The sequence below is a fragment of the Pelodiscus sinensis genome, chromosome 4 (genome assembly GCF_049634645.1).
Source record: "Pelodiscus sinensis isolate JC-2024 chromosome 4, ASM4963464v1, whole genome shotgun sequence".
NCBI classification, from domain to species: Eukaryota; Metazoa; Chordata; order Testudines; family Trionychidae; genus Pelodiscus; species Pelodiscus sinensis.
In genome coordinates, this window is record NC_134714.1 from 97498129 (window position 1) to 97570217 (window position 72089).

The following is a 72089-nucleotide window of genomic DNA, read 5'->3' on the forward strand; positions in this document are numbered from 1 at the left end:
CTTATTCCTGATTTTAAGAGGGGGGGACGGTGCCTGGGGGAAGAGAGGTGAAGAGCAGCCACCATGCTTCCTGAGACCTGGGATCCCCAGGTACTGGCCCCAGCTGTCTCTGTCCCCTCCCCCTGGACAGATCCCCCCACGTGTACCCAGTCCTAGCACCCACCAGCACCTGGTCCCAGCACCCACCCAGCACTGTCCCAGCATCCTGTTCCCTACCCCCACCAGCACAGTTGGGGCCACATTAGTGAGGCTTGGGAGATTTTGGAGTGGTTTTTTTTTGTATCTCACTTGTGTGGCCCTGACTGACTTTTCTGTGGGTCAGTGACCCCTGATTCAAAACAGGTTCCCTGCCCCTCTCATAAATATAGACAACACTGAAACATTTTGGCTACGTCTACACTGGCCCCTTCTTCGGAAGGGGCATGCTAATTTTGAAAGTGGGAATAGGGAAATCCGCGGGGGATTTAAATATCCCCCGCGGGATTTAAATAAACATGGCCGCCACTTTTTTTCCGGCTTGGGGAAAAGCCGGAAAAAAGCGTCTAGACTGGCCCGATCCCCCGGAATAAAGCCCTATTCCGGAGGATCTCTTATTCCTACTTTGAAGTCTAAAAGGGTTTGAATAAATTATTGAAGACAGATCTACACTTCAAAAAGGAAGAATATTTTTAATTTTTGAATTAAATCATTGGTTTTGGCAGCTCCGACTAGATAGAAAAAGAACAAAACTCTGCACCTTCAGCTTCCTACTAGGTATATCTACATGTAAATATCTTCCTTCTCTTCAGGACTGCCTCAGGTATACCAAAATTGTCCCAGATCTTTGAGGAATTGAGTGGCGTGGAAGAAATAATAAGCACTACAATTAGACTTATGAGCAGTGTTCCCTCTAAGCTACCGGGTAGCACAGCTTCACAGGTGATTAATCAGCTTTGCCCAATCAGAGGTTCAGGGCTCTGTGCAGGGAGCTGAGTGACTGCGCGGGGCATATTAATCACCTGTGAAGCTGTGCTGCCCCACAGTTTAGAGGGAACACTACTTATGAGAAAATGATCTTCTGCAGTATGTCAAAGAAAAGAACCTTAAATGGAACAGGCACAAATATCAGATAGGACTGAGTGAGAAGAGGAGACCTATTCAGTGACAAATGTGTTTGACCAAAACTAAAAAATGTGGAGACTACTGTACAAACAGAAAGATCCTCAAACCAGGAGGTGTCAAACAGATTCATAGGCTTATGACTTATCTCTAGTTTGTCATAAATTAAATGCTGCACTCAGAATGTTGCTTGATTACAACACAGAATACCACTCAGACAGAGAAAAAAACAACAAAAGCTTTTGACAATTAGAGAATCTTGTCTCAGAAGCACTAATACTGAAGTACTTGAAGGTTAAAGAGTGTAAGGCCTCAGTCACTTTAAGTTCACATTGATTGGTGGCTGTCATTCTGCAAGATAATCTCCTACAGGATATGCTTAAAAAGCACTGACCAAAATATTCTGCTCAGGTAGAGAAAGAAACACTAGCAATTGTTTTTTAGTTATGAGCAGTTTTATGAGTGGACAGAAATCAGTTCTGATGGAGACAGACCATAAACTGTTGGAAGACACATTACAGAAACCAATGTGCAAAACACTGCCTAGATTTCAGAAAGATAACAAAACTGTAAAAGTACTTGTTAAATATACAATCCATGTCAAGCAGTGGGATCCTTCCAGCAGATGTGCTGTCAAGAGCAGCGACAGTATTGATTTTTGTGATCAGGTAGTTGATGAACGGGCATGTTTGGGTTCACATCTCTTGGGTCAGTCTTAATGACATGGGGCATGCAGGGCTAATCAGTTCAGTGCTGGGTTTTTACTTCAGGCTCCAGGCAAGGTGTTTTTCATAAACAACTCCACACCAGGGGTAGCCATGGGAGGCACTATGACCCAGAGACATTCCCTGAGTCATGATGTCTCCCCTGCTTCCTCTTTTCTCCAGATAAGGTGGGGATGAAGATAATCATTAGATACTATCCTATACCATCAGCACACTAGGACATGCCTATGGCCACTCAAAGAGCTGGCTATCATGCTTGCTTCTGCTAAGATTACCCGTTGCCTACTCCTTCTCTGTCCTCTCACTTCAGGACAGGAGTGCATGACAATGTGGTGCTCTCTGACATCTATTCACCTGGACCCAAAATCCACATAGCCCACAATACATACTTTCCATTAGTCCTTGCATAGTCCAGGTAAGAATCTAGCCTTTATGAGCAGCTGTCTTTTACTCTTGTTTTAATTTGCTATGAAAATATAATCTGGTAGGTCTGTTTTATGCTTTGAAATGAACACCTACATAGGAAACAACTGACTGGAATGAAATCCTTAACTTACTCTATTACATTTAGGACAATTTTATCTAACTAATTTTTAACAGATCTAAAGCACTGCCCATATCTACTCTGGCTGTGAGGAACTGGTAATCAAGTCAAGCACCATTGACTATGAGAATAGTGAACTGTAGAAAATGACTTCTCAGCACTATGTAGTGTCACAGCACAATTTAAATAACATGTTCATTATTTAGGATCTCATAATTCATACAGAAATTGATACAAGGAGCTAAAATAGGCTTTGAAGCTTTTAACAGTTAAATAAATAAATCACCTACATATATCATTACAAGTCCTACTGCACAATCAAATATTCTCTGAGTATCTGATCTGTTATCATAAAAGCCCTTCCAAAATTAAATTCATTGGAATAATATTAAGTGGTAATTTAGAATGAGAGATGCATATTTGGTGGCTAAAGTTATTGCATTTACACATTGGCACCTCTTAAATGAATGAAGAGAGGGTTTGAGAGAAAGAGTTCTGTCTGGTAGAAATATTATATGTATTATTATTACGCTGATGTACAATAGGGATCTTAGAACTGTGATAACCTAGATTATATTTAATCACACATATTGTTCTCTAAATTTCACATAAAGGGGGTATGGATTTGTTTTTGTGGAGAGAGGAATTTATATTGCAAAGAGGTTATTTTCTTTAGCATATATACGTAAAATATAATGGTTGTGCTCCTATTCTCCCTCATATTTCTGGTGAAATATGTTTGAAAGATTGTATTTCCTAGATTTTCTATTAGAACTTAAAAGTGTGATTTCAGCTAATCATGTATATATCATATAGGTGTGAGTTTTATGAGCTGAGCCAAACATCTTGTGATTCTCATAAGAGGAAATTTGCCAGTCTACTAATTGTTTGACCATTTATGAAATGGCAGTGAATTTGGTAACAACGTCTAAGTTGAACAGAATATTAAGAAATTTCTAAAGGAATGTTATGCCGGTAACTATCCACAAAGTCAAATGTTGCAGGTGCCTTACAGAATTCCATTTCTGTATTAGGTGTTTGAGCCACATCAGCTGATTTCAGTCACACAGGGCATGCTTTCTTCATCTGTATCTATGCCATGTTGTCCAGCAGCTCAGCAGATTTCAGTGTCACTCTTGGGTTCAGAGGAAAGTCTGTGTCTCTTGTGGATACCCCAGAGCTAAGGCAAAGAATTATTTTTCTTCATTTATGAGTAATCCAAAGGGAACATTGTTCTTATCTCCCTGACACTCTGACCCAAACTCCCCGATGCTTGATGTTTCTATGGGTATGTCTACACTACCCCGCTAGTTCGAACTAGCGGGGTAATGTAGGCATACCGCAATTGCAAATGAAGCCCGGGATTTGAATTTCCCGGGCTTCATTTGCATAAGTGGGGCGCCGCCATTTTTAAATCCCCGCTCGTTCGAACCCCATGCCGCGCAGCTACATGCGGCACAAACTAGGTAGTTTGAACTAGGCTTCCTAGTTCGAACTACCGTTACTCCTTGTGGAATGAGGAGTAATGGTAGTTTGAACTAGGAAGCCTAGTTCGAACTACCTAGTTCGTGCTGCATGTAGCCGCGCGGCACGGGGTTCGAACGAGCGGGGATTTAAAAATGGCGGCGCCCCGCTAATGCAAATGAAGCCCGGGAAATTCAAATTCCGGGCTTCATTTGCAATTGTGGTATGCCTATATTACCCCGCTAGTTCGAACTAGCGGGGTAGTGTAGACATACCCTATCACATTTGTGTACTTAGTAAGAATATGCCTGTTTACCCTGAAAAGTCACTATCACAAAGAAGAAGCAGTTTTCCCTCTCAGCACATACAGCCCTTCTCTATAGGCTACGTCTACACTGCAGGGGTGCATCTAGACTGGCAAGATTTTGCACAAAAGCAATTGCTTTTGCACAAAAACTTGCCAGCTGTCTACACTGGCCGCTTGAATTTGCGCAAGAGCACTGACTTTGTAATGTACAAAATCAGTGCTTCTTGTGCAAATACTTTCACACTCCCGCTTGGGAAAAAGCCCTCTTGCACAAGAATACTTGCACAAGACGGCCAGTGTAGACAGGGAAGAACTGTTTTGCGCAAAAAAGCCCCGATGGCTAAAATGGCGATTGGGGCGTTCTTGTGCAAAATCGCGTCTAGACTGGCCACGGATGCTTTTGCGCAAAAGCACTTTTTGTGCAAAAGCATCTGTGCCAATCTAGAAGCGCTTTTGCAGAAATACTTTTAACAGAAAAACTTTTCTGTTAAAAGTATTTCTGCAAAATCATGCCAGTCTAGATGCAGCCCGGGTGTTTTGCAGAAAAGGAAATGCAAATGGAGCACTCATTTGCATATCTCATGCTCTCATTTGCATATCTTCTTCCGATCCCTTTTGCGGAAGAGGTTTTTGTAATGAAACGCCCTGTGTAGATGGGGCCATTTGTCAGAAAAAATGCCTTTTGCGTATGAGACTGTAAATCTCATTTTTTGAGGAATTTGCATATTTGCATCCGAGCGCTTTTTCAAAAAAAGGTTTTTCGAAAGTGAAAGCAGTCTAGACGGGGTTCTTTAGAAAAAAAACCCTCTTTTTCGAAAGAACCTGTACTGTACTCCTGAAAAAATTAGGAGTATGGGTTCTTTCAGAAAAGGACATCTGTGCCCTTGCAGCAAAGTTCCCACTGTCTAGGCCACAGATGGCCTTGTTCAAAGCACATTGCTTTTGTCTGAATCGAGACCATTTGGAGTAGGCTCAGAGATAAGGGCTGGGCTTCATGCACCCTGTCTCCTGGGATGGCTGTCCTTGTCACTTTTCTTCACAGCTGGGCCAGCGGTGAGTGGGGCATGTGCAACACCTTCTGCAGCATCCTTCCGACCCCACAAGACCCGCTGGCGGAGGTGACCCCAGGATAACATGGCAAGGGAACACCTTGAGTGCCTCCATTCCCTCAACTTCAAGGAGGACTTCCAGGAGCGCTGTGTTGACCGGGAGCTGCACTGCACCATCTGGGAGCAGCAGTCCGAGCAGCATGAGGCGAAGTGACTGGCATGCACCAACACTGACAGGCACACGGTTGCCACCATAGAGTGGTCCAGCAGCCACCCCCAGCAGCTGCTCCCTCCCAAGGGCCCCCAGCATCTGCACCCGTCCCTGCCCCCACCCTCCAGTTTCTCCTCTTAGCCCCCTCTGTGGATGCCGAGGGCCCCCCACACAAGGCGGTGGGATCTCCCAGGCATACACTAGTCCCTGAGCTCCTCCTCCCCGCACTTCCCCTCTTCCTTTTCCCTCCCAAGTTCTTTCTCCAGCCCCTCCTGAGTTATTTATTCCCCAAGTGATAGCTCAATGTTTATTGTTCCAAAACAAAAAATCTAGTTTATTTTATCTGCTGGGGAGGGGAGAAGGTGGGAAGGCTCAGAGGGGCAATTGAAGAGGCCCCTTGTGGGGAAACCCGAGGGAGAGTGTCACAGGTGGCCTTGGCTGAAACTCTCCCTCAAGACAACTTGGATATGCACAGCTCCCTAATGGGATTGCTGGATGGCAGTGGTGCATGGCTGCTCAGAAGACCTGGTCCACCCTGGCAGGAGCATCTCTCCTTTATTCTCACACAAGTTGTGGAGAACACAGCAGGCCGCCATCACCTGGGGGATATTCTGGTTGCTGAGGTCCAGATGGGAGAAGCAACACCGTAACCTCCCTTTGAGGTGGCCAAAGACACCTCCACCATGATGTGGCACCTGCCGAGCCTGGTATTGAACCATTCCTTGGTGAGGTACAGATGTCCTGTGTAGGGCTTCATCAGGCTGGGGAGCAAGGGGTAGGCTGCATTGCCCATGATGCATATGGGCATATCAACGTCCCCATCTCTGACAGTGTGGTTGGGGAAAAGATAGCCCGCATGCATCTTCTGGAACAGGCTGGAATTCCTAAAGGTGCAGACATTGTCTGTCTTCCCTGACCACCCACCATTAATTATGAACTAGCCCTGGTGGTCCACGAGGGCCTACAGGGCCATGGAAAAGTGCCCCTTCCTATTGATATAGTCTGAGGACTAGTGGTCGGAGGCCCGGATGGAGATGTGGGTGGCATCAATGCCCCCTTCCTCACAGTTGGAGATGCCAATGGCGGCAAGGCCAGCGACGATGGGGTCCATGTAACTCAGGGTGATGGCATTGATGGCCCTCACCACCTGTAAAAACATAGGAACCTAGAACCACAGGGTTGCCAGAGCCCTCAGGAATTCCCTGAACCCAAGCCCCTTCTCAACAGCGGGAGCAATCCCAACTACCCCATCCCCAGCAGGGCTTTGTGAAGGCAGGACTGCAAAACCTACAGAGATTCCACACCCCCTCTCCCCCAAGGAACCCATTCCAGTGCTTGACCATCTTCCTGGGACAATAGCGAGAGAGCCAAGCCTGCCTGAGTAGGTTGATCTCCCCACGCTGAACTGGTTCCTCGCAGAGTGGTACCTTTCTGGTGTGGTGAGTTACCAAATATTTATGGCAACATGCTTCTGGATGGTGAGTTGCATCTGGATGTCCTGTCATTGGAAGGCAGGGGTGAGCCACTCATACAGCTCCAGAAAGGCTCCAAGATGATCTGGTCCCTCCAGTCAGTACTAGTCTCCTGTCACCAGAAGCAGCATTGGATGGTGTGTAGGGAGGGGGAGAGGATGGTGGTGGGAGGGACTGTGGTGCATGAGGAGTGCCTGGGCGAGGAGGTCCCCCATTCCAAGCTGGTTGTCATGCTCAAGGAGGGGCCATGAGGGCAGCTTGCATGACCTGTGCCAGGAGGTGCAGCATGAGGTCTAAGAGTATTGCAGTGACTTCTTTGCAGCAGCTCCAACTCCATGTTGGAAGTGCTGTGGCATCTGCAAGGGCAACCAGAGCATGCGGTGTGGTATTTGCTGTCCCTCAAGGAGGTAGGCAATGGAAGAGAATGTGAGACGAAGCTGCACCAGGAAGCCCCTTTAAGCACGTGCCTTAGCTAGCCTCAGGCAGCAGCTACAGGAAGTGACTGCCATCCTGATACACTTCCTGGAGTGCTTCCAGGGGGCTTTAAATGTGATTCAGGCTCCAATGAGTGTGGGTGCACTATTTTGATATAGCTTTGCACTATTTCGATGGGTATTTGCAGTGTGGATGTGTTCTTCTGAAATAGTTATTTTGGGAGTTATTATTCTGAAATAACTTATTTTGAAATAACACTGTAGTATATATGTGCCCTGGGGGACCAGCATAAGCAAATGAGCCACAGTGCTAAGCCTAGGTTAGCCCTAAAGGACATATAGAGCTTGGTTACTGGAGAAGCTTCTATTATTTTTTTAAACTTAAGATTGGAACTCATTTGTGTGTATAGGTTTACCTGCTTTAACCTTGTAAATAACTCTCATTTCCTTTTCTTATGCAATCAATCTTGAGATAGTGTTTTTATAAGATTGACTATAAAATCAATCTTTGGTGATATGGTGTAAAATCTAAAGCGTAACTTACTGGGTGTAAGTGACTAGCCCTTTGGGACTGGAAGTAACCTGAGTATTGCTGTGATCTTTGATGTAAGGCAGTGTTTCTCAAACTGTGCTCTGCAGAACCCCAGGGCTCCATGACACATATCCAGGGGCTCTGCGAGGTTGACAAACTGGAAAGCCTTCAAAAGCATAATTGAGAATTGCCTCGAACTGACACAATTAACACACACTGCTGGGGCGCTGCATAAATTTTTACACATATAAAGGGCTCCAGAGCCCAAAAAGTTTGAGAACCGCTGATGTAAGGGACCATCTATCACAAAGGTAGGGGAACATGGGGAGTGAGACAGATCAGAGTACTCAAAGAGACTGTCTGTGACTCCATGTTGAGGGTGTTATAGTACCTGAGGAGTTTTACACTTAATAACTGGTCACTGAAATCTAAATATAGAACTCACAACAAACTTGGGGTTTGCACGCTGTGTCCCTAGAGTCTGTCCTGAGCAGTACTCATCCTAGTGAGCCACTCCAAGATAGCTTGACAACCCCATTCATTATCATCCCTGATGGCACCATCATTTTTCCTGTCATGTAGTTCACAACCTGAAGGGTCCTCTTTGATTTTTGAATTGCCTTCATCCTCACATCCAGGCTGTGTCTCAAACCTATCATTTTCCCTCTAGAACATTCCCCGCATTCATTTCCCTCCATTTTGGTGCTAACACTCTTGTCCCAACCCTCATGATCTCTTCCTTAAGGCCTCCCTGACAGCCGTATTGCTCCTTCCTTGCCTGAGCTGATTGTTCTCTCTTTTTGAATCCCTCCACACCAAGTTTAAGTTAGTGTTTTTTCTTCATGGTCCTGTATAACCCTGCCCCAGCCTCCTCTCCACCCTTATCACAGAGTCACAGACGTGCAGGACTGGAAGGGACATTGAAAGATAATCAGTCCAGTCCCCTGCACTCATGGCAGGACTAAGTATTATCTAGACCAGTGTTTCTGAAAGTGTTCCACGAAATCACTCTCAGAAACACATTAACTGGCCACCCCCATCTGTTTATATACTGGGGCGGCCAGTTAATGTGTTTCTGAGAGTGATTCTGCAGAACACTTTAAAAAACACTGATCTAGACCATCCCTGACAGCTGTTCGTCTAAGCTGTTCTCAAAAACCTCTAATGATAGAGATTCCACAGTCTCCCTGGGTAATTTCTTCCAGTGCTTAAGTACCCTGACAGGAAGTTTTTCCAAATACCCCACGTAAACCATACTTGCTGCAATTTAAGCACATTACTTCTTGTTCTGTCCTCTGAGGTTAATGAGAACAATTTTTCTCCCTCTTCTTTGTAGCAAACTTTTATGTACTTGAACACTGTTATCATGTCCCCTCTCAGTCTTCTCTTCTGCAGACTAAACAAATTCATTTCTTTTTCAATCTTTTCTCATAGGTCATATTTTTGAGAAGTTTAATCATTTTTCTTGCTCTCCTCTGGACTTTCCTCAGTTTGTCCACATCTATCCTGAAATGTGCCTAGAACTAATACATCCCAGAATGGTGTTTGCCTTTGTAACACTGTTATTTTATATTTAGCTTGTGATTCACTATGACCCGCAGATCTCTTTGTGGTACAGGCAGTCCCCGGGTTACGTACAAGATAGGGACTGTAGGTTTGTTCTTAAGTCGAATTTGTATGTAAGTCTGAACTGGTACATATTGTAGGGGAAACTCTAGCCAAACATTTCTCCAGAGCTCAGTTTTATTCTCCCACACCTCACTTCCCTCAGTCCTTTATTCTCGAGCTGAGGTGTCTGCTGAGAAAAGCCGCTCCGCATCTCCCTGGTCTGCTGGGTTTGGGGGGGCGCTAGCTTCGCGTCTCCCTGGTCTGCTGGGGGGAAGCAGCTAGCGCGGGGTTGCCTCACCCCGTTTGTAAGTAGGGATCCGATGTAAGTTGGATCCATGTAACCCGGGGACTGCCTGTACTTCTTCCTAGGCAGCTATTTCACAGTTTGTATGCATGCAATTGATTGCTCGGTTGTAAGTGGAATACTTTGAATTTGTCCCTATTGTATTTCACACTTTTGAATACTTTGAATTTGCCCGTATTGAATCCTATATACTTCAAACCATTTCTGCAGTTTGTTCACATAATTTTGAATTTTAATCTTGTCCTCCAAAGCACTTGAAACCCTTTCCAGCTTGGTGTCAGCTGCAAATTTTATAGGTGTACTCTCTGCACCATTGTCTAAATCAGTTTTTCTTAAACTTTTTAAGGCTGAAGAACACCAAATAATTTTTTTTAATGAGGAACACCAAAGATTTTTTGTAGAGGGGGCAAAAAAAAAAAAAAAAAAAGGTTGCAGCCATTTTGTACACTGTTGTTCTCTGCGGCACATTTCCAACTGCCTCACGGCACACTGGTATGCTGTAGAACACAGTTTAAGAAACACTGGTCTAAATCATTGTTGAAGGTATTGAACAGAACTAGACCAAGGACCTGTTACCCACACAAATATCTCTAAGGGTATGTCTACACTACCCCGCTAGTTCAAACTAGGGGGGTATTGTAGGCATACCGCACTTGCAAATGAAGCCCGGGATTTGAATTTCCCGGGCTTCATTTGCATAAGCGGGGAGCCGCCATTTTTAAAGCCCCGCTGGTTCGAACCCTGTGCAGCGCGGCTACATGGGGCACGAACTAGGTAGTTCGAACTAGGCTTCCCAGTTCGAACTACCGTTACTCCTCATTTCACGAGGAGTAACGGTAGTTTGAACTAGGAAGCCTAGTTCGAACTACCTAGTTCGTGCCCCATGTAGCCGTGCTGCACGGGGTTCGAACCAACAGGGTTTTAAAAATGGCGGCTCCCCGCTTATGCAAATGAAGCCCGGGAAATTCAAATCCCGGGCTTCATTTGCAAGTGTGGTATGCCTACATTACCCTCCTAGTTCGAACTAGGAGGGTAGTGTAGACATACCTTATCTCTTCCACACTTCAGAGACACACACCTTTACCCAATTCCTATGGATCAGGTCACAACTTCCTGCGGGTCCGCAGGATCTTTTGCCACTGAAAGAGCCTTACACAGTAATATTCTTATTTTATATTTATTGACAATTACCAAGCAAGCAGAATACACATGCTAAGCATACAGTGTCATGCTCACCAATCCTGATAAAGGCAGGCAGACTTCCCCTGTTGGCCAGGCATGGTCAATCTGTCAGTATCCTAGCTATTGCATGTCATGGTCGTTCAGAGGAGTCCTGGCAGCTCTGGTTTTAGTCTGGGTCTTGGAGGTGAGTTCTTCTCCAGGTCTTCCCTCCTTGATGTTCCTTTCTTCCTTTCCTCTTTCCTTTCTTTCTTCCCTTTTTCCCTCTTCCTGCTAGTCTCCTTCTTGGACCCCACTTTATATGGTGAAATTCGAGTTCTGCTTAGCTATACTTAAACCATTTATTTTAGTATAAGTTTACTGATCAATCATAATGTACTGTAACAGAATTACCTAACCAATCATATCCCACCACCTTAGTTGATTTACACCTAGAAAAATTAATTACACAGCAGACAGAAACAGTTACAAACCAGACACAGATCATAGAGATAAACAATGAAAAAGTGAGGACAATAATCATAGAATGAGGATTCCACAACTTCAACTATTGATAAAAAGTTTCTTGCCAGACAAAATGTTATTAAGGTAAGTTTTCTCTACCCATCTTGATATCTCTTGCTTTATCTGGTGACGGTGGGTGCCATTAGGACAGGATCTCCTTCTTAACAGCCTGGTGTAACACTATTTTAATGTGATTTAGATAGAATATGAGTATGTGACTTCAAGTTTTATAGCTAATGCCTGCTGCTGTTCAGTCTGGCTGCAGAGGAAGGCTTCAGGACTACCAATATGGCTACAAGCCTTCCAATATGACTACAGAAAACTGTATTGTTACAGACCGATATCTGTGGGACTGAATTCAATATATCCTTTTAGCTCAACTGTGAACTATTGATCATGGCTCTCTGGAACTGGTTTCCAACTGGTTTTGAAAGTTTCATTTAGGCTGTATTTCCCTAGGTTTTTAGGAGAGGGTCATGTAAAAGAGTATTGAAAGCCTTACTACGCTTGCTATCTTGTCAAAGAAAGCTATTAGGTTGGTTTGACTTGATTTGTTCTTGACAAGTCCATGTGGCTTATTAATCACCTCATCTTCTATGTTTTTCCTGATTATTAATTGTGATTATTTGCTCTATTGTTTCTGGTTACTGGAGTTAAGCTGAGAGGTCTATAATTCCCCAGGTTGGTTCATATTCTCCTCTTATCTTGTGATGCTCTCTCCTGCCACTGCAGTCCCCCAATTAGACCAGCTTTAGTGCCTCATTTGTCCACTTCTTCCATAAGCATCTCCATGATTTCCTCTTTCACACCTCTTTGAAGGGAATGTCCTTCCTGTGCTGGTCTACAAGATCACTTCCTTCTCCGTGTTCAAATTCTTTCCAGAGATCCACACCCACCATGACATATACAAGAAATTAGCAAGTTGACTTTGTGAAGAGTGTGGGATGTTCACTGGGTCTAAATTTGCACAGCTTCATTGAAGTCAATGGAGCTGAACTGATTTACACCTACAGGAAGATCCTGTGTTATCTGGACATGGTAAATTACCAGCTGGCCACTTGACTTGTTTGCTTTGTATCCCTTTTTCCTATGCACACGCTTTGTTGGGTTTGCCTTTCAGAAAACAGACTCTGTGAGGAAGGAACCAGGCCTTCTTTTGTGATGGTTAAGCACTTAGCACAGACTAGGCAATACCAGAGCAAATATTACAGTCATAGAAGTTATTAACTTGTTATTTAATACTCATAAATTAAATTAGTTTCTCAATGAACTGCTTGACTGTTTCAATGATGATTTAGTTGGGATTGGTCCTGCTGTGGGCAGAGGGCTGGACTCGATGACTTCCTGAGGTCTCTTCCAGGCCTATGATTCTATGAATGATATTCATATATAACTGAAATTAAGGGGGATGGAAGAAAGGCTAAAATGAAATGGATGGAGGGATGTGGATGAAATCATACAATTCTTTCCCATGTGAAATTCATCCTTTCATTCATTTCTTGTTAATTTTTCTTTCTTCTGAATCTCACCTTTCAAAGGAAAGAGAAATAAATGAAAAACAATCCAGGTGGCAATCCAGATCACTCTGATGCAGCTGAAGATTGCATTTGATCTGTTGCTGACCCCTTGCACAAGGTTTCACAGAATCTGTGCATTTAAATAACATTACACGATGTCTCATTAATTTTCAGTGCCATCATTTTCCTTTGTCCACAAGTGACATAGTAGAATAGAAACCCCTTCACCTGTGTTTCATGTTTTCATATACTCATTATCAAAATGATTTCCTTATGCATAGTCGACAAGTACACATCCTTCTCTGCAAGGACAACATGCACAACATGAAGTACACGCCTTGTACCAAAGAGCAGAATATTTCAGGGTCATGGTTACTGGCCTAGCTGAACTTCTGTCCACTTCCTGGTCTGTCTTAAAATAAAAAACAGGACTATGTAGTACTTTAAAGACTAACAAGATGGTTTATTAGGTGAAGAGCTTTCGTGGGCCAGACCCACTTCCTCAGATCAAATAGTGGAAGAAAATTGTCACAACCATATATACCAAAGGATACAATTAAAAAAATGAACACATATGAAAAGGACAAATCAAATTTCAGAACAGAAGGAGGATGGGGGGGAGGTAAATGTCTGTGAACTAATTATATTAGAGGTGATAATTGGGGAAGCTATCTTTGCAATGGGTAAGATAATTAGCATCTTTATTCAAACTTAGGTGTAAAGTGTCGAATTTAAGCATGAATGACAGTTTTCTTCCATTATTTGATCTGAGGAAGTGGGTCTGGCCCATGAAAGCTCATCACCTAATAAACCGTCTTGTTAGTCTTTAAAGTGCTACATAGTCCTGTTTTTTGTTTCAGCTACACCAGACTAACACGATTACATTTCTATCACTGTCTTAAAATACACACTCCAGGTGCTAGTCCTCTTACCTGAGATCATGGAATAATAAAATCTATTGGTTACTGTTGCTAGATGACTGTTATAAAACTATACCATCCCTATAAACACTGAGGGTATGTCTACACTACCACCCTAGTTCGAACTAGGGTAGTAATGTAGTCAACCGGAGTTGCAAATGAAGCCCGGGATTTGAATTTCCCGGGCTTCATTTGCATCTTGCGGGGCGCCGCCATTTTTAAATGTCCGCTAGTTCAGACTCTGTGCCCCGCGGCTACACGCGGCATGAACTAGGTAGTTCGGACTAGGCTTCCTATTCCGAACTACTGTTACTCCATGTGGATAGGAAGCCTAGTCCAAACTACCTAGTTCGTGCCGCGTGTAGCCACGGGGCACGGAGTCCGAACTAGTGGACATTTAAAAATGGCGGCGCCCGGCAAGATGCAAATGAAGCCCGGGAAATTCAAATCCCAGGCTTCATTTGCAACTCCGGTTGACTACATTACCACCCTAGTTCGAACTAGGGTGGTAGTGTAGACATACCCTGAGGGCTTATCTTCACTTACTGCAAGATCAACACTCAGAAGATCAATCTCTCAGGGTTCAATTTAGCGGGTCTTGTAAGGATCTGCTAAATCAACTTCTGATGGCACCCTGGTTGACCTAGGTACTCTACCACAGCGTTTCTCAAACTGTGGGTCGCGACCCCCCCCAGGAGGGTTGTTAGCAACTTACAAGGGGGTTGCAGCTGGATCCATTTTTTTTCTTGCATTTGTGTCTCCCCAGCATCTCTGGACAGTCCGGTCAATTTTCCCGCTGAGTCTGGCGGGGGTGGGAGAGTGAGGAGTGCCACAGAGTCTAGTGAAGGGGGGGCAGAAGGGGGCAGTTGCCGGGCACCACACTAGGGCTGGGTGGGAGCGGAACATGCGCTGCTCTGGCCCACGTGACCAGCAGAGAATGGCAGCTGGCCACGTGATACTTCCCCTACAAGCTGCGAGATGAGGCAGCCTGGCCGGGCGGCAGAAGCAGCCATTTTAAAAGTAAGGTTGCTCCTCTGTGCCTGTCTCTGGGGGGAAAGGGGGTAGATTTGATTGAAACGAGGCTCCCGACACTGAGGATGCCTGCCTCAGGGGGAGTGCACTGGGATGGGGGGGGGCACTAGCGGGGCCTGCCTCAGGGAGAGGTGCACTGGGATGGGGGGGGTGCTAGCGGGGCCTGGGTCTGAGGCAGGGGGGAGTGCACTGAGATGGAGGGATACTAAGGGGCCTGGTTCTGAGGGTATGTCTACACTAGCCCCCTAGTTTGAACTAGGGAGGCTAATGAAGGCATTCGAAATTGCAAATCAAGCCCGGGATTTAAATATCCCATGCTTGATTTGCATCTTCCCGGCCTGTCACCATTTTTGAAATTTACAAGTCTGGACTAACTGCCCGCATCTACATGTGACAGAGACCCGGTATTTCAAATTAAAGCCCTAAATCCAACTACCTGTTATTCCTCCTGCAATGAGGTTTAACAGGTAGTTCGATTTAGGGGCTTTAATTCTAAATACCCGGTCCCTGCTGCATGTAGATGCGGGCAGTTAGTCCAGACTTGTAAATTTCAAAAAACGGCGACCGGCCGGGAAGATGCAAATCAAGTGTGGGATATTTAAATCCCGGGCTTGATTTGCAACTTCGAATGCCTACATTAGCCTCCCTAGTTCAAACTAGGGGGCTAGAGTAGACATACCCTGAGGCAGGGGTTAGTGCATTGGGATGGGGAGACTGGAGGGCATGGCTCAGGGGGAGGGGTGGGTGCAGTCCCAAATTGGACAAAGTGGTGTAACTTTTGCTTAACAACTTTTGCTCCCCCCTCCCTTTTTTTTTGCATAACAATTTTGGAGCAGTGAGGGTGGGGGGGGGGGATCACACAAATTTATTTAGCATTTTAGGGGGTTGCAGTATCACAAAGTTTGAGAACCCCTGCTCTACTGGGTTGCAAGGAATAAGGGAAGTCAATGGGGGAGTTTCTCCTGTTGACTTCCCACAGTAAGGCTGCTGCAGAAATTTGATCTAAGGTATGCTGACTCCAGCTATGTTATTCTTGTAGCTGGAGTTGCGTATCTTAGATCAACATTCTCCAACAGTCTAGACTTGGCCTTAGGAATTCCAACCAAATTCCAGTGAACAGCCAAACTGTTCATGTAAGTTACAAGCAGCAGGCTGAGAATTACAAATTATCCACCGAGGGCATCTTCTCCTTTGCCATGGCTGCCAATCCTCCAACTGGGCTTCAGGCCTTCTCCTATGTTGTGTGTGCCTTAGGCTCACTTGCCGGTAGATAGTTGGGGATTGAACACTGAGTCTAGGACAGGGATCCCAACCAGAAGCTCTTGATAGTGATAAACTGCTCCCTTTTTCACCTCTAAAAATGTAGCAGACTTGTTTATTGTGTTACAAAAGCTGTTGGAATTGAAGAAGAGAGTATCCTCAAACCAACAGGAAGACAGTCACAGATACTGAAGTCAGCTTCTTGGGTCTACAAATCATTGTGCCTAGTGATATGAAGCAACGTGATTGCAGAACAGCAAGCCAATTTCTTGACAGGATAAGGAATGTCTCATACCCACCATTTCTTACTTCAAAAATATTGTGGCTATTTTTCCCCCCAAAAAAGGTTACCAAAAATTGACTATGACACAACAAGCAGATAATTTAAAAGTAAAACTCCCATCCACTTCAAAGGCAGCAAAGTTAGGTAAACAATGGGCACTTTTGAAAATCTGACTAGTACCTACCTGTACTTCCTTATTGACTTAATTGGGCCATGACACTGAAGAATTCTTAAATATGCTTGTAAGTGACATCAGAGGTTGTGAACAGAGTTCGGAGAGAACAAGCCCTAGTGATGGCGGTGTGACCATTAGAAAACTCGAGACTGATTCTCCACTGCTTTCATCTTGTACAAAAACAGAGTACAAGTTGGTTGCTGAGTCAGAATGGTAAGATTTAACCTTCTTTGCACAGGTGTTAATGAATACACAAGGCACAATGCAGTAGAGAATCAGCCTCATCAATATTTTGGTGGTAGTAACCTTGAGACCATTCAAGTGACTTGTCTCGTGGGTGCAAAGATGCTGGATCTCACAAGATAGCTAGATAAATAGTCAGATCTCACAAGGCTTCTATACACACATTCACAAGACCTTGGTTGTGGGACATACTGGTGCCAACAATGAAGAAAAATAAGAAAGAAAGATCTTAGAAACTAAGGCTATGTCTATATTGGCAAGATTTTGCGCAAATACTTTTAACGCAATGGTTTTTACGTTAAAATATTTGTGCAAGAGAGCATCTACACTGGCGTGCTTTTGTGCAAGAAATGTGCTTTTGCGCAAAAGCATCCGTGCCAGTGTAGATGCTCTCTTGCGCAAGAAAGCTCTGATGGCCATTTTAGCCATCTGGCTTTCTTGCGCAAGAAATTTATGTTGCTTGTCTACACTGGCCTCTTGCGCAAGAACAGTTGTGCAAGAGGACTTATTCCTGAGCAGGAGCATCATAGTTCTTGTGCAAGAAGCTCTGATTTCACACATTAGAATGTCAGTGTTCTTGTGCAAGAACTCCCCGCCAGTGTAGACAGGCAGCATGCTTTTGCGCAAAATCATGCCAATGTAGACACAGCCTCATTGTAGATAACTAGGGAAAAATGGATTATCGGGGTGAGGAACCTTTTTTGGATCAGGGACTGCTGACCCATGGGAAAATCAGTCAGGGGCCGCACACAAGTGAAAAAAAAAAACCCAAACACCACACTGACATGGACAAGGAGAAAGACAATCCCACCTTTCCCTCTTGCACCAGAGCCAAGGAGGGCCCAGGCTAGTGGAAATCCCTAGCTGGTGGGGTGGTGGCAGGGGAGCTGGGGGTGGAGCATGAGCATGGGCTTCCCAATCCTGGGGGAGAGCCCTGAGACTGCAGGGGATGGTGTGTGTGTGTGTGTGTAGAGGGGATAGATCCAGGCAAGCTGGGGGTTGCATCCAGCCTCCCAGCCTGAAAAGTAGCTTTTTCTGAGATGTTTCCACTTCCATATCCAGGATCACCTAGGAGTTCCTATCAGGATCAGTGCCCCACTGCTTTAGGTACTCTACAATCACCTTAAGAAAATTCCTGCCCTAAAAGCTCACAATATGTCTTTTTCGTGATAAAGACTGACATTTTCAAACTTTGGTTCCTAAGTCACCTGAATAAATGTAGCCAGATTTCCATAGATGCTGGTTGCTCTGGTCCAAGAATTTGGCTACATTTCTTTAAGAAACCTACACCTGGACTTAGGTCCTAACATTAGGCACTCGACTTTTCACTACTAAATTTTCACACTTAATAAATAATAGTGGTGCCTGTGTCTAAACACAAATTATCCAGCATTTTCTAGTATTACCAGTTTGTTTTATATACTACAGATGCATTGGGGGATTTTTTATCATGTTTTTATCTATTGTACAGTGAGCTTCCCCAAGATTTCAATAGTTTTTGATTTGTGTGTAATAATAAATAGAAAAAGTTTTGGCAATTAAGAATGTGGGGCATCTATTTTTAACAAAATGTTTTTAAACTTTGGCTTTAAGTGGGTTGTGCCCACGAAAGCTCACAATACCATCTACGTGTTTTGTTAGTCTCTAAGGTGCTGCAAGACTATTCTTGTTTTTTAAGTTTTTCCAGTTACAGACTAACGTGGCTATGGGAGAAATGCACTGCCATCTGTTGGAGAAAGATAGCAAATTCAGGAAATTGCAGGAATCAGTTGCTGCTTTGCATCAGGCAGAACAAATGTCAGTTTCAACTCAGCATGTGGCTAACTTTGTTGAGATACAGTACAAAACTTTGCTGTTGAATAGAAAGGAGATGTAAAAATGATTTTGACAGGCTGGAACATGAACTATTTTATAAACAATCTTTTAACCCTTTGAATTCTTTACTAACATCTCTTGGGGTATGTCTACACTACCCCGCTAGTTCGAACTAGCGGGGTAATGTAGGCATACTGCACTTGCAAATGAAGCCCGGGATTTGAATTTCCCGGGCTTCATTTGCATAAGCGGGGAGCCGCCATTTTTAAAACCCCGCTGGTTCGAACCCCGTGCAGCGCGGCTACACGGGGCTCGAACTAGGTAGTTCGAACTAGGCTTCCTATTCCGAACTACCGGTACACCTCAAATAGGAAGCCTAGTTCGAACTACCTAGTTCGAGCCCCATGTAGGTTGTTCGGGGTTCGAACCAGCGGGGTTTTAAAAATGGTGGCTCCCCGCTTATGCAAATGAAGCCCGGGAAATTCAAATCCCGGGCTTCATTTGCAAGTGCGGTATGCCTACATTACCCTCCTACTTCGAACTAGGAGGGTAGTGTAGACATACCCTTGGACTGTTGAGGCCCAGATGAGGGGCACAATGCTAAGATGAGGAATACAGGATCAGCAATAGAGCAGTAAGCCCCACTGGCATATCTTTGATATAAATCTAGCTCTCTATAACCACAATTACATGACTCGGCATTTCTGATGTCAAGACCTTACTGTGGTAACATGAAGACAACAATCATGGGGGAGGAAAAGAATGCTTAATGTGTACTGGGGGACAAAGTTGAGAAGAGTGGTGGGTTTGCCAATAATTTGGATTGTAGAACCTGCACCAGATATTGGCAGGCTCTAAGAACTTTCTTCTCTTGCTTTAAGACACCACTGAATTTTGATTAGAGCCCAACTTAGATGTCTGTAGGTGTATTGCAGTGTTTCCCAAATGGTGTTCCATGGAACCCTGGGCTTCTGGAAGTGTAGATAAGGGTTCCGTGAGAAAATTCTATTACAATAACATTTTGTGATTTAAAAGAAAATAATAATTAATATTTAAGCTTGTATGAATTTTATTGAAAACAATTTTCATTTGTGTTTGCCACGATAAGTGTCCCTGTGTAAAGCTTAGGCAGAAGTGGGGACGCTGATGTCACTACTTAGTGCTGCGCACGCAATCAGTCAGTGGTGAGATTGCCCGTTCTGTACCGTCGCAAATCCTCATACTCACTCTCAGGGAGCGAGATCACGTGGGTGACTGAATACAAATACACTAGCGCCACGTCGGACAAAGTCGACGCTTCAGCTGTCAAACCAGTTGCTTGTATGGGAGTGCGCAGGCAGTGCTCTCGTGAATACTTTGCTCCAGTATAGTCACGTGATCTCATGACCTTGTTTAGCATTTGTTTATTATTATGCTTAATTATTTGTGGTCTACTTTTTCAGCTCCATATATTAGACTGTTATTAGGGGTTCGGCAAAATTCTTTCAAGTTTAAAAAGGGTTCCATGGCCAAATTTGGGAGACCCTGCTGTATTGCATTTGAAAGCAAAATATTTAATGACATAAACTAAGATGCCATTTTTACATAATATTAGACGAATAAATGCTCTTGCATATATGCACCAGCTAAGTGTCTGGTCATCTCATCCTAATGTGACCATAACAAATTACCATTATAATATACCAGGCAACAGCACAGACATCAGAGTTGGGCATTTTTTGACGAGTGGGAGACTGATTGTATCAGCTGGCATTCACAGTGATGTTTACTCAACAGAATTGCAGTAGCTACTATTTTTGCTGCATTCCCACTGTAGAATAAAACAGTGGCATGGAACAGAAATTGACAGGCCAAATATGTTAGGCAGCTGTTGTCTCCGAAAACCCCAAGCAATCTTCATAGAACCCTCCCGGGCAGTGGGTAATGCAGGTAAGGGAAGGCATTGCCTGCCCAAACACACCTGGGTGGCCCCACACAGGCTCCATCCCAGGTCAGGCCCCCTCCTCCCTGCCTGCACCCGGCTGCTTTTGGCTCCGCACTGGGGCTGGCAAATGGAGAGGAAGAGGTGGCCGGGGAGGGCAGGTCTGGCAGCATAGCCCATGCTTCTTGGTTTCCAGGCACTGGAAAGGCTGGGGCTATGCGGCAGCCCAGCCAATTGGTGCTCCGAGGTTAGTAAGTCTGGGGCCAGGCAGCGGCCTGGCTGCCTAGCCTTCTGAAGCTAGAAAGGCTGAGGAAACATGGCTACCCAGCTGCCTGCATTCCAGGGCTGGGAAGGCTGGAGCAACACAACCTCCCAGCGGCTGCGGGGGCTGGGACTGCACTGCACTCTAGGATGGGGAGTAGGGACACTAGCCTCGGGTAGAGCCAGCCAGTGGCTACAATGGGGAATCTGGGGGAAGGGCTGCACACAACATTTTGGCATCTGAGGTGGGGAGCTCAAATGACGCCCCTACGCCCCCTTGCTTGGGCCAAAACTTTGAAAGCTTTCAATTCTCTGGGTTCTAGTGGTGCCCCCCCTCACAGTCTGGCACCTGAGGCAGCCGCCTCAGTTTACCTTCTGGTAAGGCCAGGGCTATCTGGAGGTGTGGGACATGAGCCAACAGCTAGAGTTGGGACTGGGTGGCTTTCAGTGGGCATGGAAGAGGCGGGGCCTTGGGTGGAAGGGACGTGGCTGGGGGCGACCATCCCCAAGCCAGCCTTTCAGCCGCTACCCATGAGAACACTTTGCCATTTGTAAGGGTGTGTCTAGACTACAGGGGTTTTTTTGAAAAAAAAATGGCCTTTTTTCAAAAAAACTTACCCTGCATCTAGACTGCTGCTGCATTCTTTCGAAAGTAAATCGAAAGAACACGGCAGTTTTTTTGACCATGAAAAACCTCATTTTACGAAGAATAACGCCTTTTTTGGAAATGCTCTTTTGAAAAAAGGTGCTATGTAATGCAAACTATACTTTTTTGAAAGAGAGCATCCAGACTGCCTGGGTGATCTCTTTCGAAAAAGCGGCTTGCTTTTTCAAAAGTACTGTAGTCTAGACACTCTTTTTTGAAAGAGGCTTTTTCTAAAGTTTATTTCGAAAAAGCCTCTTTCGAAAGAGGCTTGCAGTTTAGACATAGCCTGTATGTTTTTGATAAGGGATAGACTAGAAAGAGGGGGAGGTGGCTGGGGATGTAATACAAAATTAAAATGATCCATGAAGACTGCTGTAATGTAACGTTTGCTCTGTAAGAGACTGGGGTAGGAGTAGTGTTTTGCATACTTGAACCTGACCATTATGATGTTGTATCTAGATACTCTAGTTCTCTTGTGAATAAATGCACTTGAAATCCAGGCACACGGCGGAAATAAAGATTTTGTATGTGACAACCAAAAAATAGATACAATAGGCTGTGAAGTATAATGTTTATCTCGAAAATATTCAGTGACCCTTACAGTGTATGATTTGTGTAACTGGCCTTTTCTCTTGCAAGATATGGTTGCCACAGATACACCATCATCATCTGCTGTCAGTCTGGTAGTAAATAAAACCTCTCAAGTCCTCCTAGTATCTTCACAGCCATGATCTTTCCAGTGTTTAGCATCATTCCCTACTTGTTATCCACCGTCTCTTGAGGCTTTCTGATAATCCAGATGCAACAAGAGGCTTTGCTTCTTCGCTATTTGATTTTCTAAAGATACACCTGCCTTTTGGTATTTTCCTTCACATTTTTTTCTTATATCTACTGAATTTATTTCTTATCCATTAATAAGAACAGGAATGCCTAGTCATTTGCCCTCCTGCTTGTTTTAGTTTTTTATTTTCTCTTTCCTCCTTTCCCCCATTATTCAGAAATATAATTTTGCTTTCAGGAGGGAAACCTAGAACAGAATTTGACCCTAGGTAGATATGTGGCTATTAGCGTGAGATGCAAGTTTGATCTGCTACCAAAGTTATATAGCTTTTCTAACCCAAGCACATAATGATGCCAGATCTTGTTTTACCAAAAGACCAGGAAATATTAATGAGTTACCCATCCCCTGTTCTCGTTTGAATCTCTCCACAGTTTTCAGTCCTCTACTGCTTTAACTTCAGGTTTTATACCTTTATCTTCAATTTACATATTTCTGCCCTGGCCTACATATCCTTCTATACCAGCTGTGGCCAATCCGTGGCTCACAAGCTGCATGCGGCTTTTCCCTCCCAAAAGTGCAGCTCGTGAAGCCACTGCAATGACTCATAAAGCTGCCCCTCTGCCCCTGAAAACAGCCTCTCCCTCCCTGCTCCCTGTGCTCACTGGGGCAGGGGAGTCATCCGGCGAGGCCATTCAAAATGGTGTCTTCAAGGTGGTGGCAGCCGAAGGGAGCCTGATGTCACCAAAAAGCGAAGCCTCTAACCATGTTTCTTAAAGGGGCAGTCCTTTTTGTTTTTGCTCGACAACTCCCTCCCTCCTCCCTCCCCCCCCTCCCGGCTCTATGTGCTACCTGCACAACTATTTTGGCTCTTTGCCTGTAACGGGTTGGCCACCCCTGTTCTATACATTATCCTCCTCTTGTCTCCGTTCAGCCAGTGGTGCCAGCCCCAAATCCCGTTTATTCACTCCTTCCTCAAGTGTAGCCTCTCTGCATTCAAATCCCTCCTAGAAACAAATTTAGTGATGGTCACAAAAAGCAAGCCAGTCAATTAAGATGAGTCCTTGGGGATAATCGACATATTTTACATAAAAAGTAAGTATAATGTCATTGTCCATATTCTGTACTGAGAGCTTCAGGAGTTGGCTTTATGACACCTTTGTGCCACCTTTGGAACTTGCCTAGGATGGGGCTCCACTCTCTTCACTGGCTCCTCCTCCTGGCTGCCTTGGGGACTAGCACTGCATGTCAGCATGCCAGCTCCGGATGCTGCCTCGCCTGCTGTCACAGTTGCTCTCTGACCCATGTCTCTCCAGCATTCTCTACAAGACATGGCCCTGTGGTGCTGTGGCCATGTCACCATCTGTGAGCCTCCTTTTTGGGGGGTTTAGTAGAGCTGCCAACTGTCCATCCACTTTCCCAGAGGTGAGTGGAAGAGACATGGGCCCGCCTGCTACTTCAGGTCCCCACTATGGGAGCCTGTAGGTGGCAGAAACATGCTATGTGATCTCCAACTTCTCAGTACATCTCTCTGACGCATTTCAGTGTGGACCCAGCACGTCCTTCCCCTTACCTCAGTGCCTCAGCATAGAACTCAGAGAAGACAGGAGTTCTCTCTCACTTCCCTGGTCTCTGCCAGCAACTGCTTTGTTCATGGTGTTCACTTCCATACAGCTGCTAGGAAACCAATTCTCCCTCCTTGAGCTCCAAGCAGTGACTGATCCTGAATTGCCCTGTAGCTCCTCTTATTGGACCTTGCCAGGTCTGGAGTGGTTGATCCATGCAATTCCTTCATGACTGGCTGTGCCAAACACAGCCTCCCTGAGCCACTTAGAAGACTCACTGCCTTTGCTTTCTGTTGAGGTTAACCTTTTCTATTCTTGTGTGGGGCAGAATTCCCACCTCAGTGCCTACAAGTGCCAGCCTAGAATTGTCCCAATGTGGGACACTCCAAACTATCCCTTTTGCCACGCCACTATATCCTGCATGGTACCATGTAGGGTTCCTGTGTTGACTGTACATTGCTTCTGAACAGGATGTATCCAGCAAAGAGACACTATTAGGGTATGTCTACACTACCACCCTCGTTCAAACTAGGGTGGTTAATGTAGTCATTTGAAGTTGCAAATGAAGCCCGGGATTTAAATATCCCGGGCTTCATTTGCATCTTGCCGGGCGCCGTGTTCCATGAGGAGTAATGGTAGTTCGAATTAAAAAGCCTAATTCGAACTACCTACTCCGTGCCACGTGTAGCCGCGGGCACGGAGTCCGAACTACCGGGGATTTAAAAATGGCAGCGCCCGGCAAGATGCAAATGAAGCCCGGGATATTTAAATCCCGGGCTTCATTTGCAACTTCGATTGACTACATTAGCCACCCTAGTTCGAACTAGGGTGGTAGTGTAGACATACTCTTACTCCTTTAGACCAGCAGAGAAGCATAGTGGGGTAGCAAAAGGGGGCAAACATGGTTATTTACCACCCTGGATAAGGAGGCTTTAGAGGTGGCTTGTCCCTGGGGCAGCGGCACCGGGCGTTCTGCAGCAGGGCGGGTGGCCAACGGGCGTTGGTGTTGGGGGCGGGCTCGCCCCGGGGCTGGTGGCAGCAGCACCTCCTCTGGCTCTGGATCTGGATCTTAGTTCTCGCCACAACAATTGCTATAACATTTAGTTCTGGCAATTTCAAAATACAGAAGGATCCATTTAAAAATTCAGAATAATCTTCCACTTTCATAGTGGAGGAGGAATGATGAATGATGTTTGGTGGGGAAGCAAACATTCATAAATCCAGCACACAATTTAAGACAGTCTGGTACGCTTTTTGCTCTCAGCTAAGCTACATATGGGACTTCCCATGTGATCATTCGCATCTACTATGATTGCCAATCCAACATCTGCTTTCACCATATTGGACAGTGAATATTTCAGATCAACAACTAAAATCCAGATGTGTTTGTGTCATGAACTCTATGTACTCTACTTGAAGTGACTGGTGTTTAAAAAAGGAATTCAAAATGCACTCAGACATGCAATAGTAACCTGAAATGTACTCTATGTATTATAAAGCTTTTGGGGTTGACTCCAGGCACCCGAGTACAAGCTTCCCTCCTCAGATCACCTTTGGCAAATGAGACACACTCCATCCATCATGCAATGACTAGAAATATAAGAGGGTATGTCTACACTACAGCACTAATTCGAACTAACTTAATTCGAATTAGTTAATTCGAACTAAGCTAATTCGAACTAGTGCATCTAGAACTAAAAACTAGTTCGAATTAGCGTTTTGCTAATTCGAACTAGCATGTCCACATTGAGTGGACCCTGAACCGAGGTTAAGGATGGCTGGAAGCAGTGCCGGCAGGGCATCAGATGAGGACTTAGAGTGTGGAGCTGCTGTCTCAGGCTAGCTGAGGGCTGTGCTTAAAGGGACCCGACCCCCACCCGGGACAGGCAGTTCTCAGGGGTTCCCCGCTCGTTTGTCTAACTTGATGAGGGTCAGCAAAGCAGTCCTGGCTTGGAGTGCCCTGAATGCCCACACTCGGCACATCACAGGACTCGGCCATCAGCCCGGCTGCACTTGCCTCAGGCTGCCATCCGGGGGGGGGGGGGCAATCGGGAGGCTGCAGGAAAGCTTCCACCCCGAGGAGCCCGCAGAGCCACCCCAGTCCTCCCCATCGGGGGCTCATACCCCATTCCTCCCTCACCTCCTTCCACTTACCCCTCCCTAGCCCCCCTTCCTGATGTACAAAATAAAGGACACGTGTGTTCAAAAATAGAAACTCTCTTTATTGAACAAAACTCGGGGAGACTGGGAAAAGGAGGTGGGAGAGGGGAAGAGAGAGGGTGGGAGAGGGGAGGGCAACTAAAATGATCAGGGGTTTGGAACAGGTCCCATATGAAGAGAGGCTAAAGAGACTGGGACTTTTCAGCTTAGAAAAGAGGAGACGGAGGGGGGATAGGATAGAGGTCTCTAAAAGCATGAATGGTGTGGAGAGGGTGCATAAAGAAAAGTTCTTTATTAATTCCCATAATAGAAGGACTAGAGGACACCAAATGAAATGAATGGGAAGCAGGCTTCAAACTAATAACAGAAAGTTCTTCTTCACAAAGCAAATAGTCAACCTGTGGAACTCCTTGCTGCAGGAGGCGGTGAAGGATAGAACTATAACAGAGTTTAAAGAGAAGTGAGATAAAGTCATGGAGGTTGGGTCCATGGAGTGGTATTAGCCAGGGGGTAGAAATGGTGTCCCTGGCCTCTGTTTGTGGAAGGCTGGAGATGGATGGCATGAGACAAATGGCTTGGTCATTGTTTCAGTCCAACCCCTCCAGGGTCCCTAGTGTTGGCCGCTGTCGGCAGACAGGCTACTGGGCTAGATGGACCTTTGGTCTGACCCAGTACGGCCATTCTAAGCTCAGGGCTCAGGGTTGGGGGTCTCACTGGACCACCCTGATTTTCATGCAAACCTGCTCCTGGGTGGCCAGGCTGGCAGCTATCCTGCCCTAGACGGCCACTTTCCTGTGCCTAGTGCGGCGGTCGTGGATGAGGTCCACGATCTCCGCACTAGACCTGGTGGGCGCCCGCCTCTTGCAGACCTGGGCAGGCTCCCGGGAGCCACCAGCCTGATCCCGGGAAGAGGCGGAGGGCTGGGTGGCAGTGGGTGGCTGGTTCGTGCCGTGCCAGGTGCAGGATCTGCTGGCTGTGTGCTGGCAGGCTTGCACCTGGCACGGGCACCGTAGCCAGACCGTGGCCCTTTAAGGGCTCCGGGGCCGGGAGGGGGGCAGGCGAGTTTCCCTGGTGGTGCCCAGAATGGCCACCAGGGCAAGCTGGGAAGGGCTAGCCTCCCACTAGTTCGAATTAAGTGGCTACACAGCCCTTAATTCGAACTACTTAATTCGAACTAGGCGTTAGTCCTCGTAGAATGAGGTTTACCTAGTTCGAATTAAGCACTCCGCTAGTTCGAATTAAGTTCGAACTAGCGGTTTGCCTGTGTAGCGCCTATGAAAGTTAATTCGAACTAACGTCTGTTAGTTCGAATTAACTTTGTAGTGTAGACATACCCAGATAGACTAACTTCAGGAGCAAGCTTGCTTGACAGTCACTTCTTCCCCTACAAACTAATCTCCTCATTTATATCAGCAACTTTTGTATACATGGTCTTCCTTATGAGGATTGCAAAGCATTGTCCATATACTTATGAAATATACTCTATTAATGAATTGTCTCAAAAATGTATCTACAAACTTTGGAAAATTTTGAAAAGAAACCAGTTTTCAAATGTGGCATGTTCACAACCTGTAGTGCTTTGGCAGTAACAAAGAACTACACTTTGACTCTGGTTAAGTCCATTTGCACCATTCCTGAAGATCCTTCTCTATGTCACTGGAATGGGTTCTCTAGGGAAGTGGTGGAATCTCCATCCCCAGAGGTTTTTCAGTCTCGGCTTGACAAAGCCCTGGCTGGGATGATTTAGCTGGGGTTGGCCCTGCTTTGAGCAGGAGGTTGGACTCGGTGACCTCCTGAGGGCTCTTGCAATCCTGTGATTTTATGTTTCTATGATTCTATAGGTGGTCAAGGCCATCAACATCATCCTACCTCGGAGAGTCATCAGCCTTGGCAACGTCGACCCCATTGTCACTGGCTTTGCCACTATGGGCTTCCCCAATTGTGTGGGGGGGCACTGATGGCACCTACGTCCCCATGCTGGCCCCTGACCATCATGCCTTTGACTATATCAATAGGAAGAGGTATTTTTCCATCATGCTGCAGGCCCTCATGGACCACAAGGACTGGTTCACAGCCATTTACATTAGGTCTTCAGGAACTCGAGCCTCTTACACAGGATGCACACCTGCACTTTTTTGCCCCGACTGCACCATCATACTATCTGCATCCTGGGCGACAAAGCCTATCCCTTCCTACCCTGGCTAATGGAGCCCTACACGGGAAGGGCTTGGACTCCACTAAAGAGAAGCTGTTCTCCACTAAAGAGACCTTCAATACCAAGCTCAGCAGATGCCATATGGTTGAGGAGTGTGCCTTCGGCAGCCTGAAAGGGAGGTTCCAGAGTCTCCTCACCCACATGGGCCTCAGTGATTGGAACATATCCTGGGTGGTGGGGCAGCTTGCTGTGTGCTCCACAACCTTTGTGAAAATGAGGGGGAGACATTCCTGCCAGGGTGGGGGGCAGAGGCAGAGCAGCTCACCAGGGCTTTTAAGCAGCTGGGCATGGCTGCCATTCGGAGAGCCCATTGGAGGGATGTGCTCATTCAGAAGCCTTGAGGGAGAGTTTCAGCCAAAGCCACCTGTGAGACTCTCCCCTGGGCCTCCTCACAAGGGGACTTTGCATTGCCCCTGTGTGCCTCCCCCGCTTCTCCTGCCCTCCCTTCCCATCTCCCCACCCCACAAAACAAATAATAAAGCCTTGTTTGTTTGGAAACACACCATAACTTTTATTTGGGGAATGTACAACAGGGGAGGGACTGGGGAATGAGCCCGGAATGGGGGTGGGAGGAGGAGGGAGAAGGTGGGGCTACGGGATGGGGCTGGGCCTGGCTCCTGCCTCAGGTACCTTATGAGGCTTTGGCTGCCTGGGAGGTCCCATCGCCTTGTGTTTGCAGGCCTCAGCGGCCTCTGGGGGAGGGTTAAGAGGAGATGTTGGGTGCAGGTGCAGGGGCAGGTGCTGGGAATTGTGGGGAGCAGGTACAGGGTGCGGGTGGCTGGTGGACCGCTCCATAGCTGTGACCATGCACTCCATGACAATTGTGATTGAGGAGCAGTTGGCCTCATGCTGGTGTGACATCTGTTCCCACATTTTGTGCCTCAGCTCCCATTCAGCCCAGCATTCCTAGTGCTCCTCCTTGAAGTTCCAGTTGAAGGAAAGGAGGAAATCCAGGTGTTCTTGCACCAGGTCCTTGCGGGGTTGCCTTTGCCTGCGGTTATCATGAGGTCGGGAGGATGGTGTGGGGGATGGTAGACACACTATGCTCGAAGCTGACCCAGCTGTGAAGAAAAGTGACAGAGGCAGTCATCCCAGGAGACACTGTGTATGAAGCCTAGCCCTAATCTCAGAGCCGACACTGAAGGTCTTGGTTCAGACAATGGCAATGTGCTTTGAGCAAGGCCATCTGTTGCATAGACAGCAGGCACTTTCCAGCAGGGGCACAGATATCCCAGGGGAACCACGCTACCCTCCCACCCCGGGGACCAGCAGGCATGGGAATGTGCTGGCCAGGAGCCTGCAGGTGGGAGGGGGGATGGACTGGCTTGGTTTGCTTTTGTGTCCCTGGTCACACCAGGTCAGGCACTGGAGGCATCCCACAGAGAAAGAACTTCTATCCCTACCCACTGGAAGAGATGGGACAGGCTGTTGGGGGAGGTGTATGTGAGTGGCAGAGGCTTCTTGCCAGAGAGTGTGCTACAGGAGTCGCTTCCTCTTCCTCCCCCTGGCAGATTCCCATACAGGGGATCGGTGTTTGCTGCATCACTGTGCTTGATGGGGAGCAGATGCTGCCCGAGAGTGAAGGCATGAGCCTGTGCCGTGTGCGGCACTGCTGTATGGCTCCATGACCCCAGCCTCCTTAGTGGTGGCTTGTCATGGGAAGGTGTCCCCCCATGGAAACTGGAGTAACGCAGGCCTCTCCTGGAACCTTGTGAGAAGGATTGAGGGGTTACTGTGTGAGAGCGTCATGAGGCTGACTGCTCTGTACTGGTGCTCCATGTGCACCCACATGCTCAGGCTGTTGTGCAATCTCCAGGCCAAGAAGGCTGAGAAAGGAATGCACAGCCCCTCACAGCGGGCCACCTGCCCCGCGTGTGTATAGGGAAAGTGATGGAACTCACCTGAACTGCCTTTTCTGGGTTCATTCGAGCCCTAGGAGACATCCTGGGAGGGGGGACCAGCTCCATGCAGAAGACGACCTCCTGGCTAGCATGCATGGTGTCCAGGCTGGCCTGCTCCTCCTCCTCCTCCTCCTTCTTGTCCTTTTCCTACATATCCTCACCCTGGTGGAGGCTGATGACGGGCATGTCTTGGCTGGAGTTGACGAAGGGGGGGGGGAGTAACCGCTCTCTCTCCCCCCCCCTCCCAGGATGGCATCCAGCTACTCATAATAGTGGCAGGTCTGTGATTGCTCCAGAGTGGGAACTTTGTTCCCTGGCCTTTGTGTAGGCCTGCCACAGTTCTTTACTTTTCATCTGCACCTGGACCAGAATGCAGCTGTGCCCCTTAACAGCCAGGCTGCTAGCCATCCGGCCATACACGTCGGCATTTCGTCTCCTGGTGCGGAGATCCTGGAGGTTGGTCTCCTCGCCCCAGACCTCGATGAGATCCAGCATCTCTGCACCAGTCCAGGCCGGTGCCCTCTTTTGCTTCTAGCCAGGGGCTTCAGAGGTGGCTGCAGGTCACATCTCTTGATCCTTTCAGACCAGAAATTAGGGGTAAGTTTTTAATTAGTGAGTGTAATTAACCACTAGAACAGTTTACCAAGCATCCTGGTTGATTCACCATCACTGTAGATTTTTAAATCAAGATTGAATATTTTTCCTAAAAGATATGCTCTAGGAATTATTTTGGGGACATTCTGTTTGATTAGGTGATCACTGTGGTCCCTTCTGGTCTTGGAATCTCTGAATGCATTTCCCCATCTACCTTTATGGGACAATATGGTAACACAAATTTCAAATATGGTGTGAGATTTGCCTTTTCTCCAAGGTTTTGTGGTATCTTTTGTGGATACAAACCATTGTGTCGCAGTGTTCTACACAGTTGCAGTCACAGTAAATGATATACTATGCTATAAGTCTGTGGGTGTTTTGAATTCTCTATTTCCCACACTGCCTAGATTTACTTGTCACTAGTTTCCTGCCTGATAACTGAAGGAATGAGACTATATTAGGAGTGGCAGTCTAATCAGTGACCACTCTGGGCATTCATTGTCACAGCTGAAAATTCATGAATGAGCTGCAATGGGTCAGCAACTTGCTAACATATCAACTGAAGTAGGAGGTTCCAGTGCATTGGAGCTCTACTTACCATATGTCTGAGATGTTCCTGGAATGGCAGGATGATAGAAACAGTATCTAGAAATAGAAAAAAACACAAGGAAAGCCAGGCAGACGTCCTGCTTTTGCTCACTGCAAACTTATTGAAAGTTTAGTTGTCTTTTGAGACTGTAGTATCATTCACCATGTCACAAGGATGATAAGAACATAAGAACATAAGAACAGCAGTACATCTAGCCAAAGGTCTATCTAGCCCAGTATCCTGTCTGCTAACAGTGGCCAGCACCAGGCACCTCAGAGAGGGTGAACCGAAGACAATGATCAAGCGATTTGTCTCCTGCCATCCTTCGCCAGCCTCTGACAAACAGAGGCCAGGGGCACCAATTCTATCCCCTGGCTAGATTCCCCACAGCCTTTTATGGACCTAACCTCCAGGAAATTATCTAGCTTCTCTTTAAACTCTGTTATAGTCCTAGCCTTCACAGCCTCCTCTGGTAAGGAGTTCCACAGGTTGACTACACGCTGATGATGCAACAATGTGTCTTTCAGCAAAGCAATAACTATGATCACATGTTTTCATATTTCCATTCAAAGCATCCTCTAAGAGGCAGGCACAAGTATATATTATAAGCCTTAGCTACAACTACTTTTGCAGATTTACAAACAACAAATAAATACAGGGTAAGCACCACATTGATTAATAAAGACTACCAGAATTGCGACCAAAAAACAAAGACACAAATTCAGCAAAGCTTGTGCTGGAAATGTGTTCCAACTCTATTCATAATGAGACTTAAAGCATGCTCTGATGTGTTGCTGAATCAGACATAAAAACATGGAATATCAATTAGAAAATTTTAACCATCAACAGCATAATTATTTTGAATATTTGAACTTAAAATATCTTATGGCCAAAATACTGGTTTGATGATATTAGAATGAAAAAACTGTACATGGACAAGAAGATTTATTTTTATTTCTGTAATGCTATTACAGAAGATTTGGGAATTCCAATACTGGGCATCCAGACAGAGGATGCAGATGGAAGGTGAGGTTGGGGGCAGTTGGCTGCATTTTAAAAATGTGCTACCATAGGAAGCACTTGAATAGATCGGCTAAGCTGGTAAGTAATGTTAAAAATCAATCGTTCTTCTTACGATTCCATAAGGTGTGCATTGTTGTTTATGCATTCAATTGGAAATTTGAAGTGATGCAAAAAGAAATGTTTATTTCCTAAAAGACACTATTTTGCATAGGTGGATTGAAGGCGATGCTTTTTTTGGTTAACCAGCAAAATTCTTATCAGATCCATATTATTACAAAAAAAATCTACAGCTTCATGAGGTTACACATACAAGTCTTGCTGGGCTGAACCAGCAGAGGTGTATTGACTTTGTGTCACTGTAAATTAAATGGATCTACAGTCAAATGAAGTCTTAGCACATTGGACAGATATTTTCACTGGATTAAGACAGTAACAAAATACAGTATTGGGCTTCAAAGATTGCTAAAAAGAAACAAAGGATCCCATACAAACTCACTTAATGTACAGCCAAAATTGCAGGCTATATAGCTATGGTATTCCTAGAATAGTTTGCATAGAATCAATTAGATCTGATGTCATAATAAAAACAAAAATAATGTAAAGGTGGCAGTAATAATTATGAAAGTAAAATGAACCATTCTGTCTAGGTTAAAGAAAATTCTGTCTAAGATGATGGAAGGAAAGACCAGATTTGTATTTAGGTGCCTAAATATGTAAATAGACCCCCCATGGACTTTTTAAAGGTCCTAGATGCTTAACTTCCATTCCTTTCATCGGGGCTACATCTACACTATGAGTTTTCTCGGCAAAAATATGCTAGTGAGGGACTTATTTGCATGAGTTGCAATCTCATTTGCAGATTTTCTTCCGATCCATTTTTGCGCTAGGGGTTTTTGCGCAAAAACAAGCAGTGTGGATGTTTTGTTTTTGCGCAAACCCCCCTTTTTCTGCAAGATCCTTATGCCCCAAAAAAGGAGGTATACTGATCTTGTGGAAAAAGGGGTTTTTGCTCAAAAAGAAAATGTCCATACTGCTTGTTTTTGCGCAAAAATGGATCAGAAGAAAATACACAAATGAGATTACTACTCATGAGTCCATCATTAGCATATATTTTTGCTGAGAAAAGTTGTAGTGTATCTGCTTTTTTAGTTACCTAAATACCTTTGAAATGTGGCCCTCGTAACTTCACAGTAAACCAGGGGTGTCCAAACTTTTTTCAAAGAGGGCCAGATTTGATGAAGTGAACATGCGTGAGGGCCGACCATTTTGCCTGACATTCTTTGAACCATTAAAATTAAATGCAGATTAACTATTATATGCAAAGTTTATTGCAAACGGCAAACGACATAACACCAACTATACATGTTGTGTCCAAATATATTTATAACTGATTTAGACCAACTGACATTAACTGAGATTTTACAATGTATTCATCTCAATTGAAAAAAAAACTTGCCTACACTAATGTGAAGGGTGAAACTGAGATCTGGACTGCAGTACATAGGCTAGGTCTGGTTCAAAGGCAGTGGTTTTGATGCGCAAAATGTCACGCAGGTGAGAGTCACTTAGTCTTGTCCTCACGCGGTTCTTGTTAAAGTTCACAGCAGAGAATGTCTTCTCACACATATATGTTGAGCCAAACAAGCTCAGCATTTTCTTAGCCAATGTTCGAATCTCTTGAAACCGGCTCTTATCCAGTTGGCGGTAAAAGTTCACAAGAGAGAGCTGTTGGTGACGACTGCGTAACTCGCTGTCACAATGCAGCTCAATGAGCTCGAGCTGCAGCTGATCTGGAGCATCCTCGGGGTCAACAGAGAATGGAGAGGAGAAAAGGCTGATCTCCTTTTCAATAGCTGCAAAATCCTGAAAGTGCCGTTTAAACTCCCCAGCCAGAGATGCAATGTCTGCTGCATACCTGCTCGTTTGCGCACTGATAATGTCCTGTGGAAAACTGTTCATTATTTCCTGCAACGCTGAAAAATGTATGGTATTGGGCTGTGTTTGTGACAACTGCCTTATGAAAAGTTGCAGCTTTGTCCCAAAGGCTTTGAGGTGTGAATAAAGCTGGTTCACCGCTGCATCTTTCCCCTGAAGACTCGTGTTCAGTACATTCAGATGCTTTGTTATGTCAACTAGAAACCCCAAATCAGCCAGCCAAATAGGATCAGATAGTTCTCGCATTGGTTGTCCCTTTGTTTCCAAGAATTCTCCGATTTCCTTTCTGAGAGAGTAGAAACGCTGCAGTGCAGACCCCCGACTGAGCCATCTTACATCGTTGTGATATAAAACATCTTTGTATTCAGTCTGGATGTCCAGTAGAAACTGTTTAAATTGGCGGTGGCACAGGGCTTTAGAGCGAATAAAATTAATTGTCTTTAGCACCGGTTTCATAACATGATCATATTTGAGATGTTTAGCACAGAGAACTTGTTGATGAATGATACAATGGAGTTTAATAGCTTTGCCTCCTTCTTCGATCACCTTGTTACAGATTAGGGTTGATAATCCACTTCGTTCACCAACCATGGCAGGTGCCCCATCAGTAATAATCCCAGTAACTTTGTTCCAAGGCAGTTTCATGTTATCTATGGCGGAACTAACAGAAACAAATACATCTTTTCCTCTTGTTTGGTCCGTAAGGCTCTGGAGGTCAAGTAGCTCTTCAGTCACATTCATTTCATCGTCCACCCCTCTCATAAAAATCAGCAACTGAGGTGTGTCAGATAGGTCCGTGCTTTCATCACAGGCTATTGAAAAGAAGTCAAAATCCACTCCTTTGGATGTCAACTGTCTCTTAATATCTGATGAAATCTCTTCAATTCTCCGTGCTACAGTGTTACGAGCCAGGCAAATGTTGGCAAACTCTTGCTTCTTCTCAGGACAGATATTCTCAACCATTTTCATAACGCATTCTTTGATAAAGTCACCCTCAGCAAAAGATTTGCAATTTTTAGCAATTAACGTTGCCACCTCATAGCTCACCCTTGTGGCATTTTCATTTGACTCATGGGCTCTTATGAAAAATTTCTGTTGTGACATTAAAACAGCTTCAAGTTGCTTCAACTTTTCACTGCGGTCGTGCCCTGTAAGCTTGTCGTACGTGCTATGTCTCGACTGGTAGTGTCTCTTGACATTAAATTCCTTATAAACAGCCACAGTCTCTTGGCATATCAGACAAACACAGTGATTCTCTATTTCAGTGAAGAAATATTCCACTTTCCACCTGTCCTGGAAGCGGCGGCCCTCACTGTCAACTTTCCTTCTCTTATTTACAGTCGCCATTTTTTTAAATTGACCAGAAGGGGAAGGGATCATGTGAGCGCAGTGCCAGAGGTTTAATACACTGCCCAAGTAATACACTGCACTAATACACTGCCCAACAAGAATTCTCTTGCCTTTGTGGCTGTTTGTGGCGAAGTCTCTAATGATGAGCTCCATGTGCCTGAGCCCGTTTGTGGCGAAGTCTCTAATGTTCGCAGCTCCACGTGCCTGAGCCCGCCAGGAAGCTGACAGTGCACAGGGCAAGCTGGCCTCACGGCGGCCCGGGGGCAGGGTGAACCCATAGCCAAGCGGGGGAGCGGGGCTGCGGACGTGCCCTACATGGAGGACTTTAGGACCGCAGCGGCTGCCATGGACGGCGGCGGCACGGCCGGAAGCGGCGCCAGTCAGAGGAGCGCCGGGGAGCCAGGAGAGGGGGAGGAAGTGGGGGCTGTCCCCGCACTCTCAGCCCCAAAGCGGAGTGCAGGGGCAGGGTTTGGGACCGCAGCGGCGGCCCGAAGCGGCGCGCTGAGCGCGCCAGTTAAAAAAAGCACCGGGGAGCCGGGAGAAGCGGGGGGCCGTATTAAATCCGACCGCGGGCCGCATTTGGCCCGCGGGCCGGACTTTGGACATGCCTGCAGTAAACAGAACAGTCATGCTCAAGACAACACAATTTATTGTGTGGTTAATTAGTTCTGCAGAAAAAGAAAGCCAAGCACAACTATCCAGGGAGATTATAGGAGAAGTAATGCCAAGTACTCTTGAGCTATTACTACTGGATGGTAATGAGCAGAACTGATTCTGATGTCATTTAAATAGCGATTACGTTGGTACAGATCAAGTGCTGCCACATCCAGTTTGCCCAACTGGAGGGTTAGGCCTCAACCCCAGAACATAGCACAAGGTAGAGTGAGGGGCAGAAGTCTAGGTACCATGTTGGGGACATGGAACCTATGAGAGGCGAGGTGAATGTTTGGAACTCTCTACATACCTCTTAGGGCAAAGGAGATGGTTTCAGCATGACAAAAACTCAGAATGCTGAAGTTGCAATCCCTTATCTGAGAACTTCAGGAGCAGGAAAAGTTTAGCTCAGTTTCTATAAGTGAAGAAAAATGTCAGGAGTTATGGTAATTCAGTATCACACCCAAACTGAATAATTAGATATGGGCAAAGCCCATTGATTCCAGAGGAAAGTAGAAAGGGCCTAAGGAAAGCAAACAGCTTTGAGTCCCACACAAGTTCGACAACTCAGTGACTGACCAGTTTGCCCACTTGGATGGTAGAAACAATAAGGGAGGCAACCCACATACCTGCTTCCCTGGCAATGTGGGGTCCAGCAAATTGAACAGGTTCGAAAACTGTCTTTTTGGAGGAGAGGAATATCTGCAAATTCCTGTCCTCATCTCAGAGGGTTTACATTTTCACACTGCACAACCTTTCAATGGCAGTAGAGAATTTCCCATACAATATATCACCAAGCCACGTATCTCATCTCAGTCACTTCATTTAATGTGAAAAAACATGCAGTGACAGAATAGAGCCCTGAGATTAAGGCTCCTAGCACAATGCAGCCACAAGAATTTCACAAGTGAGATTTGCTTAACTGGTCACTAAGTGTTAGCATTGCTCTGAAGACATATGGCTGAAAGTGCTTCTCTGACCATAAAGAAACAGAACTGTGAGTGCAGAGAAACTGCTTGACAAGCAAACTCTCTTTTGTTTAATAAGGCTCTTCATACTTTTGACCCTTGAGAAATCTTAATTAAAGTTAATGGACAAATCTTCCAGAAAAAAAAATTAAGTACTTAAATGTTTCGGTTTTGCTCCGAGTATGCAAAAAAACCTTCTCTTCCCTCACTGGCCTTGCCCCAAGATAACATAACCTTCAAACAGAATTATACACATATTGACAGCTTTCAGGCTTGCTTTGTGTCCCAAACCTGATGGGTGATTGGCAGAGTTTCTGGGCCATATTCACCATTAGCATGAACAGGAGCAGCTTCAATGAAGTCGATACATCAGTGATGAGTATATTATAAGAATAATATAGCTAGAGTTGTGACCACTTGCACCAGAGATGGTCATAAGTTGTTACAAGTCACATTACAGGGCTCATTGTGCTAACCTCTGCCAGGACTTCAAGAAAATGATCATTACATTATTGTACAATGATACTCATGGAATGTCAGTATCTTAGATACAAGAAGTCCCCGACTTGCGATGTGACTGGTTCTGGGGGAAGAGTCACAAGTCAGAGGTGTCATTACTTGAACCCACATTTATGGTAGGCACCGTGTGCTGTCATAAATGCAGGCCGAGGATGTAAGTCGGGGGTTTCCGGCCCCTTCTACACTTACAAAAATGGTTTTAATTGGGGGGGGGGGGTTGGAACTCAGGTGGTCGCAAGTCGGGGGTCTCCTGTACCTACGTGGCCCCCCATTATCATCACGTTGAATTACCTCACAAACTTTTAATGAATTATCCTTCCCACAGCTGAGCTAGATTCATTTTATAGACAGGGGACTGAGGCACAGAGAGACTAAGGCCCTGATCCAGCACTACAAGTCACGGGGAAGGGCCTAAATCGTTTGCAGAAAGTCATAGAGGAAGCCTATGGCAGAGCAAGAAACTGAACCTAGATCTCCATTTAGTCAACGGAACAATTAACCAAGGGTTGTGACGGGTTCTCCATCACTGACAATTTTTAAATCAAGATTTGAACATTTTTTCTAAAAATCTGCCGTAGGAATCAATTCACGGGAGTTCTGTGAGCTAGGTCATAGAGGAGGACAGGCCAGACAAGCACCAGGATCCCTTCTGGCCTTAGAATCCATAAACCCCATATTCCAGGCTAGCATCCTAATCACCAGATCGTTCTTCTCCTAGTGCAGATCTCATAAGGGGTGCCTTGCAGCTGCCACGTTTTAAAGAACATCTATAAATACTGAGGTCAAGATGCTGGAAGAGAAATTTGATTATACATTGCTACACTATTTGTCATTTCTAAAACAAAATTTGGGAAGCTCACATGAGAAACACAGAGCGACCTTGCAGAGTTAAGGAGAATAATTCTACATGGACAGCCATTAGAAAACACCAAACAAACTCTACTGGAGTTACTAAAAAGGGTAAAATTGCACCAAATCATAATCTTTGTGTGGCAAAGAGCACTGCATCTTGACTTCAAACCCGAGGGGAGAGGAGGTCAGAAATGTGAGACATCATCTACCCACTTCCCATTTGGGTGTTGAGAAGTGTAAAAACAGTGCCTGAGATGTTCTATTTTTGTTAGATAAACTTCAAAAACAACAGATAGTCTGGTAGCACTTTATAGACTAACAAAACATGCAGATTGTATCATGAGCTTTCGTGGGCACAGCCACCTTCTTCAGATGCCCACGAAAGCTCATGATATCATCTACATGTTTTGTTAGTCTATAAAGTGCTACCAGACTATCTGTTGTTTTTGAAGTTTATCCTGTACAGACTAACTCAGCTACTCCCTGAAACTTCTACTTTTGTTAGGCACCTCTTATTAGTGGGCTGCCACTCATATTATTTTGAAATTGACCTGTGGCACCACACTTTGAGTATGTTGCAATATTACATAAAACATTGCAAACTGCACTGTGCTCAGTATGGCACTCTAGAAAAGTTCTTAAAAGGGTGCACAATTCATAAGTGACTCCGTTTGGCAATATTCAGAAATGTCAGTTCAAGCATAGTCAAGTGTGTCAGCAGAAAAGGCAGTAAAATACCAAAAAGCAGATAGAAAGTGTTTAGTGCATAATTCTAGGGATCTATCTTAGCACTATTAGCACATCACAATAAACCACACAAATCAGTTCTCAGACTTATGAGCAAAGACAAAAATCTTAGGACCAACAGCTAACAAACTTCCTGAGGCAGAGATCTTTAACAACCAAGTAGATAGAAGGTTATCTCTGAAAAAGAGTTTGACTGAAAATTTCAAAGACACAACGGGCTGTCATACACCTGAAGGAAATTCATGAAATTCCAGTGAAATAACTCAGCAGTTGCAGTTTTTGAATGGTATGGGTCCTTTTCATACCCTCTGGGCTGATAGGATGTACTTGTTGATACCAGTGATGAATTAGGGTCTTAATTGACAGAGTGAAAAGGATACTATTGGGCTTTTGGGCTGTTTTATTAAAATAATAATAATAATGTATGCATATTAATATGTCTAATTTTAATAATCAGCCCAATTTTTTATCCAAAAAGCAGAAATCAGCATTGGATTTGAAGAGGAGCTAGCCCCTTGTAGCTCACCCTTTGTGTCCCCTTGTAGCTCACCCTTTGTGTCTTAAAGCAGCATACAGACTAGTCTAATCTACTCCTGAGAGTCCACGATGCCAGGAGACCATTCCATCAGCTGTGATAAGGAATACAGAGGTGTTGCTGCCACACCCGCTATGCAGAGGGCTGCAAGGACATGGTGGATAGAAGCTGCTGGGTAATGAACAATTATCCCATCTGGACAGATGTATTCTGTTCCCTGTGCACTGGTGGGGCATTGCAAAGGAGCCAAAGTGGAAAGGATTATGGGGCTGAGTGTGTGTCATGTGGAGTTCCGCCTAGTGGTTGACTGGCAGTTGCCAATTTCTGGCAAGAAAAAATTGACAAAAATGTTAACGTGACCTTTTTTGTACTCTCTGCTTCCCTTCTTGCCTCCCCCTCCACCTCTTCTGTCACAATACAGAAGTTTCTTATCTGCTTTCACCCTCCAACCCCTCTTCTTGCCCCATCTGGTCTCCCTCATCTCCCCCCGCCTCCAATCCAGTGGTAGATGGGGACCTTCTCTGGGATCAAGCTTAGGCAGTTTCAAAGTATCTTCCCCTACTGAAGTCCTTTTTCCACTTGGGAACCTTGCTCCAGACTTTCTAGGTTCCTGTGGTTGGAGTCCTCCACTTCTGCAGACATTCAGTCTAAGTTTCCTGTAAAGGTCCAGTTTTTTTGTGGCAGTTCACTATGGCCAGATCCTGGGTCAGGCAAGGTCTTCACTGCTCAGCTTCTGGTGGGTCTGTTAAGTCCTTGTGCACTGTGCATGCATGTCAACTACTTCTCAGCTACTCTGCAGCAAGTGTCAGCTCCTTCCAGGAAACAGCCGCTTTCCTCCTTGTTGCTGCCTCTTCCTGTAATAAGCTCTATTTTTAAAGCTTGTCTCCTCCAGCCGGAGTAGGCTCTAATGTTCCTATTTACTATTGGTTGAACCCAGAGGAGGAGCTTAGTCTTCTGACTGGGAGGGGCCTTATGTGGGATTTTTAGTCTTTTGTGGCATTCAACCAACATAAGAGAGCACAAACAGTGATCAATGAGAAGGGGCTTACCAGTAGCTTGTATCTGAGGGAATCTATGGTCCATTTACATGCCAATGCCTCTTTCCTCAGTAAGAATTAGTCTCTCTTCCTGGGGAAGGCTTTCTATTTTGATGCAGGATTGGGTGCTTCTCACCTACACAGTCCTGTGAAAGCAGGACACCAAGGTTAACATCCAAGGCATCCATCTAGAATACAAAAATCCTGGGAAAAGATGGTGACAAAGTATGTTAGAGCCTGTACTTGACTGATTATTGTCTTAAAGAGTCTGCCTCCCACTGGTATCCTAGACAGCTGCTAATTTACATATTTGAGGGGTTAGCCGTGAGACGGCTTCCGGTAGGAATCCTTATATTGCCCTCATATGTTGTAGGTGATCTTCCCAAAAGGGGATTACCGATAATGATATCAAGGCAGGCATAGTCATATCAATAGTGAGTGCTGAGAACTTTAGTATAGAATCATAGAATCCTAGGGTACATCTACACTACATGCCTCTGTCGGCAGAGGCATGTAGATTTGTTTGTTCAGCAAAGGTAAATGAAGCCGCGATTTAAATGATCGCGGCTTCATTTACATTTACATGGCTGCCGCGCTGAGCCGACAAACAGCTGATCAGCTGTTTGTCGGCTCGCCGCTAGTCTGGACGTTCCCCCTGTCGACATCAAAGCCCTTTGTCGGCAGCCCCGGTAAACCTCATTCCACGAGGAATAACGGCAGGGGGATGTCGACAGGGGGAACGTCCAGACTAGCGGCGAGCCGACAAACAGCTGATCAGCTGTTTGTCGGCTCAGCGCAGCAGCCATGTAAATGTAAATGAAGCCGCGATCATTTAAATCGCGGCTTCATTTGCCTTTGCTGATCTGTCTAATCTACATGCCTCTGCCGACAGAGGCATGTAGTCTAGACACAGCCCTAGGGTTGGAAGAGACCTCAGGAGTCATCGAGTCCAGACCCCTGCCCAAAACAGGACCAATCCCAACTAAATCATCCCAGCCAGGGCTTTGTCAAGCTGGGACTTAAAAACCTCTAGGGATGGAGATTCCACCATCTCCCTAGGGAACCCATTCTAGTGCTTCACCACCCTCCTAAGGAAATAGTTTTTCCTAATATCCAACCTAGACCTCTCCCACTGCAACTTGAGACCATTGCTCCTTGTTCTGCCATCTGTCACCATTGCGAACAGTCTCTCTCCATCCTCTTTGGAACCTCCCTTTGGGTAGTTGAAGGCTGCTATCAAATCCCACCCCTCAGTGTTCTCTTCTGTAGACTAAATAAGCCCCAATCACTCAGACCCTCCTCATTATTCATGAGCCCATTGAAAGATTGCCACTGCATCGTATGCCATAATTGAAATAATGATATCCAATAGGGGTTGAAGAGTGGTCTTCTGTTGCAAGGTGGGGGGATAAGGAAATCTGCAAATATCCTTTGGTGAGCTGTATGGTTCTAAGACATTTCACATATACTGCACAATCAGTGGCAAGACCAGGAATAAATTATTATTATTATTATTGTTACACAATAATTAAGAACAAGATCTTGACTCCTGTTACTTTGCTCTAGTCTCTAGATAATGCTACCTTCCTATGAGCACAGTAACTTAACAGTTTAATTAATAAAACATATTCATCATTACAAGTTGAACCTCTCTAGTCCAGCACCCTGAGGGTATGTCTGCACTACAGGATTTTTTCCAAAAAAATTTCAATTATGTCCACACTGAAGTTGCATTCATTTGAAAGAAAATTGAAAGAACAGAGGGTTTTTTCTGGCATTGGTAATCCGCCTTCTACAAGGAAGAAGCCTTTTTGCAAAAGAGCTCTTTCAGAAAAAGGCATGTGTGGATGGGGAAGAGGGAGTTCTTTTGAAAGAAGAGGAAAGAGGAAAAAGCACAGGTGTCCTGGTGGCCACTCTGTCCATAGTAATCAGTTTAAATGCGAGAGAGCGTCCATTCAGTGCAGACGCTCTCCTTCTGAAGAAGTTTTTTTGGGAGATCTCTTCCGGAAAAGCTTCTTCTGAAAGAAGCCTGCAGTCTAGATGTAGCCTCAGGATCTGACTGGTACCAAACCAGAGAATTTGCCAAACCATGGGAGGTCAATATTGTCTAGCAGCATTGCCAACACTTCCACTGCTTGCTGGGCTCTTAAAAGGCAGTTGGGGTAAATTAGAGCTAAATCACAGCATAGAATACTGAGAACCAGGACTGGTAGCTGTAAACAAACTTTATGGGACTGCAGGAAACTTGGCTACACCCATGATAAATTGTGCTGGATCATTTATGTTGCCAGACCAGAGAGTGCTGGATTTAAAAGGTTCAACCTGTATTTCAATATAAGAGGTTGAGGGTTAAATCAAAAGCTGAACAGCAGCAGAGATTTTAAGCAGTTTTATTTCTGTAAGACAACAGGCATTTCCAGCAATGCCTATAGCATGATACAGCAGGTATGACTGGAGAGAACATAGTGAACGTTTCTTTTTCTACAATTTCCATGATGTCTTGCAAAGTCGCCATGGTTAAAATGGTTGTGAAAGACATTGCTCATCAAGAATTAAGAAACAAACCTACCCTTTCCTCCTGAATCAATGCCATGCCTGCATCATTTGGCAGTTTTTGTTACAGTGCTTCAGATTCACTTTTCCCTCTGAGTTGTATAAGAATTTATCAGCTTCCTCCTTTATGATTTCCACTGTCACCAAAAATGTGTCTCTCTTGAATACCAACACTTTTTTTTTGCCCACCTTAATTATAGATGTCCCTACCAGACAGCATAGCAAGAATGTCCAGTTTTACAGTGACATTTCCATTTGGTAGCTTGGGTGCCCTTGTATGGCAAGTATATGTTAATTGAAGGATACATCCCATGCAGAGCTCTCACGATGTCAGTGTGTGCTATGCCCCTACATTCCTTTAAAATCACTAGGATTGGCTAGTTTTCAAGGAAAATTCCCCCAGACTTGCTTAGACAGTGCAAGGGAAGCAAGCACATTTTGTGCTTCAAGTCCTAGTCATTCCAGTTATTATAGGAGTGAGTAAAATCATAAATTAATGTGATGGGAGGTAAATAATTCAAGAAATTATTTAACTGTTTTGGTCTTAAAATGCAATATGAGGCTATTCTTGCATTTATAGGGAGTCCATTTGTGACCTTAGTTTAAAGGTAAACTGAAACATTAAGATCCCAGCTGTAATGTACAGTGGACCCCCTTCTGAAATTATCACTTTCCTTTGAGAACTTGAATGCACAAAAAGTGCAAGTTTGGCCATTTGGCCTTTAGCCTATTATTGCTAGCACACATAATGGCTGCCACTTTTGCTGCTTAGGAAGCCGTGTAGCCTCTATTTCCTTTTTATGCATTCTTTTGGGTGCTACAGCATAAGATACGCTGAAAATTTAGAGGTCAAGCTGATACATTACATTTTACCCTGGCCTGAAAAGTAGGCAATTACTGCAAAAGTGAGCAACAAACACCATTTGATCTGCAGCACTTTCCTCCCTCAGCACAAGAGATGTATTTTGCTTTCCTCCCACAAGATAATATAGTGACCATAGAGGACCTCAATCATCAGTGAAAAAATCAAATCTCTTCAATAACTACTATCATACAAATATTTGTTGATAAAGACATGAAGACTCGTGTGCTTAAACATCAAACTGCTCAACGCGAGAGCAAGGAAACAGAGGGAGTGCAATAAGAAGTTGTTCCAGTCTTGCCATATTTTCTTCCCATGTACGAGAATTAGGTTTATTAGAAATCTCATGTGTATTAAAAAGCCTCTAGGACTCTTTCAAAATACCTGGTCTCAGAATTATCAAAATCCTTCCCCCATGCATAATTCATCATAGTCATTTGGAATAACAAACAGGATCGTACATTATTTAGTGTCGTAACTGTTTGACCCATGCAGAAGGTCAACATCAACAGCTGTAAGGCTACGTCTAGACTGCATTGCTTTTTTGGGATACTGGAAGTATCCCAAAAAAGCAAGGAATGCGTCCTTTTTAAAAAAAAAAATTGAAAGGATGGATGCACTCTTTCACCATCCCTGTAAACCTTGTTCTATGAGGAATAAGGGATGGCTCAAACGAACACTTTCTTTCGCAATTTGGTGCCGTGTAGATGCTCCAAACTTTGAAAGCACCTCTTTTGAAAGTAAATCGGAAAACGATACGCAATTTATGCACTGCAAATTGTGTTTCTTTTTCTGATTTAACAGCACGGTATAGATGTAGCCTAAGAGAAGATGGGTTCACATAAGTGTCTATAGGCAAAACAGACTAGAACTTTCAGAGTCAGTTTCTTATTTAGGCACGTTATTTCCTTTTCTCGCTTTTTCTTGCCCTGTTCACACATACAGATTTTACCCTAAAATACATACAACCTGTAAGGAAAGACTACTGACCTTGCCTAACTTAGGGTTTCATCCATCTCCCATTGAGATCAGTGATAATGTGTACAGGCAGTCCCCGGGTTACGTACAAGATAGGGACTGTAGGTTTGTTCTTAAGTTGAATCTGTATGTAAGTCGGAACTGGCGTCAGCCGCTGCTGAAACTGATCAGTTTCAACCGCGGCTGAATCTGGATGCCAGTTCTGACTTACATACAGATTCAACTTAAGAAACCCAGGCCCCCCCAAGTCAGCTGCTGCTGAAACTGATCAGCGGCTGATTCCAGGAAGCCTGGGGCAGAGCAACACTGCCTCGGGCTTCCTGTAGTCAGCCGCTGGTCAGTTTCAGCAGCAGCTGACTTGGGGACGCCTGGGGCAGAGCAGCTGGGGTGCTGCTGGGTTGCTCCAGTAGCACGGCTCCTCGGCTCTACTGGAGCAACCCAGCAGCACCCCAGCTGCTCTGCCCCAGGCGTCCTGATTCAGCCACTGCTGAAACTGACCAGCAGCGGCTGAATCAGGATGCCTGGGGCAGAGCAGCTGGGGTGCTGCTGGGTTGGTCCGGAGCAGCGCTGCGGGACCAACCCGGCAGCCCCCAGCTGCTCTACCCCAGAGATAGGCAAGAATAGCCTGGTCTGCTGGGGGGGGCACTAGCTGCACTCCCCTCCCCCCAGCAGACCAGGGGGACAGGAGCAAAGCCGCGGAGCACGCCCGCAGCGGGACAGCCCAAGCGTGCCCAGGCTGTCCCGCTGCGGGCGTGCTCCAAGGCTTTGCTTCCTGTCTCCCTGCAGACTAGGGAGACGGGGAGCAAAGCCTCTGAGCACACCTGCAGCGGGACAGCCCGGGCGCACTTGGGCTGTCCCCCTGCGGGCGTGCTCAGCGGCTTTGCTCTCCGTCTCCCTGGTCTGCAGGGAGATGGGGAGCAAAGCCTTGGAGCACGCCCGCAGCGGGCATGCTCCACGGCTTTGCTCCTGTCCCCCTGGTCTGCTGGGGGGGTCCAGCAAAGCCGCTGGACCCCCCCAGCAGACCAGGGACACCAGAGCAAAGCCGCCGCCTGGGCGGCTTTGCTCGTTTGCCCGGGAGCAAAGCCACTCAGGCTGCGGCTTTGCTCAGGTGTCCCTGGTCTGCTGGGGGGGTCCAGTGGCTTTGCTGGACCCCCCCCCAGCAGACCAGGGGGACAGGAGCAAAGTCGCCCAGGCGGGGGGAGTCCCACTGCCTGGGCGGCTTTGCTCCGGGGCAAACGAGCAAAGCCGCCCAGGCAACGGGACTCCTGCCGCCTGGACGGCTTTGCTCGGGTGTCCCTGGTCTGCTGGGGGGGTCCAGAAGCTTTGCTGGACCCCCCCCAGAAGACCGGGGAGACCGGGAGAAGCTTTTCTCGCCCAGGAGGACACGGGTGGCGATCCGCCGCCCGTGAGCTCCGGGGCGAGAAAAGCCCCGTTCGTAAGTGCAGATCCGACATAAGTCGGATCCGCGTAAGTCGGGGACTGCCTGTAATATCATCTTCTTTGGAATTCTGAGACACAAAGAGTGAAAGCAGAACAGATCCTGGTGTTCCATTTTCAGCCATGTGGGTGAAATTGAGAAGGCCACCTCAATGACTATTGCATCACTTATGTCTCACTAAATGCATTTGAGAGTCCTGTGTATCTGTGACCAATTTATTAACTGTAGCTTCAAAATTCTCTGGTTAGATCATTTGCAGTCAGATTATATGTTAATAGTCCTGTTTTATTGTGACATATTCTCTAATCTAATAGTGCTTGTCTTTCAGCCTGTGAAGTGAGAGTTATTTGTACCCCACTTCTAAAACTTAATGAGCACATGCGAAGGTGTGCAAAACTGTTTTTGAAGATAAAACAGAACAGTGAATAGAATAAAATGAAAGTTACTCTCAGCAAATTATAAACACATGCTTGGTACCAGTAAAATGGAAAACATTCCTCTGTTCTACTCATTTAATATCAGTAAGTGCTCATGTCCAGTCCAATTATTATCACCTTGTAACTGGCTTTTCGTGTCTCCCGCTACCCACTCCCAGTATTGCTGTATACAGTAAGATTGTATTTTGTGAGCCAAGAGTTCTGCCGGTATAAACTGGGAAAACTCTCTGGATTTTAACAGAGGGCTGCTGATTTATACCAGGGAATTGGTCCATTAATGAATATCAGTCATTACAAAATGACTTATTTATTCGTTCCAGTAAAAGAGGTAGCAGAGGTTGTGACTTAAAGTTTCATTGAGTGCTTATATTCTACAAAAACTAATTCAATAATCCTTGAATGATATGAATATTCTATCACAATTGCTGCCATGATCCAATTTCATTATAGGTCGTTTAATTAATAGCTAACCCTAAACCATCACATTTGAATGGAAACATTAATAACCCAGCCATACCTCTATTCTCCCAATTCTTGTGAAGAAAAAAACATAAATATACATACATTGTTTATATGCCTGCAGGCCAACTGAATATATCTTAGTGCCAGTCGAAATAAGACAGTTGAACACTGCTGAAATTCTACTGAAGTATCTAGCAAAAGGCCTGGGGAAAAGAACACAATAAGTGTTCAAGAACATCTCACAATGTAATAATCAATGTGTAATATGAGCTGGGGGTTAGTTAAATAAAATGTGAAAGCTGTATTAATGAATCTTTTTGCTGTCCAACACAGCATTTCATTTTCTTTCATAGGCTGCATAATGCAGAGCCTGGGAATAAATTATAGATGAAACCCCCATCATATGTTTATAAATACACTAACATTAGCATTTTACTTCCTCATAAATCTGCACCAAACATTCAAGCACAAGATAGAAAGCCCTGTAAAACAATGATAAATTCTCGGCTTGCAAGCCTTGACTAGTGGCCCATTCATTTCTACCGCTGTTCTTCAAACATTACTTCCTTCGCTCATGCCCCCTCATTTAAAATCCATTTTAATTTAAAGATGCTCGATGCACTCCTAGTGGTACATTTACTCATCCTAGTTATACATCATGGAGCAGGGAAAAGAAAATTGTTTAATCTAGAGATATGGTTCAATGTGGTCACCACTGAACAGTGGAGTAATTACCAGATCAGCTCCGCTAAAAATGCACTCAGGGTGTTCTGTGACCTATCATCTTCTAATCTGCATAGTGAAGTATAGCTTCATAACTCTAAATTGCTGACTTAATTAAAACCAGGACCTTTCTGTCATTTAATTACAGGGAGAAAGGTTATTGCTTAAATGCAATTTTCCAAATGTGATTTCTTAACAGTTATTAACTGCTTCACCATCATTTATTGTTTCAGATTTTTCAATTTGAAAATAGTCCCTGTGACAGAAGTAATGACTTCATGAAAAACTCAATCTAGATGGAGCTGAGCAGACCCATTTGTTTCTCGTAAGTAGAGCAGACAGAAAACTTGAAAATGTCACAGGAGGATCCTGTGATTGCTCTCACTTTACAGGAGTAATTACGAACCAAGAGGTTGTATTAAAGGTGAAGAAAAGAGGTTTATGACAATTTCGAGGGTTTTTATTTCTTGCCAAATATTGTGCTTGCATTATCAACTCTATCAAGAGAGACAGAGATTAATAATTATTACCTTCTCCCAGTCCAACAAACAGTACTGGGTCAGACACCTAAAGATGTTTGCAGATTTTCTGTTGACTTGAAGAGAAACTGCTAAATTAAAAAAAAATATTCCGATGTAATTTCCCTCTGCAGACAGAACTCCGGTGTTCTCTTGAAAAGCATAAGCAGAAAATTTAAATGCTCTTCAACATAAGATTTAAATGACAGTTCATTAACTAAAACAAGGTTTCTCATCCACAGGATGTTGATACAATGAGTCCAATTCTCCTCTCACTTAAGTCAGTTTCTCTCCATTCAGGGGAGAATCAGGGTCTATGCCTTCTGTGTTGGGTAAGACTGTGGCCACTAACACTAAGTCCTGTGGATTAAGAAGGCATTTTGCATGGATGGAGAAGTGTCTGCATTTGGCATAATAAGTGGAGTTGTTCCAAAAGTCTTTGGGCCCGGTTTCAGTATATGCTTCAGCTCCTTTGTGCTCCTTTGGTATGCCAAACAGCCATGAATTCATCTTAATTAGCCAGTCCAGTCAGTCAGATCTGCATTGCTAGTGTCCGAAGATCTGGCCCTGTTTGAGTATAGCATATAAACAGGTTAGGGGAGAAAGCATTTTTTTCCCTCCAGGTAGTCACAACATATAGTTGCTGTCAAGGCTGATTCCCCACTCTGGCATGATAAATACAGAAGTGTTGGCCTGCAAAAGTACCCCAAAACCTTATCATTCCAGGTTTTGGTATAATGCTTCCCCCCAAAATCTTAAAACCCTAAGACTGAACCCATCATTCTCAGCCCCAACCTACAACAATGATTTAAATGAAGAAAAACAAAACCTATCTGAGTTAAGGACCTGAGCAACACTGGATAAATCTTCTGCAGGATAAATACAAGCTATTATTGCACCTACCACCAATACTGGCTTTTGCACAGCATTTTTTTTTCATTGTTCACCCCTCTTGTTTGAACCTTCAGTGATGAGCATGGGCAGTTCTTATGCACCCAGTGTCACTTCCTCACAGAATAGATTTTGGCTTGCAATGCTATGGCCAGGAGTTCTAAACAGGCATTTGTAGATGTCAAGGTAAAGAAAAGGTCAAGAAAAGAATGGAAATTTCATCTTGACAGCTGTTTGTTATCAAGATTAGTATTCCCCACTTGGTCATACTAAGAATGTTTGAATTTTAATTACATCCCATTTGGTGTGATGAACAGCCTTTCCAAAACATGCATGAAAATAATGAGCAAGAGGTATCCCAGATCAGAGTAATCATTGCTATTAAGGGGCTTTAGGAAAACAGTGAGGGGTGGCATAAGAGTTGGTTTTTTTACTGAGAATTAATTTATTCTCTTCCCTCCCGTTTTCTGTAGGTATGGAGGCTCCAGTCTTGCAATGAGGACCCTGCAGATAGACCCCTGAATTCACATGGCCGCCACTAACATCACCTGAGAGAAGCCCTGATTATCAATCTAGTGTTGGGGCGATGGCAAGAAGCACTACAGATCTATCAGGTCACTAAGCGTGGAATATCTCCAAGTATCATTTGCATAATTAATGAGTGGCCGCTTTTTGCACAAGAGGCTTTTGTGCAAAAAGGAGCCATCTACACTGCTCCTTCTTATACAAAACCCACCTCTTGCGCAAGAGCAGTTCTGACGCATTTTTTCAGGAAGAACTGCTCTTGCACAAGAAGTGGTTTTTGTGCAAGAAGGAGCCGTGTAGATGGCTTCTTATTTGCAAAAGCCTCTTGCGCAAAAAGTGGCCGCTCATTAATTATGCAAATAAGACTCGACGATATTCCACACTTAGTCTCATTTGCATATTACTTGCGCAAAACCAGTTCAGTGTAGACATAGCCTCAATGTGGTTCACTGTCCTTTAGAGTGGCACTTAGACCACATACAGAGAGAGATAAGAATAAGGGAGCTCTACAGTCTAAGCTGAAAGCCAGCTGGCTTCATAGCTCAAGGTATAGTCTAGCAGCTCCTATGCTACTTTCCAGAGGGCCCAGGTTCAAATCTACTTAGTAACAGTTAGTATATATAGCTTCACATCATCCCTGTGAGGAGAAAATGTATTATATTCCCCTATAGAGGATAAGTCTACACTACATTCCTCCTTTGAAAGAGGGAATGCAAATACAGTGGAGCAAAATTGCAAATGAAGCAGGGATTTGAATTTCCTGTGCTTTATTTGCATAATGGTGTTCAGGTGCTTTTTTGAAATACCCTCTTTCAGAAAAAAGAAAGCAGTTTAGATGTGGTTATTTCAACCCTCCCCCCTTCTTTTGAAATAATCCTAAAACCTAATTTTTTAAGGAGCAAAGGTTATTTCAAAAGAAGTTTTTTTTTCTCCAAAATATCCCCGTCTAGATTGTGATTGTTTTTTTCCGAAATATGGTATTTTGAAAAAGCGTCCAGATGCCATTATGCAAATGAAGTGCAGGAAATTCAAATCTGCGCTTCATTTGCAATTTCACTCGGCTGCATTTGCATTCCTCTCTGGAAAGAGGAATGCAGTGTAGACATACCCTTACAGAGCAAAACCTGATACACCAAATTTCAAAGTGACATGGTCAGACAGGAAGTCTACAGAGTAGCATGAAACTTAATCCAATTTTCCCATTTTAGGGTTCTAACCACTGGATAATCCTTCCTTCCTGAGCAAATAATCACAAAAAGTTATTTTTATGACCACTTTTTCTTATTTCCTCATTTTAAAAGATGTCCATGAAGTAATGGTTAAATTCACAAATGTATTTCTTCAAAATCAGTCATTTTCTTGTAATTAATCCCTGGACTATAGAGTGGTTTATTGCAAATATTCACAATTTGTGTAGTGTTGGTTGGTTATAAGGTAATTTCATACAATTTCTGTTCCCTGATTGAAAGCACAGAGAATATTACAATTCAAAATTTGTGCTGTATTTATGACTATGATTGTGGTATTGCCCACAATGTTCTAAGTGTTTTGAACCATAAAAGATACCACCATTGCCCTAAACATAATTTGACTGTGTAATAACAATTTATGCTATGATGGTTACTCAAGCAAGTCACATGGTACTGTTCTTATACCTGATTTGATGATTTACACAACCAACCAACACTGTGCACACTGAAATGTATACATTCATGTGTATACAACATGCAATTCATTTTCAGCCACTATTCAAGCATTCTGGTTCAAGTTTTCTTTTTGCAAGTATCTGTGTTAGCAAAGCTTGAACCCTTAAATGTTGGTGTTTAGCTTTGTTTGTGTAGTGGTGGTGAGAGACACCTTGTTTGAGCATAGGTGAGTGTGTATTACCCTAGAACTGTTGATGGCACAGGAAAGAACAGAAATCTGGAGGGATGCCTTGAAGCAAAAGGAGGAATGTATGAAGCTGAGGGAAGAAATGGAAGTGTCTGAAGAATAAAGGAGTGGTAGAAAGGAAAGGCAGAGGCACCCAAGGGAGAAAAAGCATTGACACTAGAAGGGAAGATATAGAAGGAACAGTGATAGAAATGTAGCTGTGTTAGTCTGGTGTAGCTGAAACAAAAAACAGGACTATGTAGCACTTTGTCCTGTCTTATAGAAGGAACAGAAACTGTCACTGGAATCAGACTAAAACAGGCCTGAAGAAGCAGTGCCAAAAAACACTGAAATGACAAGGAATTTAAATGCAGGCGGTCCATCCAGCCAAATGACTTGAGAATTGGAGATTATATTTTAATGATGCAAACTGTCATCTAATCTGTTTAGTTAGAAAATGATATTATTGAATTCTATGGTACTTCTAATAAAATGGTGGGAGTTTAACTTTCGGAAATGTTGTGAACTCATTTGATATCAGAAGAAAACTTTCTCTCTGTGAAGCAGTGCAGGTTCCCAAAGAAAGCAATGGGACACTTAGCTGTATTTAAAATGAGATTAGAAAATAGATAGCAATGGGCAATCCCTCAGTGGAAAAGTATAGTTTGGAAATAAACTTTTTCCAGTCCAATCTTTATGAGCAAGACAAATCTAGCTGAAGCTCTGCAGAGCCATCTGGGAAGACTTTTGGACTTTTGGATTGCATGAAGTGAAAGAGATTCAGTAGAGACGGTGGCCAGGGTATTTAGATGCCCTGGTACCTCTGCCATCAGACTCCAGTGCCTGGCTGGGGAACCCAGGCCCACCCATTAAACTAAGTTCCAGGTCAGGAACCCTACAACCAGCTATCCAGGTCTGTTTAGTCTGCCCCTATTGCTGTTTTCCTGGGCTCCTTCCTACCCATTGCTACGTCTAGACTGGCATGATTTTCTGCAAATGCTTTTAATGGAAAAGTAGCTCAATTTGTGTAGCTTATTTTGAGTTAAGCCCTGCTGTGTAAATGCACCCTTATTGACCTCAGGTCCTCGTTAACCCTACCCGGGCTGGTGGAACTCATAACACGGTCACCAATACCTTCTTTCCGCAAACTTTTCCCAGACGCCGTTTAGCTCAAATGTCCGTGCATGGATGACTCACTCAGAAACTCTAACTTGAATGTGTCTGTCTTCAGTGGAGAAAAACTGGTGCAAAGTAGTCTCATATAATGAAAAAGAAAATGATCTAAACACTGGCCTCTGCTTTACCAAGTTAAACTGAAATCAAGAAAAAAACCTGAATTAATTGAACATGTAGCTGGGATCCCTCATTTCCCCCACAACAGAATGGAATCCGCAAGTAGAAATGCTCAACATCAATGTTGTTGTTGTCATAGGGACAATCAACTTTTTGATTTTAGGAGAATGGAGAGCAAAGGGGAAAAAAGTGCTCTACAATTATTAAAGCTACATCTACACTGCAGATCTACCGGAGGTATCCTGGAAAAACTCTGCCGTGTCCAAGAAACGCATATGCTTTTTTGGAACAATTTCCGAAAAAGCAGACACGTTCTTTCGCCATCTCTGTAATCCTGTACAATGCTAAAAGAGGAGGTTTTTCCAAAATTTGGCCCTGTGTAGATGGGCCAAATTTTGGAAAAGCCTCTTCTGAAAGAAAAGCGGAAAAAGATATGCAATTGCGATTCACAATTTGCATATCTTTTTCCGACTTTTCTTTGCAGTCTAGATATAGACTAAGATACTACATTCGGGGTAACCCACTAACACCAAATCTAGCCATCACTTATACCTTTGCAACCTTAATGGGTAGAATTTGAGCCAATATCAGACTCTTATAAAATTGTATACAACAGATTTTCTCTTAATTTTATAAAAGCAGACACCCAAATAGCAAAAGAAGGCTGTAAATTGATTAACATTCTTTTCTTTGATATCCGACAGTCCCAATCAACTTCTTATCATTTGGGAATAGATCCCCTGCCCACCTATGCAAGAAGACTTCTTACAAATATATACACAGCTTTGGTTTTATAATTCACAACAGCTATTTTCTGTGGTGTATGAGAGAGTGTGTGCTTACAGATCAGCTTATCGTTCTGCTTTCTGGTCTTTCCATGTTTCCCCAGGAATAACAATACAGATCCATCACAAAAACAACCCATGGATTGCTAACCATGCCATTATTCCAGGATATCATGGACACTCTATTAATAGCCTGAAATGCAGAATAAGCCTTTTTTTGGTAATGTCCTATAGTTTTCTCATTTGATAAACTTGCAACTATTCTGTTTCCATTTAGGATTATTCAGAAGTCAAAGCTCTAGCTATTTTTGTTGGCAAGATTCAGTTTGGAAACTGCAGAATCTTAACACTCTAACTGCATGTCACTGTCTCATCACAATCCTAATTCTATGTTCCGATAATAAAATTTCATTAGTGTCTGCACATCTTTTGCCTTACCTTTGAAGTACTGTCTTGTGCTGAAACGATTAGCAGTACTTTACGTCATATCACTTGACTGTTTGACAGCCCTTGTGAGCGAGCTAAATGGTGAGAAATTAAAATTTCTGACAATTTCCATTACCTCTAAATTGCTGAGAAATTAAAGGATATTTACTTTTACAAATATTAAAGGTTGTTTAAAATGTAAACTGACTTCATTTCATTAGATTCCCCAATGTGCTAATTCAAAATGACTACACAACCTTATTTGAATAAATTACCAACTCATTTTCCCCAAAACAGAGAACATTTCCTCCAGGCTGGGTTTTTGACTGTTTGTGTCAGTGCAAAAAGAAAATAAAAACGTATGAATATTTCAGAACAGAAGATCGGTGAATTTCTCCCTTGTTTCATCAGAGGAGAATAATGAGGTTTGTTATTCGAGGATACTGATTTTTAGTAATTCACCAAGGAGCATGCCATAAAATATTGGTTTAATGATATAGCATTAGCTTACTTTGGGAAAAAAATACCTGTGATTAAGTCAATGAACTGTTTTTAAATAGCATGACATTGATTAGTTATTTGGAATGGGATGTTAAAGGCCATTTGTGCTCTGCTAAATGGCAACTGGTTGGGAGTGGACGTTGGAGGGGTAGTTCAGTAAGGTACTCCATTCACAGGGTAACATAGGTGCATTATGGCAGTGGGAAGGGAGGCACTGGCATTGCTCTGAAGCATCAGGTACTGGTTACTGCTGGAAGCAAGAGGCCAGACTAAATGGACCAAGGCTCCGATCCACTGGGACAAATCCTGTGTACTTAATGGTGTCTCTCTCCGTGTTCACAAAGCATTGCTTTGAATTCTCTTTTTACTTTGTCCTTCGTCTTCCATTGTAGCCGATCAATCATAGGAAATTGTTTTTAAGGTTATTACCATACTTTGATAAGGTGCATGCATGTCTGGGTGGAACACCATGCCTAGAGAATAGTCATCAGTGGCTGAAAGGGCATGCCAAGTGGGGTCTCACCGGGATCAGTCCAGGGTCCAGTTCTATTCAATGGGCAGGTCTAGACTACATTCCTCTGTCAACAGAGGTATGGAAATAAGGCACTTCAAAAGTGCAAATGAAGCGGGGATTTAAATATCCTGCGCCTCATTTGCATAATCAGAAAGTAAAACCACGATCTAGACACGGTTGTTTTGAAAACAGCAGGCTTTTTTGAAAGATCCTGTACTCAGGAACCATTTTTGAAGGAACCGCATCTAGATCATTAGCTTCTATAAAACATGAGAGTCTCTGAAAGCTAACTTCAGTTGTATAACCAAGATGAGCAAGGATGAATTTTAAGCCACTTCCTCCTAACTTTTTTTACTCTCCTTCCTTTCTTTCAAGGTGATCAGGATGTTTGTCCTATAGCCAAGTGCTAGCTAGGAACAAGAAAAATACTTGAAAAAAGGTAACAGAGCAGCGAATTCATATTCTGAGTTCAAGAACAGGAAACCATAGACTTCCCATCAACGGCCACGATTCTGTATTCCATTTTACATTTAAGCTAAACAATCTCTTTCATGAATTAAATTTTCCTCACTACTACAAACATTTTATTGCTGTAAATTAATTTTTATTGCAGAATATGCTACAAGCTTATGAAGCAAACTAGGGGTATGTCTACACATCAAAGTTAAATCGAAATAGCAGCTGTTATTTCGAATTAACTTTCCTAGCATCTACACAGGTAAACTGCTATTTCGAATTAAATTCGAACAAGCGGGGCACTTAATTCGAGTTTGGTAAACCTCATTCTATGAGGAGTAACACCAAACTCGAATTAGCTAATTCGGAATAAGCGCTGTGTAGATGCTTAGTCCAAAATAGGGGGCTTCCAGCCTTCCCAGTTCTCCCTGGTGGCCACTCTGGGACAAACCAGGAAAACTCTTCTCCTCTCCCCTACATCCAGAGCCTTAAAGGAGTAGACTCTGGCCACACTGCTGTGTCATAGCCAGGCCTGCCAGCAGTCCCAGACCCTCAGCAGAGGCCACAGCATTAGCCAGGCAGCCAGTGGCAGCAAGCTGTCCCCTGCCCAGTCCCCCAGCATCCAGGAGACAGCCAGGAGCCATAGACGGAGGGCACCCTCATGGACTAGTGCAGAGATCATGGACCTCATTGAGATTTGGGGGCAAGACCCTAATGTCCATGATCTCCGCACTAGATGGAGGAACGCGGCCATCTACGGCTGCATAGCTGCCACCATAGCCAAGAAAGGCCACAGGCACACCCAAGAGCAGGTGCTCCTGAAGATAAAGCTGCTGTGGCAGGCATACGCCAGGACCACTCGGGGCAGCTCCTCAGCAGGGACAGACACCTGCCCCAACTTCGAGGCACTAGACCGGATCCTGGGGGGCGGGATGGTCCATGCCACCCTGTGGGGCAGCGAGCCAGGACCGAAAGGCCCTGACCAGGGTGCAGAGGAGGAGCCGCCACACCACCAGGACCCCCGAGCAGTCCCATCTGCAGAGTCATCAGGGTCATCCAGGGAGGCCACACCATGTAAGTGCCATCACTGTCCCCTTCCCAGGGGGGGAGCGGGAAGAGAGACCAGGGACCGCGAGTGTGGGCCTTGCTTACCACAGATCTCACAGCAACCTGTGCACGTGAGAGCACGTGCCATGCCACCCCTGGGCAGGTGACTCCAGTTGCCTGCCACTCAGGGGCCATGGCCGGATAGCCACACGTGTGTGTGAAAAGACCTGACATGCTCCTGACTCCAGGGTGGGACACAGCAGGACACCTCCCTTCACAAGCCCCCTCTACACAGAGGCAGGGGAAATCTCTCCCCCACCTTGGCCACACTATACACAGCACAGGGGCATGGGTGCAGTCTTGGGGCAGCTCCCACTCCTGGGGATAGCCGGACATTCCGACCATGGCCTCTGTGCAAGCAGAGCAGCTCTGAGGGTGCAGGGCATGGTCATCCTCACCTTGCAGAGGGGGGCTGGGCTTCACCCACTGTGTTCCCAGGGAGAACTGTCCACTTCTCTTCTTTCTCCATACCTGCACCAGCTGCGTGTGCAGGGTGCGCCACCCCACCCGGGACATCCTTCCGCACCCGAGGGCTGAGCAGGACCACCCACAGACTCGACGGGTACAGACAGCAGCACCTGGAGTCCGTGCAAACCATGCACTGCACCATGCAGGAGTGGGTGCAGGACGACCGGGAGTTCTGCCGGGAGCTGCTTGCCCAGGCTCGTGCTCTCTGCAACCACAGGCAGACCCTGGTGCAGAGCGTGCTGCCCCATGCTGTTCCAGCACCTGCTGCCTCCCGAGTGAGCGCTCCTTCTCTCCCTCCTGCCTCTCCCTCCACAACCTCCACACTCTCCTCCTCAATCTCCACCCCCCCCATGTCAACCTCCACACTCTCCTCCCCATCTCCCTGGGGACACCGAGGCCCCCGCATCCATAGTGCTGGGAGTCAGTTGGCCCAGTGAGACCCCCACCTTTGAACTTCCTCTCCCCCTTCTTCCCCTTGCCTCCTCCTTCCAGGTCCCTCCTCCCAGTTTCCCCTCTCCCCTCTCCCACCCTCTCTCCTCCTCTCTCCCACCTCCTTCACCAGTCTCCTCAGAGTTTCATACCCACCTTGGTTTTGTTAAATAAACACAGTTTATATTTTTGAAAAAATGTGTCCTTTATTTTTTACATCAGGAAGGGGGACTAAGGAAGAGTAAGTGGAAGGAGGTGAGGGAGAAATGAGGCACAAGCCCCCAGTGGGGCAGACCAGCTCTGCATGCTCCTCAGGGTGGAAGCTCTCCCGCAGGGACTCCTGGATACTGACAGCCCCCCTGATGGACCTCCCAGATGGCAGCCTGCAGCAAGTGCAGCCAGGCTCAAAGCAACGCATCCAAGAGAAGCACCAGAGTGCCGGGACACAAATGCTTTGGTGTCTCGTAGCAAGGCAGACTAGCAAGCAGGGACACCTGAGAACCGGCTGCCAAGAAGAGGGAATAGGGGAGTGGGTATTCCTTTGAGCACAAGCCTAAGGGTATAGCTACACTGCAAAGTTAATTCAAAATAATAGCCATTATTTCAAATTAACTTTAATAGAGTCTATCCATGCAAACCGCTATTTCGAAATTAATTCAAAATAGTGGAGCGCTTAATTCGAATTTGGTAAACCTCATTTGACCTCATTGGCGAGGAGTAACACCAAATTCGAAATAGCTATTTTGAATTAAGTGCTCTGTAGACACTTAACTCGAAATAGGAGGCCTCCAGCCCTTCCCATGGAGCCCTGGTGGCCACTCTGGGCACAACCAGGAAAACTTACTCTCCTCTCCCATTAAAGGGGTAGACCCTGGCCACAGTGCCTGTGCCAGCTTTAAGCCTGCCAGCCCAGAGCCAGCAGTGGCCCCAAAACATGAGCCAAGAAGCCACTGGCAGCCAGCCCTCCACTCAGTCTGCCAGCTCTCAGGAGCCTGACAGTGGCTGGAGAAGGCAGGTGCCTTCCTGGTCCAGGGTGGACCTTATTCAGGTTTGGGGGGATGTCCCCAACGTCCATGATCTCTGCACTAGATGGAGGAACGCGGGTGTCTATGGCAGGATAGCTGTCAGCCTGGCCACCAAAGGCCACAGGCGAACCCAGGAGCAGGTTTACATGAAAATCAAGTTGGTCCGGCGAGATCCCCATCCCTGCGCCTGAGCTTCCCTTCCCCCTTCTTCCCCTTGCTTCCCCCTTCCAGCTCCCTCCTCCCAGGTTTCTCCCTCCCCTCTCCCATCCTCTCTCTTCCCCTCTCCCACCTCCTTTTCCCAGTCTCCCCAGAGGTTCATCCTCCCCCCCAGTTTTGTTCAATAAACCCAGTTTCTATTTTTGAACATACGTGTCTTTTATTTGACATCTGGAAGGGGGGCTAGGGAGGGGTAAGTGGAAGGACGCGAGGGAGGAATGGGGCATGAGCCCCCGGTGGGGAGGGCTGGGGTGGCTCTGAGGGCTCCTCAGGGTGGACGCTCTCCCGCAAGGCCTCCTGGATTCTGACAGTCCCCCGATGGACCCTCTGGTTGGCAGCCTGCAGCAAGTGTAGCTGGGCTGATGGCAACGACCCCAAGAGATGCACCGGTGTGCCCGGGGACAGCTTTGGCTCCATTTGGCTGAGTGCTGTGGTGTCCTGAGTGTGGGAACTCAGGGCACTCCAAGACAGGACTGCTTTGCTGTCCCTCATCCAGGTAGACAAGCAAGCGGGGAACCCTGAGAATTGTCTATTCGGGGTGGACAGCAGCCCCACACACTAAATCCTAACCTGATGCCCTGCCGGTACTGGTTCCGGCCAGCCTTAACTTTGGTTCAGGGTCCACTCAGTGTTGACGTGCTATTTCGAAATAGCAAAATGCTATTTTGAAATAGGTTTTGTGTGTAGATGCGTTAATTCGAATTAGCTTAATTCGAATTAACCATTTCAAATTAAGTTAACTTGAATTAACACTGTAGTGTAGACGTACCCTCAGATAGCCTCAGGCAACAGCCACACACAGCCACTTCTGACCTGATGCCCTGCTTGACCTGGTTCTGGCCGGCCTTAAATCTGATTCAGTGTCCACTCTGTGTAGACGCGGTAGTTTGAATTAGCAAAATACTAATTCGAACTGCATTTTGTGTATTAGACGCGTTAATCCGAATTAGCTTAATTTGTATTGACTAACTTGAATTAAGATAACTTGAATTAACGCTGTAGTGTAGACATACCCTAGAAGTATTATCCATTGCAGCTGATGGGTCTTGGGGTTCTGGTACAGGGACATCAGGAAATCTGATGTTATCTACCCAGTTCAATGAATATATGCTTCCCAGTCATAGGCAAGCCACTTAACCCCTCAATTACTTTGTTATAAAGTCATCTGGCTCATCCCAATGTCACATTACTAGCTTGCCTAGTAGCCCCCTGGACTTTCACTGCAGCATTTCCTCAGGTTTCTTTCCAATAGCCCATTTTAAGTTCCTTCCTCAGATTTTTCGTGCCTCTTTTTCCCAGCTTGTACCCACGGCTCTTTTCCCTACACCATAATATAGAGGCATCGTCCCTACACCACAATATAGAGACATCCTTGGAACTTATTGTGCCAAGTCATAGGCAGCTCTTTTAGCGCCTAGATCCTTTCCTCCAGCAGGCCTTGTTGTAGGCTGCTGTCACAGGATCCTTCTGGGAAAGAGCAAAGCCCAGACTCAGGTCTGCTTTTTAAAAGGCATCTCACTGTGATATTCCCCATCTATAAAATGGGTATAATAATTACTTATCTCATAAGCTGTTATAAGGCCTAATTATTTAATGTTTGTAAAACCTTGCATTTCGTGGACAAAAGGTGCCAAGGAAGTACTAGCTAGGCCTGCGGAAGGCCCTCTTATAATATTGTTCTAGTTTGAAAAACAAACGAGATGGTGATATTTAAAAGAAATCAGAGTGCTTCAATGCTTTATCTTTTTTCCATTATCTCCTTTAAAAAAAACTTTTACTGTTTGAATTTGTTTGGCACCAGCATAAGTATTCTAAGTGATAAAGAGGGAGAAATAATAAAGAGTACGTCTAATGCATAAAGCACATGTGAATAAAGGATGAGTTAGGATGCAGAAGAGCATGCTAGAAATGTTCCATTGTTAACCAAGTGCATGCATCAAGAGAGACAGATGTTCAAATACAAAAACTTTTAAAACTTGGAGTCCTTCTGATTAATGCAGAACTTCATGAATAATGCAAATGGTGTAAGAAATACTGAGACTTGATTGTGAAGTTGTTAAAGGAGAAAGACTACTACAATGTTTTGATGCCTTAAAAGAAGGAGCAAGAATCACAGTAGGAAAACCAGAGAACAGAGCTATTTCCAAGAGCTGCTATCAGAGCCTATTGTGGTTAAAATTCTTTTAAGGAACTGTTTAAATCCACCATTCTCAAGTAAGAATTTTCCTGGTGGAGCTGTTGATAAATAAACCTAATGGATCACACAAAGCCAACAAGGAACAAATCAGGCTCACATTTCTGGAGAAAGAAAAGAAATATTTTCTAGAGAGGCAAGTAAAGAGAGTTTTGTGACCTGCTCAGTTAGTTCCCAGTTCAGCAACGTATCTAAGCATAATTCCAATCCTATTCAGCAAAGAACTTAAGTGCTTTGTTGAATCAGGCCCTAGAGTAGATAATATACTTTGATTCTGTACGGTGATTCTAATCTTTTTCTTTACAAAAACATCTTTTAGATTTCTTTGGTCTGATGCACCCTCAAATTTGTTCACATTCTTTGTCAAAATACTCCAAAAAAATAGGAATGCAATAAATTGTTTTCAAAATACACCAGCTGAAATTCCACAATAGACTATAAAAAAAAAAGAAACAGAAAAAGAGAAAAAGAGAAACATTTAAAATTTTTAAAAGCAAACCAACGTATAACAATGGCAGAAATAATTTTATTTTTAAAAATTGTAATGACTCAGAACCAATCTGGAACAGGTTTGGATTAAAGTAACTTTTTTGATAGGCATACAGCAATATACTAAAGAAAGGCTTTTGATCATAAGCCACATTTTGAATTCAAATGACCTAAGAGTGGCACATGTCAAAATTTCCTCTGCTTAATCAAAAAGATATTCAAGTTCTAGATACTCATCATGTGGAAAGTGGCTAAGTAGGGTTTCTTCTCATTCATATTTGATTTTTTCTTGAAGTCCATGTCTCTTCCAAATCATGTGCACACTCAAAGAAGTTAGAAACAGAAATATACCAGAAGCTGTTTTTGTGATAATTTTTGACTTGCCCAGAAGATAAACTTTCGTGAGGCAGCATATTTTCTCATAACTTAAGCACATGTGAAAGTTTTTGCAGGTTTGGAGCCACATTTTGACTCCTAGATTTATTGATTTTAAGGCCACAAGGAACTTTTATGATGTTCTAGTCTGATTTCTTGAAAAACATAGGGCCATAATATTTCCATTTCTTGCATAACATTGAAGAGCTTGAGAGAAACATCGAAACTTTTAGTGATTTATTCAGCTCAAACCTTCAAACTTTTTAACCTTAGTAAGGGAACAGGACAAAACAATGGTCCCACTTTTTTGCACTATTTGGAACAAAGGGTTTCATGATCAAATTAATGGGAGGTAAAGCCAGAAGTTAATGGTATAAGTTAATGGTGGAAAAGGAGAATCCACTGGATCCATTAGATTTCCAGAAAGCCTTTGACAAGGTCCCTCACCAAAGTCTCTTAAGCAAAGTAAATTGTCATGGGATAAGAGAGAAGGTCCTCTCGTGGATTAATAATGGGTTAAAAGATAGAAAACAAAGGGTAGGATTAGATGGTCAATTTCCAGAATGGAGAGAGATAATTAGTGGTATCCCCCAAGGGTTCGCACTGGGACCAATCCCATTGAATGTATTCATAAATGATCTGGAAAAAGAGGTAAACAGTGAGGTGGCAAAATGTACAGGTGATATTAAACAGCTCTTCATAGTTAAGACCAAAGCAAATTATGAAGAGCTTCCAATGGATCTCATAAAACTAGGTATCTGGCAACAAAATGGCGAATGAATTTTAATGTTGATAAATGTGAAGTAATGCACATTGGAAAAAATAATTCCAACTATATGTACAAAATGATGGGGACTAAATTAACTATTATCACTCAAGAAAGAGATCTTGGAATCATTGTGCATCGTTCTCTGAAAACATCCACTCAAAGTACAGCGGCAGTAAAAAGCAAACAATGTTAGGAATCAAGAGATAGAGAATAAGACAGAGAATATCTTATTGCTTCTGAATAAATCCAGGGCACGCCCACATCTTGAGTACTGTGTATAGATGTGATCGCCACATCTCAAAAAGGATATCTTAGCATTGGAAAAAGTTTAGAATGGGGCAACAAAAATGATTAGGGGTTTGAAATGGGTGCCATATGAAGAGAGATAAAAAAGACTGGGACTTTTCAGTTTAGAAAAGAGGAAATCTAGGCTATGTCTACACTAGGAAATTATTTCAAAAGTACTAAATTCGACTTAATAACTCTGGATTTAACAAATTCGAACTAGCATGTCCATACTATGGGGAAACCTTGAAATTAGTCGGAGGCAGGCTCCATTAATGTGGATGTGCTACTTTGGATTTAGAGGCCCAGGAAGCACTGGGGAGTAATTACTTCTAATTACTCTGCGGAGTAATTATTTTGAAATAGCAGCACTGAAGCATCCACACTATCATTATTTTGAAATAACTATTTTGGCATTAGTGTTACTCCTGATGAAAACCAGGAGTACAGATTGCGAATTCAGTGACCCATTATTTCAAAATAATGGGCTTGGAAGTGTGGATGCTTTGCTTATATATTTGACCTTGGGGGGTGTTATTTTGAAATAAAGTCCTAATGTAGATCAGGGCTAACGGTGGATGTGATAGAGGTCTATAAAATCATGACTGGTGTGGAGAAAATGAATAAGCAAAAGTTATTTACCGTAAAATCTCGAGTATAATGCACACTTTTTCCCTGTTTTTTTTAGCATCAAAGACGGGGAGCGCATTATCTATAGGAGGTTTTTTTTTAAGTTTTAAACTCTCCTTCGGCAGGCACGAGCTGGGGGGGGATGGGAACCGGCAGGCGCGAGCTCGGCACGCTGTCAGCTGAGCAGGGGACGTTCCCCCTGCAGGCGCGAGCTCGGTTTGTGTTTGCAGTTGTGGCTTTGAGTTGTGAGGAACTTCCTAATCTGACTTTGTAGATTTGTTGTGCTTTGGAGTTGCTTATATGGTGTTAGAAGAATTAGCAGGAGGAATATGGGGGCAAATAGGATACCGTAAAAGCTCGAAAATAATGGGGGTGCACATTATAGATAAGAGTTTAGTTTATTCAAGAATACTGACATTCAAAAGGCAGGGGCGCATTATACATAAGTACGCATTATACTCGAGATTTTACGGTACTTGTTCCCATAAGAACTAGGGTCACCAAATAAAATTAATAGGTAGCAGGTTTGAAACAAACAATAGGAAGTATTTCTTCACACAACACAGAATCATCCTGCAGAACTCCTTGCCAGAGGATGTTGTGAAGGCCAGAATTTTAATACGGTTCAAGAAGAGCTAGATGGAGGATAGGGCCATTAATGGCTATTAGCCAGGACGGGTAGGAATGGTGTCCCTAACCTCTGTTTATCAAAGGTTGGGAATGGATGACAGGGGAGGGATGATTCTGTTCTGTTTATTCCCTCTGGCCACTGTCGGCAGACAGGATACTGGGCCAGATGGACCTTTGGTCAGACCCAGTATGGTTATAGAATCATAGAATACTAGGACTGGAAGGGATCTTGAGAGGTCATCAAGTCCAGTCCCCCACCCTCATGGCAGGACCAAATACTGTCTAGACCATCCCTGATAGACATTTATCTAACCTACTCTTAAATAGCTCCACAGACAGAGATTCCACAGCCTCCCTGGGCAATTTATTCCAGTGTTTGACCACCCTGACAGTTAGGAACTTTTCCTAATGTGCAACCTAAATCTCCCTTGCTGCAGTTTAAGCCCATTGCTTCTTGTTCTATCTACAGAGGCCAAGATGAACAAGTTTTCTCCCTCCTTCTTATGACACCCTTTTAGATATCTGAAAACTGCTATCATGTCCCCCCTCAATCTTCTCTTTTCTAAACTAAACAAACCCAATTCCTTCAGCCTTCCTTCATAGGTCATGTTCTCTAGACCTTTAATCATTCTTGTTGTTCTTCTCTGGACCCTCTCCAATTTCTCCACATTTTTCTTGAAATGCGGTGCCCAGAACTGGACACAATACTCCAACTGAGGCCTAACCAACACAGAGTAGAGTGGAAGAATGACTTCTTGTGTCTTGCTCACAACACACCTCTTAATGCATCCCAGGATCTTGTTTGCTTTTTTTGCAACAGCATCACAATGTTGACTCATATTCAGCTTGTGGTCCACTATGACTCCTAGATCCCTTTCTGCTGTACTCCTTCCTAGACAGTCACTTCCCATTCTGTATGTATGAAACTGATTGTTCCTTCCTAAGTGGAGTACTTTGCATTTCTCTTTATTAAACTTCATCCTATTTACCTCAGACCATTTCTCCAATTTGTCCAGGTCATTTTGAATTATGACCCTATCCTCCAGATTACTCGCAACCCCTCCCAGCTTGGTATCATCTGCAAACTTAATAAGCCTTCTCTCTGTGCCAATATCTAAATCATTGTTGAAGATATTGAACAGAGCCGGTCCCAAAACAGACCCCTGCGGAACCCCACTTGTTATGCCTTTCCAGCAGGATTGTGAACCATTCATAACTACTCTCTGAGTACGGTTATCCAGCCAGTTATGCACCCACCTTATAATAGCCCCATCTAAGTTGTATTTACCTAGTTTATTGATAAGAATATCATGCGAGACAGTATCAAACGCCTTACTAAAGTCTAGGTATACCACATCCACCGCTTCTCCCTTTTCCACAAGACTCGTTATCCTATTAAAGAAAGCTATCAGATTGGTTTGACATGATTTGTTCTTTACAAATCCATGCTGGCTGTTCCCTATCACCTTGCCACTTTCCAAGTGTTTACAGATGATTTCCTTAATTACTTGCTCCATTATCTTCTCTGGCACAGAAGTTAAACTAACTGGTCTGTAGTTTCCTGGGTTGTTCTTATTTCCCTTTTTATAAGTGGGCACTATATTTGCCCTTTTCCAGTCCTCTGGAAACTCTCCTGTCTCCCATGATTTTCCAAAGATGATAGCTAGAGGCTCAGATACCTCCTCTATCAGCTCCTTGACTATTCTAGGATTCATTTAATCAGGCCCTGGTGACTTGCAGGCATCTAACTTTTCTAGGTGATTTTTAACTTGTTCTTTTTTTATTTTACCTTCTAAAACTACCCCCTTCCCACTAGCATTCACCATGTTAGTCATTCCTTCAGACTTCTCGGTGAAGACCGAAACAAAGACGTTATTGAGCACGTCTGCCATTTCCAAGTTTCCTGTTACTGTTTCTCCCTCCTCACTGACCAGTGGACCTACCTTCTCCTTGGTCTTCCTTTTGCTTCTAATGTATTTATAAAAAGTCTTCTTGTTTCTCTTTATTCCGGTAGCTAGTTTGAGCTCATTCTGTGCCTTTGCCTTTCTAATCTTGCCCCTGCATTCCTGTGCTGTTTGCTTATATTCATCCTTTGTAATTTGTCCTACTTTCCATTTTTTATATGACTTCTTTTCTATGTTTAGATCATGCAAGATCTTGTGGTTAAGCCTAGGCGATCTTTTGCCATATTTTCTATCTTTCTGACACATCAGAATAGCTTGCTTTTGGGTCCTTAACAATGTCCTTTTGAAAAACTGCCAACTCTCCTCAGTTGTTTTTCCCCTCAGTCTCGATTCCCATGGGACCTTACCTATCAGCTCTCTGACCTTACCAAAATCCACCTTCCTGAAATCCATTGTCTCTATTTTGCTGTTCTCCCTTCTACTCTTCCTTAAAATTGTGAACTCTATGATTTCATGATCACTTTCACCCAAGCTGCCTTCCACTTTCAAATTCTCAACCAGTTCCTCCCTATTTGTTAGGATCAAATCTAGAACAGCTTCCCCCCGGTAGCCTTTTCAACCTTCTGAAATTAAACATTGTCTCCAATGCAGTCCAAGAACTTATTGGATAGTCTGTGCCCCGCAGTGTTATTTTCCCAACATATATCTGGATAGTTGAAGTCCTCCATCACCTCCAAATCTTGGGCTTTGGATGATTTTGTTAGTTGTTTAAAAAAAGCCACATCCACTTCTACCACCTGGGTAGGTGGCCTGTAGTAGACTCCTAGCATGATATCGCCTTTGTTTTTAATCCCCTTTAGCCTAACCCAGAGACTCTCAACACTTCCGTCTCCTATGTCCATCTCAACCTCACTCCAAGTGTGTTCATTTTTAATGTATAAGGCAACACCTCCTCCCTTTTTTCCCTGTCTATCCTTCCTGAGCAAGCTGTACCCTTCTATACAAACATTCCAATCATGTGTATTATCCCACCAAGTTTCTGTGATGCCAACAACGTCATAATTGTACTTATTTATCAGCACTTCCAGTTCTTACAGCTTATTTCCCATACTACTCGCATTTGTATATAGGCATCTAGGATCCTGATTTGACCTTGCCTCCCAGTTTTGCCCTGACATTCCTTTCTCTCTGCCATTGTAGCCCACGCTCCCTCCCATTTTCGACCCATCTCCCAGGTCTCCATGTTCTCCACTTACCTGTGGGCTTTGCTCACCTGTCCCCGTCGAACCTAGTTTAAAGCCCTCCTCACTAGGTTAGCCATTCTGTGGCCAAATAGGGTCTTCCCATCCTCGAAAGGTGAACACCATCCCTGCTTAGCTGTCCTTCCTGGAATAGCATCCCATGGTCGAGGAAGCCAAAGCCCTCCTGATGACACCATCTTCACAGCCAGGCATTCACCTCCAGGATGCACCTGTCTCTGCCCGGGCTCCTACCTTCGACAGGAAGGATCGAAGAGAATACCATCTGCGCTCCAAACTCCTTCACCCGTACTCCCAGAGCCCTGTAGTCATTCTTGATCCACTCAGTGTCATACCTTGCAGTATCATTAGTGCCCACATGGATGAGTAGCATGGGGCAGTAGTCAGAGGGATGGATAATCCTCGACAGTGCCTCCGTAACATCTCGGATACGGGCCCCCGGCAGACAGCATACCTCCTAAGATGAAATGTCAGGGCGACATATGGGCGCCTCTATCCCCCTCAGAAGAGAGTCTCCAACCACCACTAACCTAAGTTTCCTATTCGCAGTGGTGGCAGCAGACCTCCCAGCCTTGGGGGTATGGGGCTTCTCCTACTCCGGTGTAGGGGGTGATTGCTTATCTCCTGTATAAAGAAGAGCATAACGGTTTCCTAGTACCACGGAGGGAGGGTTTGGAGCAGGGGTGGAGCAGTGCCTGCTGCCAGACGTAACCAGCTGCCACTGTCCACCCTGAGCCATCTCCTCTTCCACCAGTGGTGTATCCACAGTCCTGTGTACTGGGACAGCTACCTCAGCTGTCTCTTCATGAACACAGTCCAGGAATTGCTCATGGATTTGGGTGTTCCTCAACCTAGCCACCTCCTCCTGTAGCTCTGCCACCTGCTGCCTGAGAGATTCCACCAGCAGGCACCTTTCACATTGGATGATCTCCCCAGCCTGGATATTAATAAGTGGGAATTGCAATCCACAGTCCCTGCAAAACCACACCAGGATCTGGGTAGAGGCATCCGTCCTCAGGTGCTCTGTCTGGCTACAGGCGCTGGTGGAGGAGACAGAAGCAGTGCTGGCACAGGTGTTGAGGGTCTTTCTGACCATTATAGGCCTCCCTCTGCCAAACTCTCTCTCAAACTCCCCTGTCTGCAGCTCCTGTCTGCTTCGCTTCCTGGTCGCTCTGCCTCTGGCTTTTGAAGCCTGCTTGCCTAGGCCAGGCCTGGCCCCTCATGGTCACACAGGGGAAGGCTGACCAGAAGCAATCAAGAGAGCAATTGAGGAAACAAAGGGTCAGGCACTCAGTCCCAACTGCCACAGCAGCTAAAGCTGAAACTGCAGTCACCTGAAATCAGAATCAGAATTTAACAAACAAAATTCGAACAGTCGAGCAAACTCACTCACACCAAAAGCGAGTACTCTCACCAAGTAGCCTGTTCAGTGGTGGGATCACTTGCGGTCCCTCTCAAACTCCCCTGTCTGCAGCTCCTGTCCGCTTCGTCATTCTTATGTTTTTATGTATATAGTTATCCTGTGAAATCCACTATACTATAGCTTCATTTCAAAAAGTTTGAATGACCAATAATGGCATTTGTAATTTTATATGACAAAAGTAATTTTTATAGGCTCTATTAAGATTCTTTTGTTAAAGATTTGGTATTCCATCTGAGAAAGGTTGTAATTTTATTACTACTTAAATACTGTAGTATTTAATCTTCAGATAGTTATAAAGAATTTACTGGTTGTCAGTAGAATTTTGATGCTACTTCCACTTGACTTTGTAATGTTGTTCCTAATGAAACTGCCACACAGCTATTCAAAATAAAGCTGCAGAATGTATGTGCTAATGGTTTGATCCTGCAAGCAACAACTTCCACTGAAATCATCTCCAGGACCTGCTCAGCCTTCTGCAAGATTGGGCTTTAAGACTCAACACCCTCAGAAACATGAAATAACTCCCATTGGAGCCGGTGGCACAGAACAAAATTTAGTCTAGTTGGTTGGTCTGAAGATGACACTCGTTTCCATTTCAATTATGTTAAACAATTGAAGATGGCATTTTCAAAATCTCTAGAATTAGGTAGGCAACTCCCATTGACCACTGCTTTTAGAAGTCCCACCACAACATAATACTACTACTGCATAAACATTACTTAACGTGGGTGGTTCCCTCTTTTTAAAGGGCCTGCTTTTAAACCTAAAGAAGATGTAAGTATACCAGCAAAGCTAGCATCCCTGACAGTCACAATATTTGAACAGCAATGCTGGGAGCACAATAGCAGACCTAAACTGACAGAATTTTTCAATTGTTCATTGAGCTTTCAGCTTGGCCAACACTGCCACTGGTTTTCCACATCCAATCATTGCTGAGTTTCAGGAATATTCAGAGCAGTATTTTTGGAGGACCCAGTCTGTATAGGAACCACTTTTAATAATCTAAAATACCATTTGCTGATGTGTTTTTAACTTTCTTTAATGTATGCGACCAATGTCTGCAACACACTTAGCACATCTATTAATCATTTATGAAACTTCAATAAACTATATAGAAATGAAACATTATAATAATAAACAGTGACTCACTTGCCTGCAGAAGTCCCTGAACCAAAACCAATTGAATTATTTAATTCCCTTTCTCTTTATTTTCCAGGAATATAAGTACACTTTGCGGTAGCATATGAATTTTTGGGGCACCATGACATGTGTCACAATACTTAGCTACCACACAGATGTTAATACATACCTCAGTGTAAGTCCTGCTTGACCTCTGGTTAAGTGAATATTAATATTCCTTTGAAGTGAAGGACAGTGTCCATAAGTAAAACAAGCACTTAATTTGTTTATATGCTATGTGATAATAACATTAAATTGATGTCTAATGTACCCACAAGGATAATTTAAACTGACATTTTCTTACATCATGTGAGATACAGGACTATGAATAGTGGACACAATTTGCGAGGTCACAGTGTGACGTATTTAGGTCCAACCCATACATGCGGAACTTTCCAAAAGCAAATAGTAGAATGGCCATATTTTCCTCTCTTTTCTTTGCTATGCATGCACATGCATGGAATTTCTGGAATCACTACAATCTGTGTCACATTTATTAAATTAAAAATCCCCCTCCCTCTCTAATGCAGAGAGCCAGCACTGCGCTTATGCACCACTAGAGACTCATTTAAGTCTTTAAATTACAGCTCACTTTCACGCACTGAGAAAACCAACAGTGCTTTGTTCTCACTGCTGTGTCACAATGGATCAGTCAGAGGCAGAAAAGCTTATCAGTCTAGGAAATCCAAACATTTCTGCTAAAAGCTAAGGACCAGATTGCCTGCTGAGGCAAATCATACTCTAATGTATGTCTATGATTATGATGGATGCCTATTTACACCACCTCACCTTTTGGCCCAAAGTATTTTTTTAACTTTTGAACTTTCCCCCCATCTATTAACACTCACTCCATACATGTAGCTGAAATCTTTGTGAGAGACAGTCCCCCTTCCACATTCTATAACATACAAACACTTTAAAAAGTATGAAACAAAAAACAGGACTGTGTAGCACTTTAAAGACTAACAAGATGGTTTAATAGGTGATGAGCTTTCATGGGCCAGACCCACTTCACGGCTACATCTCTCCCACTATTTAAAAAGTATGATTCTTTTTAAAGCTATTTGAAGTGGAAGGTAAACCTAGCATCATAGATTTAAAGCTGCCTTTCCTAATGTCAGGTGAAACAAGTCTTGTCACAAAAAACCGAACGGATGACTCAGAAGCTCTTTCTTTCCATCTCAAAATAGTTTCAGAATTGAACTGTCTTTGCACAACTAAGATATGAAATTAAATTAACACCGCAAAACATTTTATTTTTACTCTTAAGTTACTAAAATACTTAATCTTAGCTCCATCTTAACTTAGTGTTTTTGGAAGTGTGGGGGAGGGAATATAAGTCCACAGAACTCTGATTCATAGCTAGGGATATGTATAAACACCTGTGAAATATAGTGTATTTGGAATGCAGTTGCAGACCCAAATTTTGTAGCTTAAGCTATCTTGAATCCTAAGCTGTGATGTAAACTGTTATGTTGCAAACTAGGAAACAGTTCTAAAAATAAGGTTGTTATGGAGATGCTGACAAAGTGAATGCAGATTTGTTC

The 72089-nt window shown here is 44.4% G+C and overlaps 2 long non-coding RNA genes across 3 annotated transcripts; one reads left to right on the forward strand and one right to left on the reverse strand.

The window, feature by feature from the left end:
• Positions 1-28747: 28747 nt before the first annotated feature.
• LOC112546782 (uncharacterized) lies at positions 28748-32180 on the reverse strand. Its single transcript, XR_003090487.2, has 3 exons — positions 31316-32180; positions 30124-30699; positions 28748-29283 (listed from the first exon to the last, which is right to left on the reverse strand). It is a non-coding gene; the product is annotated as an uncharacterized LOC112546782 (long non-coding RNA).
• LOC112546781 (uncharacterized) lies at positions 31880-56260 on the forward strand. Of its 2 annotated transcripts, none has more exons than XR_003090484.2 (7): positions 31880-31965; positions 32281-32407; positions 48613-48704; positions 50262-50402; positions 54541-54791; positions 54987-55114; positions 56080-56260. It is a non-coding gene; the product is annotated as an uncharacterized LOC112546781 (long non-coding RNA). The 2 variants fall into 2 exon arrangements; XR_003090485.2 differs by having other exon boundaries at positions 31895-31965; positions 32281-32332.
• Positions 56261-72089: the final 15829 nt, after the last annotated feature.